Below are 72,089 nucleotides of genomic sequence, written 5' to 3' on the forward strand. Positions count from 1 at the left end.
GAATCATCAAAGGGGCTGTTGAAAAAGCTAAAGCCTGGGAACTGAAGCCCACTTCAGTTTCCACCTTAATTTTTTAAAGTTTCTCAGGTGATCCTGAGAAGACTTAAAAACGACCTACCTAGAATTATGGCTTCTAGTCTTTTCCATCTCAATGCATTTGGGGCATAGAACACATTTCATCAGTATGAGAAGCTCCCCCATGGAAGGGGTTGGAAGAGGGAAAAGGGTGCCTCCATCAGAGAAGTTCTTCTGTATGATTCTGATAGCTTCTCTTGAGGGGTATCTATCTCCCATCACCCTCCCCCCTGAACCTGGCACATACAGCAAACACAATCTCTCATCCTCACAGTAACCCTAGAAAGCGGAGACATTTTTCAAATAATAGCAATCAATTAGGCACTGATCAATCAGAATGAACACCAGCTGAATACAACAAAAGTTTATGGCTAACTATCAGCCCCGCCTACAAGGGAGACATTAATATTCCCATTTTGCAGACCAGGAACAGAAACTGAGGCCTTGAAGTTCATATCTCAAAGGTCGCAAACTGAAAAAGCAGTGGAGCCAGAATCTGAGCTAATCAAAGAAAGAAAAGAGGAAATTTCTGAAACTGTGAAAGAAAAGTGACATATGATATTTGAAAAGTTCAGTACCTGAAAACACATTTTGTAGGGATTTTGTGGCACATTCTTCCCAGAATTACACTGTTGTTTTCCATATCAGTCAGGAACTCGAAGAAGGCTTTACGGGTATGAAATCACTATCTTTATGCAGATGCACACACGGAGAGGAAAATTTTACTTGCACTTTTCTCTTCCAACTGAAGACTTTAAGAACGGAAGGAGCCTGAACCACTTTGTTTTCCTTGATAACGGCCTTCTAAGTTACATGACTGTAACTTCCGCAAAATTCGCTTTTTAGGAGATAGATTGTATTGGAAATCAGGAGCTAGATTTTTATTGAGAGATATTTCATATCATCTTTTCTTACTGTCATAGAAAATAGCTTGAGCTACTGAAAAACAACGGCAAAGCAAAGAATAATGGCCAAAAATTAGGAATATTAATTTAGATCCATATTTCATATTTTATACCAAATTCCTAACAGAAACAAAAGTGGTATTCAACAGTTCAAATTATATAAATACTATCAACTAGAACGTTTTATCACATATATGAGGAGTTGAGAAGACACATTTACTTTTTAAATAAAATATAAGTAAAAGAAAAGAAAACCAATACCCCAAAGAAATTATACAATGCCAAAAGAACAGACAAAATGTCAACATATATACTATATTCTATGAAAAGCATACTAATGGTTTAGGAGGAAATAGGCCAAGGCCTCCGAAAAGACAATACACACACACACACACACACACACACACACACACACACACACACACGTAAACAAACAGTAAAACTGTTTAACCTAACTGATCGTGCCAGTAGCCAAAAGTACTACAAGAAGAAAATTCAGTGTAATATTAATATCCTTATAAAATGCTCTTTTTATACATATCATCTAACCTAGTCTTTACAATACGCACATTAAGGAGGCATTATTCACACTTTACAGACCAGTAAATCGATGCTTAGAACAGATAAGTAACTTCCCAAGTTCACATATCTAGTCAGGTATGATTCTGGGATTTGAACCTAGATGGCCCAATTGCAGCACCCATGTTCTTTATCACAATGTCCCCTCAAATTAGCAAAATGAAAAGTAATATTGCCAAAGCTACTTTGCCAATGTTACCAATAACCACCAATTAACAAAATAAAAACTATTAGCGATATTGACTAGGCATCATTAATAGGAGATGATGCAGTTTTGAAAGAAATTTAGCAACATGTTTCTAGAGAAGAAAGCATATATTCCTTTTCCTAGCAATTCGATTTTTAGGAATATAACTTCAGGAAATATATAAAATTAAGTGAAATAAGTCAAATTAAGGAGAATTATTTGCTGGAAAATGTGTAAAATTCAAATTACTTAATAGCAGTATTTATAATTATAATAGTCTAAATATCCATCAATAGAAGTATAACCAAATAATTTTGTTACATTAAAATGTACCATTATGACCATATATTACAACACAGAAAACTGACAAAAGAATATGGTAAGTATGCAAGGTAGACAGATCTGAAAGTAAGTAAAACAGAAATGAAGACATCACATTAATCAGAGGTGGTAGAGTTCACATGAATTTTTTAAAATTTAGTTTCCTATTATTAGTTCCTATCATTTTGTTCAGCAAATATACTCCGTGCAGAAAATATAGTTTAAAATTATACAATGCAATATATGGAAAATTCCCAGTATTAATTTTGACATAATCATTTAATTAATAGCAGATAATAAAACAGCTAACATTAATGCACTTACTATATGCCCCACACTAAGGACTTTATATGTATTCACATCTTTAATCCTCACAATAATCCTTTACTTGTAATGTCTCTAGTTTACTAACAAGGCAGAGGGATAGTAAGTAATTTGCCTAACTTCAGCCAGCTAATAAACTGCAGAGCCAAAATGTGTTCCAGATCCCACACTCTTTAACAACCAAGCAGTTCTGCTCTTTGGCACTCACTATGTGATCCTGTCAAAAACTCTTATTACTGGAAAGCAGAATAAGGACATAGGTAAACAATTAGTAAGCATAATGTTTATGTATGGCAGTAACATGCTGTGGATTTCAGAAAGCTTACTTTCTGAACCCAAATTACAGATAAACCATCTCTTCAGTTCTCCTTTACCAAATTCTGGATTTATAAAAGTGAAAATCTGTTAAAAAATAATTTTACGATAATATGAATAAAATAGAAAAAGGTCATTGAAAAATACATTTTTATAAAAACAATCTATTTTTTCATGTCAAAACATATTCATTTTTGAATGCTATAATCTTTTTAAATATTTATGAACAGATGATATTTGAGTTATTTGCAACAGTTTTAAATTAACTCTATTTTTTTCTCCAGATACAATCACAACATATTCTACCCGTACTTCTATCCTGACCTACAGACTTCCAGGATAGTCTGTGCTTGGCAACTGCCCCTTCTTGGCATTTCCACCTGCATGTATTATATATGGACACAGCAACCTAAAGATCTCCAAAACAGAACTCCTGATATTCCCACTCCACATTCCTGCTTTCCTCATCTTGACATCGCAAGCTCCATTCTTCCAGTTGTAAAGGCCAAAAACGCTGGTGTCCCCCTTGACTCCTCTCTCATCGCACATGTGCAACCTGTCAGCGTGCATGCTCTGAAGGTGACATTCCACCTCCTCCTCCAGCACTCCTAGTCTAAGCCACTGCTTTTCTCTCCTAACTGTACTGTGGAGATAGCGCCTCACTGCCTCCCCTCCTCGGCCCACTGCCCTCTACCGTCAACACAACCACCAACACACTATCCCTTTAAAACTTGAGGCAGATGATGTCACATCTCTACTCAAAAGTCTCCATCCCGTTTAATTCTGAGAAAATGCCAAAATCCCACCAAGAGCCTACAGTTTCCAGGGATCTGGCCTCCGCTTTCCTCTCAGACCTCATCTCCTTCCCCTTGTCAAACTCCTGCAGCCACATTGCCATGCCCGGTGTTTCCCACATGTAAACCCAGTGGGTGTTTAGCTCAGTCTTGGCACTGGCTTCTCCCTCGACTTGGAAATCCTTCCCCTAGGAATTCAGATCGCTTGTGTCCTCACATTACCTTCTCTGAGTGGTCCTCCTTGACCACTCTGGGTAAGTAAGAGACCCTTCAACTGTTACCATGTCCCTTCCCCTGCTTCATTTTTCTCGATTGCTCTTAATGATCACATGCCATCGTACAGATTTTCTTGTTTGATATATTATCTGTCTCCCTTAACACAATGTTAAACCCCATAAAGGCAAGAGTTTTATAATTTATCTTCACAACCTAGATCACCTCTGAGCATATGGAGGGACTCCCTAAATGTTTATGTAATTAACAAATCAGTTAATAAAATTAGAACAATGGTTAAAATCCTTATGTGAGATGAGGCCTTAGAGTAAATTATCAGATATTGTCCCAATAAGAACCAATAAAGGTTGTCTTCAACTTCTTGTATACTTTTGTTTCCCTGGATGTGATATATGATGCAATGTCTATAAACTGCATTTAAAATAAGTTAAAGTTTGGGTTAAATATGCTACTCAATTTTACTTATCATTATCTTTTCATTTTCTCATGACCAATCAAAAAACCACTTTCAAGAAATAACTGTTGACAAGCTACCTGACCATGTTGAGCTCTCCACTCCCAGTGACTGCCCTCATCCTCTCTCTTTTTAACGAGACTGCCTCTGGTCTTTTTAACGTTAACACATCATTTGCAGAGCTAACAGGGATCTGATTATATTATTGCCCAAAATAACAGAGATCTGATTATATTATCTTTCTAAAATAGAGATCTGATTATATTATTGCCCAAATTAAAATACTGACCCAATACCACAGGAAAAAAACAAAAGCCTCAGTATGATCTGTCATACCAGTCCAACCCACTGGGAAAGTCACACATCCCAGAATCCCTCTCCAAACATTTCAGAACTAATCATGTCATGAATTTTCAAAACTTTCATCATTTTGCCCATGCTGTTCTTTGTCTTGAATACTCTAACTCCTTTCTATTCCAAGCAAATACCAATTTGATTACCCAAAGCCAAGATGATACCTTCTCTATGAAAACTTTACAAACTCTCCTCAACATTAGTCTCTTCCTCCTTCACCATTTCCTCTATAACAGACTGGATTATCTGTTAGAGTTTGTAGATTAAAAGTTTTTCTCTCCCCTAATTAACTTTAAATTCTCAAGGACTAAGGACTAAGTCTGTGTACTTCACACAGCACATAGTTGGTGCCCAATCAATGTTTAATAAATGAGAATATAATATCCCTGGCAAGCGAATACTGTGGTTATGAACATGTAAACTAGAAGAAAAAAGCTCTAAATGTCCTCTAGATAGTGTTTCTATCATTTCTACAACATAAATTTTGAACTTTAAAAATTAAATATTTCCAAGATTTCAAACTACACAAGGACTTTATGAGGACTCTTTACATCTCAAACCCTATAAAATTTGATGAAAAAAATAAATTTCCACATCTCTGAATATGGTAAAATTGTGTTTATATGGAAACACTGGCACCATGTTTCAGTCGAAAACTTTTTTTGGCACTCATTCACAGGGAGCAATAAATCATTTCCTTCTGCAAATGAATGTTATTGTGGGTGGGCCTTTTACACAGAAAAAATATTTGGATTCAAAGGTTCCCTCCTTGGCTCTGAAGAAAGTTGTCATGACCAACGTACCAAGGCTTAGCAGGTCTTGAATTTAGGAATTTTGTACTTCAACATTCAGTAAAAGCTTGATTTTTTTAAAAGCCATCAATTCTCTTAATAATCAGCCTGGAATGGAGTAAAATAATCATATTGGAGTCATTTTATTCACAAATGAAAAGAAACAGTGAGTTAAGAACACAAGGTTGCGGGTAATTATCTGTAGTCTAGCATGATCTAGCTACAGTATTCCTCGTCCCCTGCATTTAGGTGAGGACCTATGCATGAGTTCTAACCAATGGGATGTGAACAAACATATGTGCAGCACCTCTGGACCTGACCTATGAGATCCTCCAATATGCAATAATTTCCCTGCTCTTTCCCTTCCATGGAAGCACCATGGAAGCCATACATGGAAAATGATGGAGTCATAAAATGAGATTAGCTTGGGTCCTTGAAACATTAGTCAAAGAGGCAGCCAATGGTCAGAAAACCTGTTTTGGACTTTGGTGAGTAAGAAAAACTGACACCTCTTCTAAAGGTTAAGTACTACACATTTTGAGATACCCTGGTTATGGAAGAGTTAGCATTATCATATCTAAATATACTCATTGAGTCTGAAAATTAACAATTTGAGAACTTTAATAAGTATTCAACCATCTTTCTTATGTTACCTTTTTCTCATTTCATAGAAAATCATATAAACATCTGATTCTTCCTTGAAACCATAATCTACCCAATCTTCCTAACACAATCTTTGCATTCTAAAAGGATTTCACATATATAAATTACATATTATACATGAGATATTTGATCCCTGCTTTATATATAAATAGGTAAATCATATAAAAATATATAAAGTTTAGAAAACATAATTTATATATAACTTATAAAATAAAATTTTATATATTAATATATATAATTTGATCCCTGCTTTAAAGAATCATGCCAAACTAATTCATTAGCATCAATTAACTACCCTACTATGTGCCTGGCACTGAGGTAGTCACTCAATACACAAGGGTGAAAAGGACACAATGCACCCAGTAGGACAGCATACTTGGCATATTTCTTCTCTGACTTTACTTGTAATCAACAGCTTCAAGAAACACAGTTTAGATCTTATCTTTATAGAAGAAATTTAGGTATGCAGTTTATTATATACATTTTGAGAACAGGCTTTTTAATTTGGCTGTACATCACATATAAAATACAAATCAAATTGTATTTGTCTCCATGATGAAGTGTTTGATGTAGGTTTACATCCCAATTTTGCTATATTCCTGACTTTGAGACAATAAACACCACAATTTACTGCCAGTTCCCATTCACACACCAAATCTATACCTTCTGCCCTTGCACTGATTTTCTAATTCTGGAACTAGACACTACTCCAAGAGAGAGGAACAAAATGACTTATTCAACTATTGACAGTATTTGGTTATACACGTATATATGATATTATAAGTTAACATGTTTTTCAAATTTCTATGTATTGCTTAGCATTCTGAGTATAATCAAATTAATATGGTACTCATTAAAGACAGTATGTGCCCAACAACTGTTGAATAAATTGTAGCAGTTCTTTAACACAAAAGAGCAAAAATACTTTGGCTTGGAAGCAAATAAATGCCAACATGCAGAATGACAAGGGAACATGGCTCAAAAAGCTGTATTTCTTGGGAGTCAATAGATAGCAATAGCCTACATAATTCTCTCTCCTTATTCCTTGAGTTTTATTTTAAAGCACAGAAGACAGAAAAAACTATGCCATTTGGATCTTAGTCCATTGCCAATCTGTCTCGGGGTCAAAAAATCTATAAATTCACCTGCCCCTCTGTGGTTTTAGACAATTGCAAAATAACTGAGAGGTGGCATTGACACCCATAATTCAAGAATTCATGTTCTAGTGTAAAATAAGCAACCGCTACCTGAGTCTCTCCCTGTCTTTATGGGTAAACGTTCAGCTGTACTTTTGCCTCAAATCTTGGATATTGGCAAAGACCAGATGGATATTTAGCTTTATGCAAAAGCTCATTTCCCCTGGTATTCTTGAGTCCTTCAGATTTGTGGCCAGGTTTCTGAAGAGTAAAACAAATTTGTTTTAGAGAGAGAAGGGTAAAATTATTCAGGCAAAATACTGTTTCCCTTTTCTACAAGTTGGCACGGAGGAACTGTACAAAAAAGGGAGGGGAAATACACGAATGGAAGAAAGCACTAGAGAATATTTAGTACTAGAGAAGAAAACAGATGTACTGGGTATTTGTTGCCTGCACTGACTTACAGTTAGCATGATCCTTAGACTTGACAGTGATATCATTTGAAGCTTATACATTATGAAAGAACTGATGGGCTGTACATTTCACAGAGTAATAGTAACCTCATTACACGCAAACTTGTGGGGTTTCTTAGAATTATAATGGTGTGAAGGGGAAACCAGAAAGTGTTTAGCAAGGACAGTTTTATATAATGTTCTAACTACATACAACACTCAAGCAACAAGCATTTATTAAACTCCTCTCATGAGCTTATAGCATATTGCCACTCTAAAATGTGATTAAAATGTTATAAAAAGTAAAATGAACAAAAAAAGTCAGTGGTCAAATGCATTTGTGAAGTTTCAACCATAGTAGTAATCAAAGAAATGTAAAAATTTTAGGTTTTTAAAATTATCAAATTAGCGAAAACTTCTGAAAATACAAGGTCAATCTTAAATGGTGGAATAAAACAGGAACTCTCACACAGTGCCAGTGTCGACAAAAATAAGCACAACACTTTCAGAGAGTAATTTCGGAAGTATCTCTCTAGAACCTTATAATGTATGTATTTCTTTGGATTATTAAAATTCTACCTTTGGTAACTAGGCTAAAGCGAAATCATGACCATATAAAAATCCATATGCCAAAACTGCTCATCTCAACATTACTTCTAAGAAAAGGTGCAACTAAAGTAAATGTCTAGCAGTACTGGACTGGCTGAGTAAATTATTGTACACCAGCAGAATATAACATTAAGTCGCCATTAAAATTATAATTATTTTATGTTGCCATATTATAAAATAATACAATAACCATGACCCATCTAAAATATGTATGTATAGAGAAAAAGGTAAAGACTAAAATACCAAAGGATACCATGAGTTTTCTTTGGGTAATGGAGCCATCAGTAACTTTTTTATCTAGTTTTCTGTGAATTCCAAATTTTTGTATTGGGTATATAATGCTTGTATTGGAAAGAAAATGCAAAAACCTTTAAAATAGCATTAAGAAAGAACATGATGTTCACTTAAGTTTTGAAATTCTATAAAGCAACAATTACAAATAAGCACAAAATGGAAAATCACAATATTGCAATGAAAAAATTTAAGTTTTCCTTATTATTTACTATTTAAATGCTGAAGTAATATAAAAGAAGTTCCATTAAACACAATGCTAGATACAGATTGAATATACTTTCTATTCTCCACAGATTAGAAAACATATGTTATTCTCTCTGGTCACAATGTCCCAGGTATGGCTAACATGTTCAAGGGATTTTCTGTTACTACATTTCACTCTTTGAAGTTAAATTATTCTTAATTACCTAAGTGTGATTTGTTTCATTAATTTGTTTATGACCAAAAGTACATTCACAATTTCCCCTCTATTGGGTTCTCACCTTTCTCTTTCTCTCAGTGGTTTTTTAATTCAGAATTAAGACACAGGAATTTATAATACAATGCATACCAAATTTTTATATCAAATCTAATTATTTTAATGTATATGGCTTATAATATATAACACTGTAATGCACAAATAACTAGCAACTCAATATTTACTATTCATTATGAACTTTTTTTAACAGTGATGTCTTTATTTTTTTAATTAACATATAATACATTATTTGTTTCAGGGGTACAGGTCTGTGATTCATCAGTCTTATATAATACTCAGTGCTCACTACACCACATGCCCTCCTTAACGTCCATCACCCAGTTACCACATCCTTCCACCACCCACCCCCAGCAACCCTCAGTTTGTTCCCTAAGACTAAGAGTCTCTTACGGTTTGTCTCCCTCTCTGGTTTCATCTTGTTTTATTTTTTCCTCTCTTCCCCTATGATCCTGTTCTGTTTCTTAAATTCCACATATCAATGAGATCATATGATAATTGTCTTTCTCTGACTGACTTATTTTGCTTAGCATAACACCCACTAGTTCCATCCATGTCATTGTAAATGGCAAGATCTCATTCTTTTTCATAACTGAGTAATATTCCATTATACACACACACACACACACACACACACACACACACACACACACATACACCACAACTTCTTTATTCATCTGTCGATGGACATAGTTTCCATAGTTTGGCTCTTTCCATAGTTTGGCTATTGTGGACATTGTTGCTATAAACATTGGGGTGCAGGTGCCCCTTCGAATCAATAGTAATGTCTTTAATGTAACAAAGAAAAGGAATAGCAATTGCTGGTAATGTAAAATTCAGCATGTAGTAATCAAGTTGCCAGATACAGCAAATAAAAATACAAGATACTCAGTTAAATCTGAATTTCAGTGGCACCTGGGTGGCTCAGTCAGTTAAGTGTCTGACTTCAGCTCAGGTCATGATCTCAGGGTTCTGGCATTGAGCCCCATGTTGGGCTCCCCACTCAAAAGGGGACCTACTTCCCCCCCGCCCGTGCCCCCATTCATGTTCACTCTCTCTCAAATAAATAAAATCTTTTTAAAAAAAATCTTTAAAAATCTGAATTTCAGGAAAACACACATAATTTTTAGTGTAAATATGTCCCATGCAATATTTAAGATAAACCTATACTAAAAACTTATACTAAAAACTTATTCATTTTTTTATCAGAGATTCAAGTTTAACTGGTTGTCCTGTATCTTATTTGGCAGCCCTGGAAGTAATAAAGGGAATATTAAAGCACTGGAGGCATAACTAACTCAGTTATTCACATTTTGTCCTACAACATAGTAACAATAGAAAAGAAGATAAGTGAAGAAGGAATTACTAGTTACTGGTCCAATTACTTCCTCAGGAACTGTGCTAGGCAGGTAACATATCAAATGATCCACTTCATCCTCATCAAAACCCTGTTAAGACAGGTATTACCCTCATTTTACCATTAAAAAAGGAGAATCTCTATGAGCTTAAGTAACTAGTTTAAAGTCCAGCAGCTAACAGTTTGCTACAAACAATGGAGACTAGAGCCAAAGCGAATGAATGAGCCAACTAATTAATTCTGTTCAGCCTTCCAGTTATGAGGAAGAAGAATGTTAACTCTGGACCTGACTTGTACAAACTGTCAACACTGACTGAACTCACTGAATATTGTTAAAAGTGCTATAACTTAGTCTGAGTTTAAGTTTTACATAGACTCTCTTAAGATCAACTTGACACAATAAGGAGAATGTTTTACTTATATAATAAGAGATTGGTTTTCTTGAATAAAGCTAAATTGAATTACACTTATAAGTAACCTCAAAAAAATGTATTGCTTAGAAAAATAGGAGAGGAAGGAAAGCTTACAAATTCATTGTATGAGGCCAGCATTACCCTGATACCAAAACCAAATACACTACAAAAAAACAGAACTACGGGCCAATATTTCTAATGAACATAGATGCAAAAATCCTCAAAAAATTCTAGCATACTGAACCCAACAATATCTTTTAAAAAATTCATTCACCATGATCAAGTGGATTTATTCCTGAGATGCAAGGGTGGTTCAACATTTGCAAAATAATCAACATGATACATCACATCAACAAGAGAAAGGATAAAAAACACATTATCATTTCAATAGACACAGAGTACAACATCTATTCATGATAAAAACCCTCAACAAAGTAGGTTAAGAGGGAACATACGTCAACATAATAAAGGCCATAAATGAAAAACCCACAGCTAACATCATACTCAATGGTGAAAAACTGAGAGCTTTTCTCCTAAAATCAGGACCAAGACAAGGATATCCACTCTCTCCACCACTTTTACTCAACATAGTATTAGAGGTCCTAGCCACAGCAATCAGGCAAGAAAGATAAATATAAGGCATCCAAATTGGTAGGAAGAAGTAAAATTTTCACTATTTGCAGATAGCATGATACTATATAGGGAAAACCCTAAGAACTCCACCAAAAAACTAGTAGAACTGATAAATGAATTCAGTAAGGTTGCAGGATACAAAATCAATATACAGAAATCCACTGCACTTCTATACGCTAATAATGGAGCAGCAGAAAGAGAAATTAAGAAAACAATCTCATTTACAATTGCACCCAAAATAATAAAATACCTAGGAATAAACTCTACCAAGGAGGTGAAAGGCCTGTACTCTGAAAACCATAAAACAATGATGAAAGAAATTGAAGATGACACAAACAAATGGAAAGATATTCCATGTTCATGGCCTGGAAGAACAAATATTGTTAAAACATCCATACTTCCCAAAGCAATCTACTGATTTAATTCAATCCCTATCAAACAGCATTTTTCACAGAACTAGAACAAGTAATCCTAAAATTTTGTATGGAACCACAAAAGATCCTGAATAGCCAAAACAATCTTGAAAAAGAATGAAAATGGAGGTATCACAATCCCAGATATCAAGATATATTACAAAGCTGTAGTAATCAAAACAGTATGGTACTGGCACAAAAACAGACAAACAGATCAACTGAACAGAACAGAGAGCCCAGATATAAACCCATGATTATAATCTTTGACAAAAGAGGCAAGAAAATGCAATGGGGAAAAGACAGTCTCTTCAACAAGTGGTATTGGGAAAACTTAACAGCTGCATGCAAAAGGATGAAACTGGGCCACTTTCTTACACCATACACAAAGATACACTCAAAATAGATTAAAGACCGAAATGTGAGATCTAAAACCATAAAAATCCTATAAGAGAGCACAGGCAATAATTTCTCTGACATCAGATGTAGCACCATTTTTCTGCATATGTCTCCTAAGGCAAGGGAAACAAAAGCAAAAATAAACTACTGGAACTACATCAAGACAAAAAGTTTCAGCAAAGCAAAGGAAACACTCAACAAAACTAAAAGACAACCTCCTGAATGGGAGAAAATATTTGTAAATGATATATCTGATAAAGGGCTAGTATCCAAAATATATAAAGAACTTAACTCATCACCAAAAAAACATATAATCCAATTAAAAATGAGAAGACATGAACAGAAAATTTCTCCAAAGAAGACATACAAATGGCCAACAGACATATGAAAGGAGGCTCAACATCACTGATCATCTGGGAAATGCAAGTCAAAACCACACAGAGATATCACTTCACCTATCAGAATGGCTAAAATAAAAAACAAAGAAACAACAGAGGTTGGTGAAGATGTGGAAAAAGAGGAACCCTCTTACACTGTTGGTGGGAATGCAAACTGGTGCAGCCACTGTGGAAAACAGTATGGAGGTTCCTCAAAAAACTAAAAATAGAACTACCATAAGAGCCAGTAATTCCACTATTGGGCATTTACCCAAAGAATACAGAAATACTAATTCAAAAAGATATATGCACCTTCATGTTTATTGCAGCATTATTTACAATAGCCAAATTATGGAAGCAACGCAGGTATCCACTGACAGATGAGTGGATAAAGATGTAGTGTGGGGGGGGGGGTTGGGTGTGGGTGTGGATGTGTGCGTGCGCACTGCACACATGCACATATTCAATGGAAAATTACTCAGCCATAAAAAAAGAATGGAATCTTGTCATTTGCAACATGTTTAGATCTAGGGGGTATTATGCTAAGTGAAATAAGTCAGTCAGAGAAAGACAAACACCATATGATTTCACTCATATGTGGAATTTAAGAAACAAAACAAAGGAACAAAGGAAAAAAGAGACCAACCAAAAAAGAGACTCTTAACTCTAAAGAAGAAATGAGGGTTACCAGAGGGGAGGTGTGTGGGGGGATGAGTGAAACAGGTGAAGGGTATTAAGAGTACATTTATCATGATGAGCACTGAGTAACGTATACCATTGCTGAATCACTATATTGCACACCTGAAACTAATGTAACACTGTATGCTAACTATACTGGAACTAAATTTTTTTTAAATATTTTTTAAAAGTTATAAAAGTGAAAAAAATGTATTGCTTGGGAAAATATCTGTTGACTTGCAGTGGATTCCAATATATATGGTTTTCCACTGCATCTGGACAATGAAAATATCAGATAAATGTACTATGAGGAAACTGAGTATCTTAATTGTATGGAAAATCTTCTATTACACTATTTTTGGCTACAGTTTTCTAGTTCTATTCTTATTCATTCATTTTTTATTCATTCTATGTATAACTTTTCAGCTATTATTATGTGTTAGAATAGGGAAATTTCAAAAATGAAGAACAAAAGTCTAGGACAAAATATAACAGATTTATTCATTCCCAGGATATTTTAAGTGAAAAGCCAGCTTTTGCCAGAATCTCCACCTACTCCTCACTGTTTTCCCACTTTTCACACTACTCCCCATAGTAATTCTCCTAACCCAATCAGAACAATATAATTAGTCTATGACTTTTCTGTTTAAAACCCATTTCAACTGTTGGGAACAACAGCATAAATCTGATTTAGAACTACATTATAAATTCATTCCACTGTGGCTCATGAATACAAACCATTCCAATTGAAGAACAAAAATCTTCTACAACAAAGTTGCATCTTTCATTTACCATCAACAAAACAGTCTCATTTTCAAAATAAATTAAAATTCAAGGTTGTTTCTTCACATATTTATAAATTTTCTCAAATATACTTCCTTGCAGTAAATAAAATACATAAAGACAATGGGAGATTTAACATCCATAATGTGCATTTGGTTTAAGATCTTAAAAGGAAGGGGGCACCTGGGTGGCTCAGTCAGTTAAGCATCTGCCTTCGGCTCAGGTCATGATCCCAGGGTCTGGGATAGAGACCCACATCAGTCTCCCTGCTTAGTGGGGAGCCTGGTTCTCTCTCTCTCTCTCTCAAATAAATAAAATCTTTTCAAAAAAAAAAAAATCTTAAAAAGAATCCAATTCCTTAAATTTAAGTGTAATATTTTATCTGAAAATAAAGTCACCTAGATGTTAAATCATCAGTTTACCAACAAAGGTAGTATATTTTAGTGCTCACTACAGAATCTTAAAATTGTTATTTAACTTCTCTGAGCCTCATTTCTCTGCCTCGATATACAGTACAGAGAGAAACTGGCTTAGTTTCTTTCAGCTCCAAAATTCTGTGCATCTTTAATTCCAGAATTCTAAGTCAACCTATTCCTTTAACAGGCACGTTTATTTCTTCATTTTGTAGATTATAGAAAACGCTTAAAAAAGTACTATTAGTTGGTATATTACTTCAAACAACTGTATATCATGGCTATTTCTGTCTATAATGAATTATAGAACTTTGTAAACATAAATATTATTAATATTATGCTCTTGGTCTGCAGAAAGCTGACGGAGACGAGGTCCCAAGGGAATCTGTTTGCCTACAGCCAAGTGAAACATTTCAGAGCCTCACACTGAATCAGAAGAGAAAACTAACTGGATCTAACAAAAGACTCACTGCTTAGGCATATGTGTTACAAAATAGTTTCCACACCATATAAACTACTTTACCAAAAAAAAAGCCCCAAAGAAAATGATTTCTACCTGGAGTTCAGTTCAAAGTAAACACTAAGTAAACAGGTTTGAACTATATGTCTACTTTGAAAAATACCTTCATTAGCAGCTCTCTCAGTAATGGTCCTTGGCAAAAAAAAAAAAAAAGTCATTATAAAGCAAGTTATATGAACAGCCATTCAAATCTCTGATTTCTCTTTGGTTTTAGGCTCTAACTGGCATGACTATGGATTCTGCCCTGTATTTAGGTAAGCTGTGGCTAAAAACTGTTTTCCACTAAGAACTGGTAGGTAGTTCACATTTTTTAAGCCTCATGGTCAAAATTTAAGATACTTATTTCTTTTTTTAATTATTTATTTTAATTCCAGCATAATTAATATGCAGTATTATATTAGTTTTAGGTGTACAATATGGTGATTCAACAATTCTATACATTACACAGTGCTCATCATGATAAGTATACTCTTAATATCCTTCACCTTAAGATTTTTTTTTTATACAGGACTTTTCAGAACCTCTTAATAAGCTAGTATTTCTTATGACTCTCTAAGAGGCCATTATCCTATTAGCCATGCATCCCTTTTGGAAGGAATCATTTTAAGTAGGCTATTAACTAACCAACAGTATTCAGTTTGGAAAGTCTAGTTTAAAGGGCCTAGGTCAATTTTCTGAGTCACTCTTTACCACGTCCAGCAAACATACTCCTTAACATTAATGTTTTTTTACCTTTTGACTTGGATATCTGCGTCAAACTTCCATCTTGGATAGATTAAGGTTTATCATAGAAGAACTGCTAAGGCAAGGATCAAGACAGAAGAAATATTCTAACATTCAGATAATAAGATTTTTTATCAAGACAGGAGTTTTGTAAATTAAACTGTTATCTTAAGAGAAGATTTCATAAAGCCCTTTATCTTTCCTTCACCATCTCTGCTGAGCTAAACCACAGAATCCTATATGAGGAAAATCTGAGAGGAAAAGGAAGGAGGAATTCTGCCTACTTCTGACATTGGAAGAACTGTGGGAACAAAAGAGGAAAGAGGTAGGAAACAGAGAGTAAACACACGTCAATTCTGCTTAACTTCTCACAGGCACACTCTGATCACAAGCTCATTGCTCCATTTGAGAGTCTTAGGATACTCCTCCTGGGGTGGAGCCATAGCCAAGGAAACTACAGTTTACAGGCAGGTAGGGGAGTCACAGAGGTTTAGCTTTCCTGAAAGCGCTAGATAATCGTGTGGGGTAAACCAGACCCAGACTAGCTAAGAATCTGGCCGAGAAACTTCTCAGAGGGAGATCACTGCCATAAACTGAGGTAGCTCTGGAAAAAGGTCTGCAGGGTGGACTGCTCGGGACATGACCACATGGATGTCACAGCCAGACCGCCAAGAGTTTCATGGTTCAGCAGGAGTCAAGCAGAAGTCTGGAGTTAGCCAGGGAGTACTCAGTAAGAAAAATGAAAACAAATGGACCATGGAGTTCATCAGTCACAAACATGAGCACTGGAGGTCGTTAGGACATTGAGCAACCAGGAAGCAGAGATGTCCCAGAGATAAAAGCAGTGAACAATGGACACGAAGTCAAAAACTGCCCGGCTACCCTGTACATCTCACAGATCCCGTACCATCTTGGGAAAGTGATAGGAAAAAGGGTGAAAGATCTGAGAGATGAGCAATGTTTCCTAAAGAGAAGTATTATTACCCAAGGAGACTTTAAATTATTGACTTAAACTACTTTTAATCTAGATGAGCTTAAAAGTTTTTGCCCTTCTTAAGCAATGAGTAAATGAGCCAAACTAGACAATCCAGATCAATTTTACAAGAAGTACCTATTTTTCCACACAGCCAAGTTGCAACAGAAGTGAATTTTGGAGAGCACCTGGGTGGCTCAGTCATTAAGCGTCCAACTCTTGATTTTGACTCAGGTCATGATCTCAGGGTTGTGAGATCAAGCCCCACATCAGGCTCCCCACTAGGCGCAAAGTCTGTTCAAGATTCTCTGCCTCTCCCTCTCCATTTGCCCCTCCCCTGGCTTTCTCTCTCTTTCTCTCTCTCTAAAATAAATATACCTTTAAAAAAAAATAAGTGAATTTTAGACCCCATGAACATTTTCCTCTAATCCTATCAAAACTTCCACTAAGACCATCAATACGGTGTCAGTTCTAGGTCTATGCTCACGTGCTCTGTGCAACACACCTAATTAAATCCTACCATCTCTCAAAGTTCAGCTCAAATTCCTACATTTACTACAAAGTCTACTACTCTATAAATGTTTGTTATATAAAATGCTATTCATACAAATTAGAAGTTCCTCAAGGATACATACTAGAGAGACCAAATACATTTTGATATATCAAAAAATAAAATATTACTACCAATTAAATCTAGGTGATTGCTTTATAGTTTAAAAAGACAGCTTCTTTTGATCCTCAACACAGCCCAATTAGGAAGCAAATAGTGTCCATGATGATATGATAGTTCCATTTTATAGCTGAGGACTGGCCTGAGGTCACACAGATAGTAAGTGGCAGGGGCCAGCCCAACAATCCAAGCATGCCGACCTCACTCCTTCACAGCTGCCTGCATATATTCTAGAAAAGTGTGGGACTGCTATTCGATGCTTAACAGTCCTTGTCTTGTTTTACTAAAAGGCCATTTGCTGACCAAAGAAAATAGTAAAACAACTAAAAGACCTTAAAATAGTTTTGTTTCCCCCTACAAGAAAATGCCTCAACAATCCTTAAACTTTTATACTTGGGCTATTTCCTAATCCCTGAAATGGCATATAATAAATCATCCCCCACTTACTCTTCAAATATAAACTCTAAACTACCATAAAACCTCACATCTGGATCCAAAAGCTCTTCCTTCACAAATGGTATCTGTGATTATAAATGTGTAAACCTTGGTAAAAGAGCAATTCCTGACTTAACATAGCCAATGAGGTACTGAAAATAGTCTAGAATTTCCTTCTGTAGACACAGCAATGTAAGAATGCCTTTTGCTGAAAATGACAAAAACGCAAATGCCAAGAGAAATTTGAGATCATCCTCTAGTTCTACCTAAACAGAAACACCTATTCCAAGCACAAATATTACACTATTCTAATTGAATTCCACTTAGAAAAGATGACACCCATCGAATCAAATGGACTCAAGAGAAGAGAGGAAAGAAATCACAAATTTAAAAACATACAGTCATTTTAAATCACATAAAAGTGAAATTCTTTTTTTTTTTTAATTTGGCTTTCAATTTCCCTTTGTCTAAAATGTCTGATGGAATATCCCAAAGTCTTCTCTCCTTGGAGACAAAAGGTTGGGTCAGAATTACTATCCAACGTAGTCACTGTCAATTCTATTCAGCACGGCATCTCAAAGAGAAGATCTTTTCAGTCATGAAGAGAACAATCAAGAACAAGTTCTCACCCACTATGAATGAAGGGGAGGATGCATTGAAAAATTGTGTCCTAGAAGTGTATTATGAGTTAAGCGACTGCCTTCGGCTCAGGTCATGATCCTGGAGTCCTGGGATCGAGTCCCATGTCGGGCTTCCTGCTCAGCAGGGAGTCTGCTTCTCCCTCTGACTCTCTTCCCTCTCGTGCTCTCTATCTCTCATTCTCTCTCTCTCTCTCAAATAAATAAATAAATAAAATCTTTGGGCGCCTGGGTGGCTCAGATGGTTAAGCGTCTGCCTTCAGCTCAGGTCATGATCCCAGGGTCCTGGGATCGAGTCCTGCATCGGGCTCCCTGTTCCTTGGGAGCCTGCTTCTCCCTCTGCCTCTCTCTCTCTCTCTCTTTCTCTCTCTGTCTTTCATGAATAAATAAATAAAATCTTTAAAAAAAAAAAAAAAGAAGTGTATTATGAGTGCTAGCCATTGTTTTTCTTTTGTTTCAACCTGGATTGGAGAAAACCATTATAGGGGTCTCCTGAGAAACTACACTAAAACACACCGGGGATACTTGATGGGAAATTTTAGATGAAAACCGCAGTGGATTCACATAAGTCAAGTATCTTACAGAGGATACCACATATCTTCTCTCTTCCTCTCTGGATGCTTCCAGAGATCTGGAGTGAACAGATTCTCATAACTAAGGTGAATCAATCTGCCTTTTTTAGTATAGTTAACACACAATGTTACATTCGTTTCAGGTGTACAACACAGTGATTCCACAAGCTTATATACATGATGCTGATTTAAAACTGAGGAGTGGGTAGGAAGGGGGAGAAAAGAAAGCTTCAGTAGCTATCATCATGAGGATTCCAAGGGTAACCTCAACTCTGCCACTCTCACCCTCCCCCACAGTCAACACATCAGATTATCAGCACCCCAATTCAACTCTCCACTCTGCAGCTCTGACAAGCAGATGTCAGTGTAGAAGTTATCACTTAGGACCGACGCACCTAAACCTGCCAAAGGTCTGTCAGTAAGTAAAAACACATGTGAAGGATTCTGCTGTCTGGCTTCAAGAAAATGCAGATGTGGGAGGCTGGATATTGGATTCTTTTGGGGTGTGGTGTGGTGGTTTTACATGCAACTCTCAGCTGTTATTTGGAGACTTATAACTAAGAATCGGGGATACTCTAGCACCATGTCAGGCTACTTGCATCTGTCTCTTTACTAAAAGCATTTCCTGAAAGCTGTGGGACACAGTTGACTGGGAATGGCAACAGCCCCCTTACAAAACTCCCAATAGCCAAGATTGATTCTTACCAGAATTGCTTTCTTATTACAGAGATGCTGGGGTTGAGGATCTTGGAATTGCGGACTCTTATCAAAGGAAGAAGTAATTGAAGCAGACGGTATATCTAGACTTTGGTTAAGAATACCAACTCTGGCAATGAACTGCCTGGGTTTAAACTGTACCCCCCCCTACTCACTCAGCTGGACCCTAGTTAAGTCACAACGCTCAGTGTTGGTTTCCTCATCTCTGAAATGAGATAAAATTAAAGAAGATATATCAAATAATGATCACAAATGCTATATATGATCAACACACAATGTCTGCCATATCTTCAACAATAAAGAAAGACTAGCTATTACTAAGAAGGAACAAGGCAATTATATGGTTAGAGCTACTTCTCACCGTCAGTATTACAAATGTATCCACTAACACGGCAAACGGTCCTCAAACAGCAGATATTCTCCTCTGGTGCACTAGCTGTAGTCAACAGACACTATCTGCTGCCTGACTCCCCAACACCGATGAGTGTTTGCCAAACCTGCTTAATAATAAAGAACCATCTAGGGGGCTGGTTAAAAATGCAAACTCACGGACTTCATCCCAACCCTACTCAATCAGAATATCTTCTGAAAGGACCTGAAAATGTGTTTTAAAGTACACATACCCACCCCTCCACCACCCAGGAAAGACTTGGTATTAAGCAAATTTGGGAAATACTACATAGTCCACCCCAGAATGATGTGAATTCACTTCACCACTAATCACCAAGCCCAAAGCTGGTAACAATTTTGTCTCAGTTATTTCCCACACCTTTCCAATTCATATTTAATACTGTTTCTGTATAACACAATCACAGCACTTCAGTTTACAGAATAGATACTTCAGGAATATATACATTTCTGAAAATTTTCCCCGGGCACTTTTAAAGTAAATATTCTAGAAACAGAGAAATAACAGTTCCAACTAAATTGTATCACTTACACATATATCTCTTGAACCCTAAGTACTCCAACAGAGACCAAACTATTTATACTTTATGCAATTCTATATTACATTTAATATTTAATAAACAGGTAAATCTTATTAAACCAGACCACAATTACAGGTTAAAGATAAATGAAAAGCAAAAATTACTTTGGAGGTTATTTTTTGTTATTATTCCTTAAACCACACATCACAATTTCAAGAAGCACTGGAAAATAATTATTGTAACTATGGAATCACTAGAACCTCAGGGAAGCCCAATAATGACACATGGACAACATTAAGAACTAAAAGCACAGGAAGAAGACCCTCTTCTGGGAAAATTTCTTTTACTTTACTTTACTTTACTTTAAAGTTACTTTATTAAAGTTACTTTAAAGTCTGTCTTCAATGAGATTAAAGAGCAATCCAGAGATGCGTTTAAGTAACATCCCTTATTCCATTCATTCAGTCCTAATCTTTACTCAACCTAAAACAAACATTTTTTAAAACCTTTTCTCAAAGGCTTGAATTATTTCCTATTTGCATATAATCTGAGAAAAACTCAGAATAAGGATTTCTTCAACATATATTGGTTCTAGTTGTCCAGTGTATTCAGAAACACAATGATGCCACAAACAGCAATCACAAATCTCCCATTTTACCAAACTGACTGTTCAATAGAATAGGGTCAAACCTACTGTTATAAACATGACTTCACCTAAGTACTACTAACTGCACGCATGTCTGCAGAAGGTCACATATTTAAAAGCTCGTGTGAACTTAGGCTGACAATTTACTGCCCATCTCCAAGCGTGTGAAGTAACATCACCACTTCCATGAATGCAACATGAATCTACGAACATAATTAAATAGCAAAATCTGAGGCTAAAACATTTTATAGTTCTGCTTACCGTAATCTAAATCCCCAACTGTTTTAGTATACTCAGATGTGCCCTTTTTTTTACTTCTTTTAAACGTTATTTAAGATCCAAATTGTTTTTTTTTTATGTTTCAATAAGGTTTCTATGTATCTTTCCATCAAAAACTACTTACACCATACTTTCTCTTTTTTGTGACTATCTGAACAATACCACTGCTTTGAGACAGTAATTTTTTTTAAGATTTTTTATTTATTTATTTGAGAAAGAGAGCATGAGCAGGGGGAGGGGGGCAGAGGGAGAGGGAGAAGCAGACTCCCCGCTGAGCAGGGAGCCCAACTTAGGGCTCAATCCCAGGACCCTGAGATCATGACCTGAGCTGAAGGCAGATGTTCAACTGACAGAGCCACCCAGGCGCCCTGAGACAGTAATTTTCTAAACTGTAAAAGCAGAACCCACTTGCAGACAGTCGTATATCCTCGGATATACTTCCATAACCAATTCTGCTTCAAAATTTGTATGGAACCATCTAAAAGGTATATTTTTACATTAGCATCTCAACTAAAGTCATGTTTAATTAGCAAATTCAACTCTCTAACCTAGTCAAGACTGAAAAGCAAACAATACCACTCACCAGTTAACAGAGATACCAGATGATAAGCACAATGAGATTTAGATATTTGACTCATGACAGAATCTCTTGGCTTCACATTAAAGCCCAATTTCAGTTCCTCAATCATGGGATGCCTTTTCCAGTCTTAACAACGCCATAGAGACTGCCATCCTCTATTTGGAACAGCAGGGACCTCTCCTCCCTCCTCAGTTACCTGCTGAATTCAGATTCATCTTTCACAACATAGAAAGGCTGATGGGACCACTGCATCTTAGAATCATGTGTTGAAGGAAAAAAAGATGAGCAATTGTTTGTCTCCTTCCCACCTCCCATCTCTCATTAGGCAGCTTGCCTCCCCAAGGTGTGATCTCCTTCATGTTCCAGGATGTGCTTCCTGGCCCCTCTGGGCAGCTTCCCTGGCAGCCAGAACCTCTGCATTCAGGGGGCACCTTGGCATGGAGCTACTGACACTCTTGCCTCCTTGGAAGTGATGGAGGTGGGCATGACCAGGCTTCGTCTCCTCAGAGGTGGCTCAGACAGAAGTGATAAAGGCAGAGGCAGGCCATCACAGTTATGACAGGAGAGATTTCAGGGCTGCTCTGCAGAGGAAGAACAGCAAGTTGATGACACATGCCCAGGTGGGACCCAGAAGACCTGGAAGGCACATAAGTTGGGTTTAGTACAATCCTGCCCCCCTTCTGCCTCTCAGGGGACTGGCACTCTCTTAAGATACAACAGATCTCATATGAGAAGAAGGTTGTCATTACCTCTTCTTATGACCTGCAAGTCCAATTCTTCATGGAGTGACTTGCAATCACGGAAAAAGAGTTCTTAATAAACCAAGTTATAGTCTATGCTATTTGCAGCTGGTTCTGTAAGGTTATATTTATCATCCCTCCTCCACTTCCCATTTTAGTTTCTCTTCACCCCTGACTAGTGCTCAGAATAGTCTGGGTGGCCCATGCATTTATTCCCAAAGGGCTTGAGCCTATCACTGCCTTTTGAGGCAGTGGCTGTTTAAATTGTCCATTTACCGTTACCACAAGGCATGGGAACACCAGAAGATGACCCAGAGTATTCCTTAGGCCTAGGGTTCCTACACTGTACCCACTATGTAGTAGTAATCTTAACGTCCCCTTGTGTTCAAAATTGACTGGTCTAGCTGGTCATTATTTTTATGCCCACTGGTACACTGTCATAAGCCCAGAGTTAACAGGGTCGGCTCAGCTTCCCGCCAATGAAATTCTTATTGTGTCCTCTAGCTAGAGTGTTCCTCATCCCACCCTCCAGGAATCAGAACCTATTACCCAGCAGAGCCTAAAATTGCAGGTACAGAAGACACACAGTCTGCAGGTAGGTCACTGTGACTGAAAGTAAAAGGGAACTCTAACTTCTACTCCTTCACTTGCAGATTATTTTCATCTGTTACCAACTCCGCACCATATAAGGTACATCCAACCCCAGAGCTGTCCACAAGGTGCTATCTTCATTGAAACTTTCTTCCATTCCACAGGCCATTCCATCCTTCTATCCAGAAGCTTTTGGGTGTTGGAGAACATGGTAAGACTAATGAATCCTGTGAACATGGGCTCATATAAAATAGGTCCCTTAGGCAAAAGAAATGTAGCAAGGGATACCATGCTGATTTAACAGGCATTCAGTCAGTGGATTGAACACTCGGTGATACTGGCAAATCTCTGCAGGCAGCGAAATAAAAAAACCTCTATCTGGTGAGTGTGTGTGTGTGTGTGTGTGTGTGTGTATAAATAAATTCTGTGAAGAACAATTTGCTACCTTTTCCAATTTCAAAGGTATCCATGATAATCCATCTGCCACCAATGGTTATCTGGACAGTGCCATTTCAAGAGCTCAGTGCCTAACTCTACTTACAGCAGGTTAGGCATTCAGGAGAAAGTTCAACAATGCATTCCGTGCTGCCTTGGTGAAGGGAATGTGCTAGAGAATACAAATGGTGGATTTTTAAGTCTTACAAAGCAAATCTTTTCTAATATTCCTGGCACTCTAAGATTTTGACCCCTTCTTCAATCACATGCCAAGGAAAATCTGATATTTCCACAGATCCTAGTCAGAACATTTACTCCTAAGTCACAGTTAAGTGCCCGTATAATAATGACTTTTCACCCAATAGTGCCCTATAATCCATGTCCTATCATCATTTAACACCCTCAAGACCTGCTCTCACAAATGTTCACATAAGCCCTGAAAGTACACACTGCCTTGCAATTAGTTTGACGTATAGTATATTTCTTCTTGGAGTAGGGATCCTAATCCCCTAGTTGGGCTGAGACCCTACTCAGACTATTCAACCTGGAAGTAAGGAGGGGTAGCCTAGATAGATCTTGAGGAGCACAAGCATCGACTTACAAAGCATTAACTTCAGGTAAGGTCACTGTACAGACGCTAACAAAGGGAGGGATATTTCCCCCTAAGAAATACAGGCAAATTTGAGGGTTTAATACTGTCAGACACATCCACTCAATGTCTCCGTTCCTGGTCTGTCACAGAGTTCTACTGTGTCTCTACCAAAGTCCTGAATTTGACATAGATAGCCTATCAAAATTATAAATTTAGTCTACTTAGTAGCCCTGCCACCCTTCTAATTCTATCCCGAGCCTGGTTTTCAACACAGTATTCTCTCTGCATGTAGAAATGAGTCTCTTAAACCAATTGTAGAGACCCTCTGGCTTTCACGGTATGCCTTAAAGTTCACTTTCAGGTGCCCTGGGCCCATCTTTTCCTTTTCAAGGGCTCTAATGCTGCCAAAACATCAAAATCCCTATATATATCCATGGCCATCTGTCAAGTGCAGCAAGCACATATTTTTCCTTTCGCACACACCTCACACCAAACAGTCACAGCTGAAAACTGTAGTCCCTGCGAGGCCACTGCATGCTGGGGGTCTTTGTCAGCTGCCTTCCAAGCGGCAGTCCTCACAGCCGTCCGAGAGGTAGGTGATCAAACCGTAAACCCCCTTCCAATCACCTACGTCCATTTCTGTTCCCTGAAAATCAGAGTTTCAGACTAAGCTTACAAACCAATGATATTTTTTTTTTTTTTTAGTGACTGGAGGAAGGGTAACGAAGAAATAGGACACAAGGGAAAATAACTCTAAGGTGATACATTAACAAATTGACCAAATCTTCCTAAGAAATCACAGTTGGCCGAATGTCACTTCAAACAACTCCAGAGGCCAAATGAAAGCATTTTATCTCTCATCTTCTTCCTCTCTCCCATCACTCACTGATCAGCATCTGTTACACTGCACGATAATTCCCCTGTGTGTCCAGGCTATGTCATCTGCCCCCTCCGAAGCAGCTGCTGGGGAAGCCTGAGGCTCTGTACACCTAGACCTTGCCTGGGATTTGCTGTGGCTCCCACCTCCAAAATCATATGGAGTCTACACCAAAGCACAGAAGAGGAGGCTAGGATGACCTCTGACGTCAAGGATGAAGTTATGATGAAAATGTCCAGAGCTTTACAACCATGGGAGCAGCTCACAATCATGGGAACAGCATGAGCTGCTACTGTGATCACTCTAAAATCAAAGGAGGGCAAACAGCTGAGGTCTGAGGTGTTCATGGAACCCAATGAAACTGGGGAGACACAAACTAGAGCCAACACGGGCATACCTTGCTTTATCAGGCTTCACAGACGTTGTGCTTTTTACAAATAGAAGGTTTGTGGCAACCCTACATTAAGCAAGTGTATCAGCGTCATTTTTCCAACGTTTTCTCACTTCATGTCTGTGTCACATTCTGGTAAATCTCACAGTATTTCAAATTTTCTCATTATTATATTTGTTACAGTGATCTGTGATCAATAATTACAACCCTGAAAGCTCAGATGGTGGTTAGCAATAACATATTTTTAATTAAGGTATATATATTGATTTTTTTTTTTTTAGACTTACTGCTGTTGTTAATAGACTACTGTATAAATAGGTCTTTATATGCGCTGGGAAACCAAAAACTTTATCTGACTTGCTTTACTATATTTGTTTCATTGCAGTGGTCTGGAAAAGAACCTGCAGTAACTCCAAGGTATGCCTCTACAAAGTGTATGCCAATATATATTAAAATTTAGACAAAACAGCAAATTCATATATGTATGTTTGAAAAACTGACTCAAAGTGAAATAGAAGGCCTGAGAACTCCTAGCACAAATACAACCAGTAGTTTAAAACTAATCCCACAGGTTCAGATGATTCATACAGTTTTATAAAACTTTCAAGAAACATAAGATTCTTACCTTACACAGGTGTCTTTGTTCAGGCAAGTTTAACGAAGTACCATAGACTAGGTGTCTTACAAACAACAGAAATTTGTCTCTCACAGTACTGGAGGCTGGAAGGTCTAGCATTGTTGAGTTCTGGTGAAAAGCCTTCTTTCAGGCTGCAAACTATCAACCTGATTATAGTCTCACACGTCAGAGAGAGAGGAAGCAAACTCTCTTGTGAGGTTTAAAGGGCACTAATTCCATTCACAAGGGTTCTTCCTCAGGACCTCATCTAATCCTCATCACCTCCCGAAGGCCCCACCCTACAAATACCATCACACCAGGGGGTGGAGTTCCAACATATGAATTTCAGGGGGATATAGTCAGTCCATACCAGGAAGTTCATCCAAATAACAGAAAAATAAGTTACATTATCTATACATTAGGCTAGTATACCTTTGATCCCTAAATCTCTCATGGACAATAGAAAATAAAAAAATTAAAAACTAATCTCACAATAACCCACTCCCAGAACAGTAGCATAAGCAGCTCTGCAGACCTACTCCCCTGTCAAAAAACTGTAACCAGTGAAAATTACTTAAAAATTTAAAAATTTTAAAAACCATTTCAAGTCTCTCGAAATTATCAAAAGGGCATAATGCAAAACAGGAAACATTTATTCAAGAAAACATACTAAATCTTGGTAAGAACACTGAGAATCCATGGCACCAAAGCCACAATCTGCCCCCTCTTCCTTCACTCCTAGCTCAATGTAAGGGAAGCTCCACTCCATGTGTATGTGGCCAAGAAAATAGGGATCTCTTTCCCCCCAGCTCCCAGTCAAGGGATACTATCTCAGTGGAAGGGAGCATTTGTCATTCTCCCAGCTCTCAACTGCAATCTAAATTCCTGGTGAAAGCAGCTAAGAGCTTGGTGCTTCCTTCCTCCACCAGCCCCCACTCGGAGGGTGAAGGCTCTATACTGAGCATGGCAGGCAGAGAATGTTGGGGCTCTGAAGGCCCTCACCCCAGCTCACTCACAGTGCAAAGGTTCTGTACCAGGAGAGGCGAGATGAGAACAACAGAGGTTACCACCTCAGCCCAGCATCATGCTTGCAAAATAGTGGTGTCCCAGCAAGAGAAGCGGACCACTGTCCCCTCCCACACTCCAGAACAGCATCTCAGAGATTCTGCCCAGGGGGAGAAGCAGTCCATAAGAACAGGGCTTCAAAACTCTTACCAAACAGACGAACTTTAGCTGAAACCACAGAGTGTAGGAAAGTTCAAGCCTAAGGACCCTTTAAAACGTAAGAGATTTTGGTGGTAACCTATTGAGAGGCTGGTAGCTTCATGAGAGAGAGAAGCCAAACTACTGGCCAGCTAGTTTATCAAAGAGAACCAGGGAAAGAGCTAAGAGCCCTTCTAGAGTCAGATCAAACCTCAAACACTGGTCTCAAAAACTACCCCTAAAAAACTAAAATATATTCTGAGGGGCACCCGGGTGGCTCAGTCGGTTAAGTGTCTGCCCTCGGCTCAGGTCATGATCCCAGGATCCTGGGACTGAGTCTCACATTGGGCTCCCTACTCAGCAGGGAGTCTGCTGCTCTCTCTCTCTCCCTCTCCCTCTGTGTGTGCTCTCTCTCTCTCTAGCTCTCACTCTCTCTCAAATAAATAAAATCTCTTAAAAAAAAAAACCTAAAAAGTAGTCTGAAATTTATTACACCAAGCTGTGAAGAAATTTATGCTCCAGAGCACTATCAAAAACAACAGAATTATCAATCAATCAATAATTAGTAGAGCCTAATAACTAGGTATGATAACAGAGGCAGACAAATTAATCTAAGAAAGAGGCAGTAAAGAAAGACCTGCCAAAACCACTGCAATCCCAGGGTAACAGTGCAGATGCCTAAGAAGCTTGCACCTTCTGAGGACAGGTATCAGAGACTTCACATTACAGGGGGAAATAATTAAAACAGTCCAGTCAAGTCACTAGAGAAATAAGCAAATAACAAAAACAAGTGCCAGGGGAAGATGGGAATCAGATTTTAAAGTTGCTACATTACCTGAAATGTCCAGTTATTAACAAAAAATTACAGGACATACAAAGAAACAAGAAAGTGACCCAAACATAGGGGGAAAAAAAGCAGGCACCCGTTACTATCTGTGAGAGGGTCCAATGTTGGATTTAACAAATAATAAGGTAACAAATACAACTTTCAAAACCGCCATTATAAAGGGCTCAAAAGACTAAAGGAAATCACGCTGAAAGAAGTAAAGGACAGTATGAGAACAGTGTCTTATCAAACAGGAATGAATAAGTGTATTGATAAAGAGAAATTACTTTCTTAATGGAAGTTATGGAGATAAGTAGTACAGTAATTGCTGTAGAAAACTGAATACAGGGGCTTAACAGACTTGAACTGGCAGAAGAAAGGGTAAGCAAACTAAAAGATCAGCAAGGTTTACAAAACCTGAAAAACAGGTTAAAAAAAGAAAAATAAGTAGAGCTTTAGAGAAATGTGGGACACTATTTAGGCACTATTAAGTCCATGTGTAACAGGACCACCAAAAAGAGAGGAAAGAGAGAGAGAGGGGAATTTTTTTTTTTGAAGTATAATCGCCATTTATTTTTAGCTCCTTACATGGGCTTTGGTGGAGGTTGTGGGTCAGCACCCGCAGGTCTAAATCGGGATGGGGGTGTTCGGTCCTTCTGTGCTCACAAGAGCGATTCCTGACTACCTTGCTGTGAATGGCACAACTCACACAATAATGTAGTTTCACATACAGCTTGGGAAGCACATAGGCGTCGAAGACACTTGCTTTGGAAATGTTCCTGATGGCGGCAGCCTCTACTATGTTCTGAATAACAAACTTCTTAATGGCCTTATCCTTGGGCACACAACGGGTGCAGTTGGTGCAGCAAATAGGCTCCACGTGGCCGCGGCCCTTTTTGGCACGACCATTATTCCTTCTTTTCTTGATCATCTTGGAAGCAAGACCCGAGAACGAAAGGGGAAATTTTTTTTGAAAAAGCTGACTGAAAATTTACCAAATTTGATGAAAAACATTTAAACCAATTAAAAACAATAATCAAAAAAACTCAAATTCCAAGTAGAATAAACATAAAGAGGTCTACACCCAGATACATCATAATTAAAGACAAAGACTATTTTGAAAGCAGATAAACAAGAATGACTTAGCATGCCCAAGAAAACTGCACTAAGATTAACCTCTCATCAGAAACAAATGGAGGCCCAAAGGCACTGGAATGATAATAGCCATGTGTTCTTAAAAGAAATGTCAACCATGAATCTCATAACCATCAAAACTATCTTACATATATGAGGGTGAAAACTCTTATAAGAAAACATAGGTATAAAACATTTATGATCATGGATTAGACAGTGGTCTCTTAATATGACACCAAAAAACACAAACAAAAGAAAAAATAGATAAATTGGACATCACCAAAACGTAAAACACTTCTTCTTCCAAGGACACCATCAAGAAAGTGAAAAAAAAAAAAAAACCCCAGAGACTGGGAGAAAATATTTGCAAATCATGGAAGAGACACGTATTTAGAATATATAAATAACACAATTCCATAATAAAAAGACAACCCAATTTAAAAAATAGGCATAGGATCTGAACAGACATTTCTCCAAATAAGATGTACAAATACCAGAGAAGTGCATGAAAAGATACTTAACATAATTAGCCATCAGGAAGATGTAAAACAAAACCAAAATGAGATACCGCTTCACACCCACTAGGATGGTTATGACCAAAAAGATAATAAATGTTGATGAAGATGTGGAGAAACTTGAATACCCATACACTTCTACTGGGAATGTAAAATGCTGGGTCCATTTTGGAAAAAAGCTCTGGAAGTTCCTCAAAATGTTAAACATGGCATTACCTATGACCCAGCAATTCTGCTCCTATGTATATACTCAAGAAGAATGAAAATACATGCCCACACAAAACCTTGCACATGCATGTTAACAGCAGTATTATGGATATTAGCCTAAAAGAGTAAATAACCCAAATGTCCACCAACTACTAAATGGATAAATATTTGGTATATCCATACAATGGAATATTATCTAGCAATGCTTAGTTTAGCAAAACTAAGTACTGATAATGCCACAATATGGATGAACCTTGAAAATAGTATGCCAAGTGAAAAAGGCCAGTCACAAAAGATCATATATTGCATAACTGCATTTATATATGCCTAAAAAGGAAAACCAGAGAGACAGAAATTAAATTAGTAGCTGCTTGGGAATGAGGGTATTAGAGGGAATAAAAAAGCTGATTTGAGAAAAAAACTAATCTTATTAATGAATATGTATGCAAAAATCTTAAATGGGATATTAGCAAAACAAATCTAGCAATTTATTAAGAAGATAATTATATATCATGATGAAACTGAGTCTATCCTAAGAACATAAGAGCAGCTGAACATTATAAAATAAATGTAGTCCATCATATAAAAAGATTAAAGGAAGGGAGGAAAATTATCACAATCTCAAGGATATAGAAAAATAATCTGATAAAATTTAATACTGATCTATGATGAATACAGAAACAAAATACTTAGTATATCAGAAATTTAAGAGAATTTAACATGGTAAATATACATATAAAACCTAAATTAATTATTCTTAGGGGTGACAGAGTTAGGCCTCATAAGAAAAAGAAAAATACAATCACTACCACTACTATTCTATATTGTGTCATAGTTCCTCGCCAGTACACTAAGAGAAGAAAAAGAAATCAAATATCTAAAACTGGAAAGCAAGAAACAAAACTATAATAATTCATAAGGAATATAATTTTCTGTACAGGAAATTCCTCAGAATCTAAAAAAATAGTATAATTAATAAGTTTCACAAGGTGGCTGGATGTAGGATCACCGTAGAGAAAGAAAATAAATTTTTATTCAACAAAAAATTAGAAAATATAATTAAAAATTAATACTATTTACAGTAGCAAAAAAAATAAGGTACCTAGGAACAAACCTAACAAAATATGTGCCAGATCTCTATGAAGAATATATCATATCCTAAGTGAGATGTTATTAAAAAAACTACCTAAAAAATAGAGAAATATTCCACATCTCTCAGTAAAAAAGACTATCAATGAAAATGACAATTCTCCCCAAATTCACACCTAAATTACCTGCAATTTCAATTAAAAGTTTGTGAATTTATTATAAAATTTATACAGAAGAGCAAAAGCACAAGAACTGCAAAGATTCTCCTAAAGAAGAAGAAAATGAAGGACACAATCAAAGAGGTATCAAGACTCACAATAAACTTTCATAACTAAGACAGAGTAGTATTATCACCAGAATAGAAAAACAGACCAATGGAACAAAATTTTAAAGCTGAGAAATGATTATATACATATATACTTCTATGTGTATATATAACAGAACTGACACAAATTGATAACCACTCTGGAATGAATAACAGTTTAAACACATGAAAATAAAATTATATTGGACCTTAACTCACACCTCATAAAGAAAATTCAAGTGCAGATGGATTAAGGGTATAAGAGAGTAACATTATGACCTTGGGGTGGGCAAGGGAGTGATTTAAACAAAAGACTAAAAATATAAACCATACAGGAAAAAAAACTGAAAATGTTGACCACATTAAAATCGAAAACTGTCCTTAAAAGCCACCAAAGATAAAACAAACCACCAGTCAGAAGATGTCTGCAATTCATTTAATTAACGGATTAGTATTCACAATAAACAATAACAACAAAATCAGTACAAATCACTAGAAAACAGCAAGCAACCTAACAGATAATCAGCAAAAACCATCAATAAGCAAGTCACACTGCCGGCAGTCAGGTGGGAAGGTGAGAACAAATAGGCAAAGAAAATGCATGAAAATATGCTCAACATTATCAATTAAAAAATATAAATTACAATCCCAATAAGATATCATGTTAAACATGGATATTAGTAAATATTTGATAAATTAACATCAAGCACAGGTCAGGAGGTAGCACAATAGGAAACAGCATATGCTGCTGGTAGGAGCATGAACTACTTTGGAAAACAACATGGCGTGATCTCATAAATTTGAAATGCGGCTTTTCTGTGCTGTGACCAAGCAATCACCAAGTACTTTATAGCTATGCACCAAGAGACAACACAAGAAACTCATTCCTTATAACAGCAAAAATCCAGAAACAACCCATCAAAAAGCAAATAACTAAATTGTGGTCTATTCACCAAGAGAATAATACAACATGATAAAAATAAGTGAAATGCAGCTTCGGGCAACATAAATGTATCTTAGAAACATAAATTTGAGAAGGGAAAAGTAAAAACATAGGATGCTAATTACGGAATGATATTATTATAAAGCTCAAAAATATACTGTTCGAGAATACACATGCATATGGTAAAATTATTTTTGAAAAATAAATGAATAATAAAGACAAAGCTCAAGTTAGTGTTGGGATGGGAAAGAAAAGAACAAGATGTGATTAAGGAGTATACAGGAGGTTTAAAAGATATTGGGATTACCTTCCTTTAAAAGCTGACTAGTAGGGCACCTGGGTGCCCCAGTTGGTTAAGCGTCTGCCTTCGGCTCAGGTCAGGGTCCTGGGATCGAGTCCCACATCAGGCTCCCTGCTCAGCGGGGAGTCTGCTTGTCCCTCTCCCTCTGCCCTGCTCATTTTCTCTCTCTCTCTAATAAATAAAATCTTAAAAAAAAAAAAAAAGCTGACTAGTAGATGTAAGAGCATTCAGTTGTGTTCCTTAAAATGTACATCAATGTTTATATCCTTTAGTATGGAAAAATGTTTAATTTAAAAACCGACGTTTTTTTAAAGCAAGAAAAGAGCAGGACTCAGACAACTTGATTTCTGTAGCTCTGCTATAATATGAAAGCATTTCCACAAAGCACAAAACCATCTTAAATTTTATTTTGCATATCAAGTAAGAATTTGGACTAGGTTTTTTTCCTGAGATAACTGCTGTGTTTGACTTCAAGGATTTGTGTATCAACTAATAGTTTTTCCTTCAAGTCATTACTATTGTTACAAATTAACGCTCAAATATAATAACAAAAATAATTGGGAGTTAATTTGCATTTCTCTAATAAATTTTTTGACATTATGTGTCAAAAGTAATGGTTGGTATTAGTATGTAGAAAAACTCGTGCTTTTTCTCTTTTTAATAAAAAAAAAACATGAAACATGTTCCCACATATCCAAAACTACTTTACTATTTGGGTCTTTCACATTTTGTTTTGACTTTTTCCGAGCCTTGTGGAGAGTTCATAGATTATAATTGAGATATTTATTAACTATCTAAAAATATGAGTAAAATTAAATACCCTTCTGGTAAGATTATAAATTAGAATGACTTCACTAGAAAGCAATTTGATGTTATACATAAAAGTCTTCATATAAATATTCAAATATCTATTCATAAAGATGTTCACTGCAGCATTATTTATGATGAAAAATTAAAAAGTAAGCAAATGAATATTTTCTAGTCATTAAAATATTTGGAAGCATATTTAATAACATAAGAAAACGTCCATAGCATAATTTCAAGCAAAAATAAAACAAAATACAAAATGAAGATGGTAATTTCTCAGGTTTTTGAAATCTAAAAATATATGAGAAAGATCAAAGAAAATGTCAAAATGGCAACAAAAAAAAAAATAGACTCCAAGTAGTACAATTTCCTTTTTGACCTCTACCTATGTTTTACAAAGTTTCCGTCAAACATGCATTCATGTAATAATCAGTTCTTGCAGAACCAAGACATAGCAATATAGTAAATGAATGAATTCTGAACTTTGGGATATCACAAGCTTTGTTTCCTACCATTTTGGTGAGCACAATTTAATAGAAAATTAAATTTTGATGTTCTTCCTCGAAATAGCATTAAATGTTGTCTGAGTGAAATACAATTTTAAGATTTCTTTCCAGAACTAAGAGTAAAACATACATACAATTACCTGAAGATATGCATTTCCTTAAGAATTTTGTACTGTCATTGAAGCAAAGAAAGAAAAAAAGAAAATGAGGGTACTTTATGCTTATTACTTAGGTGAGCAAAATGACACCAAAATTTACCTAGAATCAGCTCTCACTTCATAAAGAACAAAAGCAAGAGAGGGAGGGAAAGAGCACAAAGGTCCTCAATCAAGAAAGCTGTCTTAAATGCTACTAATGCATCCCTATAGCAATTTGCTTTTAACATAAAACAAAGACAAGTCTTGTTTTATTGTTCTTCAATACAATACTTCCACTTTTCTGCTTTTCTTTAGTACAGATATTAAAAAGACGATGAAAGTGATTTTTAAAATAACCTTAACATCTCAAAAATATGTGTTTAGGGAGAACAGTGAGAAGACAGAAACAAAAGTTTCGAAAAGGAAACATTCAGACTTTCAGAGAAAAACCTATTAATTTCTAACTGTAGGTAATAATATTTGAAACAGATGTCTATCTACTTTCAAATCCAAACTGGATCTTGGTTTACACAGTTTAATAAAACTTTAATTAAGGTTCTGGATCAATGTAAGCTGATCATGTCATGCAACTAAACACTTGCTTAATATTAACATCTCTTCAAGCTTCACTAAAGCTAAACTTAACCAGACTTTTCATAATTCATCCAAGGGAAAATATCATTCAAATTAATAAAAACATACAATTTATCCTCTTATTTCATTATATAAACTTTTTTTAGAAGCATTTGAAATAGAAATGAAAGAATCCCAAATTGCATAAAAAGGAAAGGAAATAACTTTGTTTCTAAGAGCTGTTTGTTTCTGACTAGACACTTGCATTTTAATATGAATATCTGTGAACTCAAAAATTTCTCATTTGGAAACACTTTTTAAGAAAGCTTTCTCTTAAATATTGATCAATTAACTTTGTAAATTGTCTTCGTTCTATTTTAGTGGAATAATCTCATATAGATACCTCATAAAGTAAGCCTGAGAGCCACTCCTACCTAAAAACCTCTAATATAAAGGAGAAGAATGAAGACTGACTGAACAATTACTGTATGCCAGGAAGAGCCTCAGGTACTTCATTTAGTTCCCACAACATCCTTATTTATAGCTGCTCTTACTATCCACATTTTACAGATGAGGACATTGAGTGGGAGAGCCGGGACACAAACCCAGGTACTACCTCCAAAATTCAGTGTAGAAAATATACATTGGCTTTAGTCAAGATAGAGAATTTTTCCCTATTTCATGTCTCAGAAATGTATTTTTAAAACAAATACAACAAATGAGTTTTTCTTTTAAATCCTAAGGCTTCTCACATATTCTCAAAGTGGAATTTTTCACAATCACAAAGAAATAAAGACTAGAGCCATACAAAAGAGAGAAGTCAACTGACATTAACCAAGCGACTTTTGGGTGTTATATTCCATATTATGAAATATGGAGGAAAGAGAGGAACAGAACACAGTTCTTAGCAATCAGTACAGTAAAAATGGTGAGGATGCTAATTACAATAACAATTCAGGGAATTAGTAGTTACCAACAGATACAGTGCAGAGTGCATATGAATGAAAGAGGCTACAAGCTAGAGAGAAGGAAGAAAATGAGTCCAGTTGAATGGGATTAATAGAGTATTTCCTGAAAATCAACTATGAATTAGGTTTCAAAAGAAGGGGAAAGCACAAGACTAGCATCAGTATGAGAAATTGATAAATGAAGTGATCCATGCTGGGCATAAAGGTAACGAGATTTTTTTCAACCCAACTTCTAAGAAAAAAGTCCATATGAAGGGGGATCTGCCTTCTCTGTCACATATTCATTCTCATTTCTGATTCAAAAGTTTTAGTATCATGAACTCATTCACTATGGACAAGACCATTTTCAGCATTTCTTAAGAACTTCAGTTTTTCTTCCTTATCTTGTTTCCCTTCTCCTAAGAACAAATAATTCATATCAAGCAATCAACTCTAAGGTTTCCAGTGGAGGCTTCTTGCTTTATATTAACAGCAAATGCTCCAGGATGAATTTTTAGGGTCTTTGATAATTTGTTTTCTCAATTTTATTTTACTTAGCTTGATAAGTGTAATACACCTGTTAGTATAGATTCTTTCAATACATACTGACATACTATAGGGAAAGGTTGCACAGAAGCCTACAGGGATTAAAAATTTGCTATGATAATCTAGAAAATACCGCTGAAACCTTAAAACATATAAAAGTAATAGAGTTGACTGCTGATGAAAATATAATTCTTAAAAGGAAATTACTAATCAACTTGAAAATAGTACTATATAAGTTGCCTGAATGTTCTAAAGGAATCTGAACATTAAATCAATCCTAGAGGGCGCCTGGGTGGCTCAGTTGGTTAAGCGACTGCCTTCGGCTCAGGTCATGATCCTGGAGTCCCGGGATCGAGTCCCGCATCGGGCTCCCTGCTCAGCAGGGGGTCTGCTTCTCCCTCTGACCTTCCTCCCTCTCATGCTACCATTCTCTCTCTCTCTCTCAATAAATAAATAAAATCTTTAAAAATAAAAAATAAAAAAATAAATCAATCCTAGAACAATATGAAAAAAAGGATATTTTAAGAAGAGAATGGGAGTAACTTCTCATAGAAAGAACCAGCATAACTGCACAACATCTCAACCTAGTTCAGTCTCTACATTTATATTACAAATCATTTTAAATGACAATACTTATTACAGGGAGTCACAGAAACAAAGGTAACCAATAAAGCACACAAATCATCTCACTGATTAGTGAAAAGTTACAATCACAAAAACTAACTTATATCGCTGGCATGCTCTGTATATTTTATCTCTAGCAAAATTAGCCATTATAATCCAATACAGTCAAACAGGAAACTGAATCGGACTTCAGAACAAAACCTTTTTAACAAATGCCTTAAAGCTCCTAGAAAATAATTTTAAAAAAGAGAGAGAATATTGATTGCAGCAGAATTACCTCCTACTCACCAAAATTCTTTGCAACCCCCAAGGAAAGGATTTATTAGAAGCACGTAAAATGGTGCATAGTATAATTATATGATTTTTAAATATCAGTCTCTCATGCAAAGAATTATAAAATCTCAGAGGTGATAATGTTTGGAAGGGACTTAATTTGTGAACATTCTCTTTTGTCCCTAAAATTCCAAAAATTACCTGGGGGGGGGGAGACAAAATGCAACAGTTATGGTGCCTTGCTCTAAAGAAACTAATGCCATACTACAATTATTAACTATGATAAGATTTGCCCATTTGGGTTACAGAATCACAGCATTTCAGAGCCAGAAGACCTTACAGAGCTTGACCAATCTTTAAGTGATCAGTCTGAGGTTCCAAAACTAATTATGGCCTTTCCTGCCTCCTAATCGCGTGCTCTTTTCAACATACTTGCTTTCCTCCCCTGAAAGAGAGAACAGATGTAAAATGCTAAAATGAGAACAATAAATGTACTGAAACATATTAGTCTATCTCATCCATTACCGTGATGAGAAATTGCGAAACAAGAATTATTTGACCTGAGAAATGAGAACACAAAGAAGACTGGAATTATATGAGATTATGAAAGTTAAAGTAAAAAATAATCAACTAGTCCTTCCTTATTATATGGTTTCATAATAAAATTATGAAGGGTCATTCAATGATTTAAATGGCAGGTAAAATTAAAACAAATAAAAGGAAATACCCTTGACATGCATAACAAGCCTCCAGAAATACACAAGGTCACAGAACAGAGGTCGCGTCGTTAAATCCAGTAACATGATTTTAAAATAATCTGGGTCATTAGTGAAGCAAGTATCTGATTATTTATGTTCAACATAAATATAATTTTCCATAATGGGAAAATTGTATTTTGGAATATAAGGAGTCACTAAGGAAGCTTTCTATTTGTTACAAATTATACTATAGCTAGTATGTCTTTGTGATATTTATACTCCATACTCCCTTGAAAAATCAAATGGTGATTACTGGACTAGCAAAAATGTATTCATTTAACACATATTTGGTATTTGTAATATTAAAATTTTTAAATTTACCCTTTTACTTATAAGACCTAAATCGATTTCAGATTTTGCTTTCCTCAGAGCACTCAAGCTTCATATAAAATACATGTTTCATCTGGTTATTCTGAACACTAAAGATTTTTTCCTTTAAAAACTGCCTCATCGAAACTCCCTGGCCACAGCCAAGAGACTGCATTGCATTTTGCCCTGCAAAACACAGTATTATGCTTCAAACAAAAAAGGTTTTAGGATTCTTTCTAGAGAAGATGTGTGTGGAGATATAGAGCAAAGTGTCCAGCGGGTAGACAATGCCCACCTGGGCAGGCTGGAAACTAGCCTGGAGCACCACCGCAGGAATTTCCTTTCGTTCCACACCCTGCTGACAAATTAACAGAAGAGAGAAAATATGGGTGGTATCTCTTTACAGATGATGATCTAGAGTCCATTTCAATATTTTAAAAAATGATTTACACGAATTTCAATACCAAACTCTCCCTGAAAATTTTTATTGTGTTTATAGTATATACCTTCTGGTCCCTCCCAACAACTGAACTTTTGCCAAACCCCACAGTCCAGTTTACTATTAGGTATACATTATGATGCCTCCTTCAAAATGAGGTTTTAAATTTAACCACATGGTTTCAGATAAATTGATAATTTTTAAATGATTTTTCATCATTTGCATCTCTATAACCTTAGGACATTATCTGAGGTATCTGATTTCCCAAAATCACTGAAATGTCACTACATTTAACCCATATTGAATGCCCCTCATCTATTTCTCTTTCTCTCTCTCTCTCCCCCCCTCCTCTCGCGCCCGCGCTCTCGCGCTCTCTCTCTCTCTCTCTCTCTCTCTCTCACACACACACACACACACACACACACACACACACAAACATGTGGATCAAATCAATTTTACTAAAGAGGTAGTAACTTTGCTCTAAGAAAGTACCAGTACTCTCTGTATAGAAACGTTCCTTAACTGAAAGGGGGGGAAAAGGAGATTATACCATTTAAGGTTCAAAATGTTTTTCCAAAGATTTTCAACATTTTCTCTCTTTATCAATCTCTCCTCTCAAAACATGATCGATAACCCCCAAGTCTCTATCTTGAAAACTCTTTGTCAGCCTTTCTCTGTGCTCTCACAGCACCTTCCCCATGCAACTACTGCCTCATACAGTTGTTTTGCGTAGGTTTGTTCCTACCTTCAGGAATCTTTCCAAGCTCTCAGGCTACCAAAGCTGAGTGCTGGTCATTTTACATTATCAATAACTACCACAACATCTGGCTCTAACAGGCCTTCAACATTTAAGCAAGGATTTAGAATCAGAAGGTCCTATGTCAGATACGGATTAGGGTTTAGATTAGGTCCTACCACCTGCTGAGTTCACTGTGCCTTAAATTTCTTCATCTGTTAAATGGAGATGACAATCACTACTATCATAATTATTTAGCACATTGCCTGCAACATAAGAAAGACTCAAACACAGTAACCTTTTTTGCTTGCTTACATAAAATTGCATTTCAACCATCCACATTAATGCTAAGTTTCATCTGTTTTATCCACTGTCTTTCAAATTTCTCTATTTTAGTGCTACATTTCTTGGTACTTTGGCAAAGTTGTGAGGTTTACATATGCTAAAGCATAAGGTCACTGAAGAATTTAGCAAATAAGGGGAGGTGGGGGGCACTAGCTTTGAATTTTTTCAGGAGTAATCATGTCTTGGCAAATTAAAAGATGGGTAGAACCTCAAGGGGAAAACCAGTGAATATACCACATCTATTTTTTTAAAGCCCCTTGACAAGGTACTACCATAAAAGTTATTAAAAAGAAAAGTGCCACCAGAGAATTACAAGAACTTTTGCTGGAGAAACAAAGACAGTGGAAAAAAAAAAAAAAATGGCACTGCTTTGGCAGGAAAACTATAAATAGGGAAGGTGCTGGAAGTGGTCTTACCTAACATCTTTATAAATGATGGAGAAGAGGAAATGTAGATTAAATTTTCCAGGTCTGCAAAAGATACTAACTTTTTCCAGTACATGAAGTGCCAAGTCAATGGGATAACCTACAAGATGTCCAAAACTTTATGAGTTACTACGAGGAAAACATCAAATAAGATTCAAAGTGGAAAACTATAGGGTTATGCATGTAGGGAAGGAAGTTACAGTCTATACTTCTCAGAATAATGGGCCTAAGTTATCATAAAAAGGAGTTTAAAAGTCACTGCATTAATGTGTTCCCATGGCCAACAAAGCTAACAATGGCCCCAACATTACTCAAGAACAAAAAACACAGTTTTCATCCTATTTAAACACACCGTTCATCTTTACTTGAAATACTACATGCAGTTCTAATCTACCACAGCCAAGCACTCCAAAAATATCTGTTGTTGAATGAAGAAATTTTAAGTTTAATTTCACCAAAAAAGAGAAAAGGAAAAAAATATTTGGAAGCTAAGGAAAATCCAGGGCATCTGAGTGGCTCAGTGGGTTAAACATCTGCCTTCTGCTCAGGTCATGATCTCAGGGTGCTGGGATCAAGCCCCAAATCGGGCTCCCTGCTCAGCAAGGAGACTGCTTCTTCCTCTCCCTCTGCCCCTCCCCCTGCTTGTGTGCTCTCTCTCTCTCTCAAATAAATAAATAAATCTTAAAAAAAAAAAAAGCAGCAGCTAAGGAAAATCCAAGCAAATAAAAATAGATGATCAAGTTGACCACAGGAGAGTCTTCTGAAGGAAAACAAGAAAGATGAGCATTCTGTCAGCCTAGAAAGGTGAAGACAAGGAAACATTACAGATATCAAGACTCATGGGCTCTATACAATGACAGAAAGTATGAACAAGGCAAATACAGAACTAAAGAACTGCTGCTATACTTCAACAAGAATTCACAATCTGGTTGAGAGATGAAATATAAATATAAATCTAAGGAGTTAAACATAAAAAATTCTAATCAGTTTCAAAAAGAGGGTAGTTTATATAGAGAAAAACAAAGGTAATTGGAGGACAGAAGACCGAATCTTAAACCTGAAAGCATGGAACACCAATCCCAGCCTTCCCTAAACACATTCCCTGATGGCACTGCCTAAAGAAAGAATAATAGACTGAATCAACCTGGCACTTAATAATGCTCTCATCAACTTCTCATTTTGTCTTTCCCATATTCAGTCTATTTGTGCTCTGCATTTATTTTTTGATAGTGTAGCATCTGTAATTTTAAACATCTTTCCCCTTAGAGCAAGACTCAATTCTCTCTTTGACACGTACAGCTTCAAGTTCATTCATATTGCATAAATATTTAATAATTCCATTTGTAAGACAGACATTATTCACAAACTAAAGACATAAAATATTATTGTTAAACTGCATTACACCTTCCTGGTTTAGGAGAGATGAGCCAAAAAAGGAAGTTACAGGCTCATGATAAGTCAGGCTGCATACTCGTTGAGTTTTAAGAAAAATGTTTAACATATAATAATAGCTTTCAAACCACAATTATAAAGACATGAGATTTCAAATAAAATAGGGGCTACAGAGTATTTGGAGACAACCTATAAAATGCAACTACAGATTTTTGTATACCAAAGAGACTGTATAAAGGAATAAAAATTATCTAGATCCAAATAATATTTGGTCCATAAATTTCACAAATGGTCCACGCCATTTGTGAAATTTTTTTAAAGATTTTTTTATTTACTTATTTGAGAAACAGAGAGCAAGCAAGCACAAGTGGGGGGAGGGGCAGAGGGAGAAGGATAAGCAGACTCTGCTGAGCAGGGAGCCCAATGTGGGGCTCCATCCCAGGACCCAAAGCCAGGACCTGAGCCAGTCAGAGGCTTAACTGACTGAGCCACCCAGGTGCTCCAGGCCATTTTTAGTTTTAGGTGTAAGAAAGCACTTCTTAAATGTTTAAAACATGGACATTTCATAAAAATATTGAGCAGAATTATAGTTAAATAAGTGATTTCATAACAAAATAGAAATTTATCTTGCTGTTATTACCAGTCTATGATATTATTAAAGTATCTTAAGATTATGTCTACAGAATATCAAATCATTTCAATTATGCTAACTTAGTTAAAACTCCAATTAGTCAACGGATATAAAGCTAGTAAGGACCTTCGGAATACTCTACAGGTTCAGAATCCTAGAAATGAGCATGTTTTAACCCCTCTGGCTCAGAAAAAAAGAGTAGAAATGATGTTTTCAAATCAAGGGCAAAATTGAGAGAAAAACAGAAGGGGAGAGGGAAGGAAAGTAGGGTGGTGTGGAGAGTAAAAAGAATACAAATGAGCATTCATGTATAAAAAAAATAGCTGCAATTCTAACATCCAGATTGTGGCAGATAAAGCAAGTTTTTTTTAAAAGCTAAATATGTTTTAAATATCTTTAAACTGCTAAACATGAAGTAACAAGAAATAAAGGCATTAAGTTATAGTCCTTGAACCAAAGCATATAAAACATGTCCCCATGCTGTTGATCACAAAGTATAAATTTTACAACTAAAAAACTTGAAAACTAAGTTTTCCTAAGCAGTTTTCAATTTCTTCATAGCTCTGGAAAACAACAGATTACAATGTAAGAGAATGCAGAAAATGTAGTGCACAAAATCTCTGATGTGCCTGAAATGGAGAAGGTTTCAAGGCAATATATTTTTTAAGAACTCTTGGATCATCTGCCATTTTTACAAATAACAGCACCTGCTTTTATTAGTAAAGGAGTCAAAACTTAAATTCTACAAAACATTTTTCAGGAGAAGTTAATTTATATATGACTTATCTTAGCCTTAACGTACTCTACAGAATATTAAATGATAAAATTTAACTAAGTTTAAGTTATAAAATTAACAACTTCTTACACCACCTGTATTTAAAGAAGTATACATTACTCATAAATATGCATAATTATGGGGTAGGAAATGCCTAATTTGCCTACAAAAATCACAAGGGTTTGATGACTGAAGCAAGGAGTGAATCAGGTCCATTGAGAATTACTAAGAAAAACATAATCAGACATAAATGCCACAGAATACAAAGATCATTTTCCAAATTGGTTCCAGAAACAACTCCTAGGTAAATTTCCATGGAAAGCTAATTTAACTCAAACAGTGTAGCATGGTTTTCCTCTTTAAAAAAGAGTTTAAATATTTTCCTTTGCTAAAGATATTAAAGATAAGTGTTTTAAAGAGGGACTGATTTAATTTTGAGTGAGATGAGGATTCAAAATTGCTGAAGGACCTCTGAATGAGACAGGACTTTGTGAGCAGATATATTTTAATCACTACAGCATAAATCCACCATTTATGAAGTACACAGAGTAAAACTTACAACGGTTAGAATTTTTTTATATCCTGCCATATAAATACAATATTATTTCCCACTCAAAATTATAAGATAAAGTATTTAGAGACACTGCTTGTCCCCCGTCTTAGTACATTATTAGAGACCTACCTCCAACATGCAATGAAGGAAACAGATTTATCATTTAAAAATTGAAGAGTTAAATTTATTTTGGATAATTCAGGTTTCCCTGGGTAACATTTCCTAGTTAATCTCAAGATTATAGAAGTTCACTCACAGTCTCTCAGGATGAGTAAGTAATGCCTCCAAAGCAGCCTGGTCATGGATTCTTCTGCGTCCATCTGGCTACTGGCTAGAACACTGGAATGACTCATAAAAATGAAGCAACCTGAGGTCACCTACTCCAGGTCTTTTAAAAAGAATTGCCAACTGCTTACCAGGTGGTTCCAATTTCTGAATGAGAGAGAAGCTCATTCTAGGTACACCATTTTATTTTCATATTGTCTCTGGCCACAGAATTTGGGGAGTAAGGAAGGAAGCTCTTTTGAAATGTAGATTACTAATCATCTGAAAGCCAGAAATCACTACATTTCTTGGATTAAGAATATTATATAAATAAAGTCAAGTGCAAAAAAGAAAGGCAGGACACAAAACCATCTTATATAATGCTCCCAATTTTGTAAAGCAAAAAAAAAAAAAAGAAAAGACCTGAAATGTTAATAGTGGCTATTTCTGGGTAGTGGAAGAGTGAGTGATTTTTATTTTGTTACAGTTTCCTGTATTCCCCAAGTTCATGTCATTGAATACACATTCTTTACTATTAGAAAAAAATAAAAGTAGCTTTTTAGAAAATATTACGCACTATAAACTTTGGGTTCAATAAGCCCCAGAGGTCCAGGGTATACCTACATGTCTACTGGCAAAAAGTCTTTCTCTGGGTAAGAAAAATATTCATTTTACTTTTAAAAAGAAAAAGGGAAAGAAAAAAAACCCCAAGAACTCCATTCCTACTCTAGGATAGGTGTGACACGTAGGGAAAAAATCCTGGCCACAAGAATGGTCCCTTTCTTTCAGGAGACAATAGACTGGTGAAATGTTTAGTCAATTATTTATATCAACTTTTCCCGAAGTATGTTCTGAGGAATACTAGTTCAATGCTAGCATGGAATATATGCAGAGAAAAATACAAGTCCCATGATCAAATCCCCGCTGGGGGACTGCCACAATGCACACTAACATAATACAGGCTCACAGAAGGATTGCAGTTTGAAAATGTCAGCAATTCCCTGATTTCTTTGCTCATTTATTTACTTATCAAATGCTTCTGTGGTGTTTACTACCTGCTTGGCATTGTTCTAGACCCTTTACAAATATTCACTCTTCTGATCCTCAAGTAAACGTATTAAGTAATCACTATTATTGTCATCCCCATTTTACGGATGATGCAGAGACAGACAAGGTTCAGTCACCTGCCCAAAGTCAAACAGCTAACAAGCAAGAGAGCCAAGATGCAAAGCCAGTCAGACCCCAGAATCCCCACAGTTAACCAGTTGGCAATGCTGCTGCCCATGGGATCCTTCTTGGGTTACACACCTGACATTCACAAAACCACTGTTAGGCCTAAAAATTTCTGGAATATACTTACTAAACAAAAGAAGTTTGACCAAATTTTTCCTCTCTGTTGTCATTTAGTTTTATCAGACATAATTCAAAGGAGTTTTGATGAAATAAAAATCCAGAGAACTTAAGTCATTTCTATACTTTCAAGTTCCAAGAGACTCATTATTTCCAGAGGTTATTTATGTGGTAGCATTATTGGCCATTTTCTTCAGGCCTATCTGAGTTTTTAAAAATCCTAATAAATATAACCACCAGTGATCATTAGGGATCAGGTTATACATTAAATGTTATGTTTTAAAACAAATAGACTGGGGGCGCCTGGGTGGCTCAGTCGTTAAGCGGCTGCCTTCGGCTCAGGTCATGATCCCAGGGTCCTGGGATCGAGCCCTGCATAGGGCTCTCTGCTCTGCGGGAAGCCTGCTTCTCCCTCTCCCACTCTCCCTGCTTGTGTTCCCTCTCTCGCTGTGTCTCTGTCAAATAAATAAATAAAATCTTTTTAAAAAAAATGAATAGACTGATGTACAATGGTGTTGTCAATGTATGGCTAAGTGAAAAATGCAAGTAACAATCTATGGTACCTTACTTTTATTTAAAAATACATAAAAACACACAAGAAAACTCTTAAAGGGCATATACATGTATATCAAAATACTACTTTAAGGTAATGATCTAAGGTAACTGTAGGACTACCTGCAATTTCTACTTCTCCCACCAAGATTTATTAGTTGTGGCATTTATGAAAAGCTTTTAAAATTCACACATAAATAGGGGAGCCTGGGTGGCTCAGTCAGTTAAGCGTCTGCCTTCAGCTCAGGTCATGGTCCCGGGGTTCCGGGATCGAGTCCCGAATCGGGCTCCCTGCTCCACGGGAAGCCTGCTTCTCCTTCTCCCTCTGCTGCTCCCCCCGCTTGTGTTCCCTCTCTCTCTCTGTCAAATAAATAAATAAAAATCTTTTTAAAAAATGTTTAAAAAATAAATTAAAAATTCACACATAAAGAGCCTGGAAAACAAATACAGGTCAACAAATGCCACTTAGAAACGCCCCATTCAGGTGCTTACGATCTCAAGGAAATGAGAATCCTTCCTATTACTCTCTCTCACTATTCCCTGTTTATCTCCTTCACAGCCCTAATCACAAACTTGATTTGTAAATACTGTTTAGTTTTTTATTTCCTGCCCCTTCTAATCCTCATCCCAAATAAGGGTAAACATCTGCCCTTTTGTATCCACAATGCCTTGCACAATGCCTGGCCCCAAATACTAACTCTACAAATATGCAGGGCATTAGTGAATGAATAGAAGAGTCAATGAAACGATCAAATTACGTATATACAGGAGGTATATGGATGACTCAATTTAAGTGTTTTTTTTTTAAGGTTTTATTTATTTATTTGAAAGAGAGAGAGCACTGGGAAGCAACAGGCAGAGGGAGAGGGAGAAGCAGGCTCCTTCCTGAGCAGGGAGCCCAATGCAGGACTCCATCACAGGACCCTGGGATCATGACCTGAGCCGAAGGCAGACACTTAACCGACTAGCCATCCAGGCGCTCCTTATTTCAGTGTTTAAACCAATAAATTTGTTGACAGAATTATTTATATAACATCCTAGGTTTTCTATGCCACCACTGCATGAATAGAAGCATAAAAGGTGGAGTGAAAAGCAGATGTCCAATAGAGGTAAGAGTGGCCAAGGCTTTCAGAAGCTGAATCAACAGAAAATGAGATCTTAACTGTTACAACTTCTGATAAGTTGAAGAGGATTTATTTATAAGCAAACAATTTAATAAGGTATAGACAGGAGTGTAAAAGAACCCTGAAGGGTAGTGCAGTAAAGCGGGGTGGTAAAAGCAGAGGGGCTATTCCAGAGATTACTGGAAGAACAGAATAATAGAAGGAAGCCTACTTTATGAGAAGCAGTGCCTTTCAGTGCAGGGACAAAGGCAGCCCAAGTTGATGTAGCAGAGAAGGAGCCAAGAGAATACCCTCTTCTCCACCCTCCCCCTAATCTCCTGCTGGGGCTCCCCAATTACCTAAGCCAGTCGGAAATGAGGACAGTTCACCCAGGTATTGTCTTGGGCAGAGAGCGTAAGGTAATAGGGTTGAGAGTGGATCTGAAGAGACAAACAAAACACTTCTGACATAGAAGGCAATGGGCATCATGCAGGAGGTTTTTAACAAAATGGAGTTAGACAAGAAGAGAAGACCATTCAGATACAGAAGGGACTCCTGACTAATTGAAAAGGACTAAAACAGTGAAAGAACTGCTAAATACATTAAAAAATAAGGTGATGCCAAGTTGTGTGCAACTCCATTCGAGAAGAGCACTACATTCAGTAATAAGAGGAAGGATTTAGGGATAATCCCTCATTATGTGCACTATTATGGCTCAATGTTTATTGGACAACAGAATAGTAGCTTATTCCCAGAAAAAGAACTGATAATTTAGTATCTTTTATAGATGGTTGTCAAATACATTAGTTAGATAAAACTCACTGATTTCTATCAAGATATTAATTTAGACAAAGGCACCATCACTACAGACTTCCTTGGAATAACTTTAGATTCATAAATCAACAAATTAACTAGTGACAGATGGGTCTGTACTTGTTTAAGTCCATGTCTATGGAACTGCTATAAAAATGACGAAAATGTTTATCTCAAGACAGCCAGGCAAGAAAGGTTATGAAGAGATATACTGGATTGTATCCTTCTTCCTTTAGCCAATAAGGAAATACAACCTTCAGAAAAATCATTTCCAAACTTGCTACTTAGTATCTTCTGAAGCTGAAGTCACATGCAGTCATATATTTGCTGAAAGGAGAGAAATAAAGTTGGCTGAATCAAAACTACAGGTCCTCTAGTAGACTGCATCCAACAACATTCCACAAATATTTACTGAATGCCTTCTATATACTAGCTCTTTGCAAAGGGCCGGGATATAGGATGGGTGAGATCCACATCTAACAATGCAGACTTTACAGTGAAGTTCTTGGCATGTAGTTTTCAAAGCTGAGGGGTAGAGTAAAATGCCACTGAAACCTGATTAGAGGAATTCTGACTTGCTTCCTTTCCTTTGTAAGCAGAACACAAATTGTATGTAAAATGAAATGATGTTAGTTGAAAGAGTCAAGACTCCCTGGGTAGTCCAAAGATCACCCTGAGCCCTAAAGAACTTGGCCACAACAGTTCTCAGGATATGTTGCAGCCCCTAAGTCAAAATGCTTGTAGCCCAGGAGATATTTGGAGGAAGGTAAGGAGGTGAGGGAACTGAAGTGCCAAGGTCTACAATGTAAAAGTAAAAGCAACTATTGAGCCAGGGGATTGCTGCAATGTAGATCAAGGGGGGCGGGGGGGGGGGGGTACGCAGAGAACAGAGGGAGAATGATTCAACGCAGTGACTCTTATTCAGTAATAAGAGCAATGTCTGACCAGTTTCTCTGGGTTCCACCCTTGGCCAAACCACCAAACTATCAGCTAGATCCTTCTCATAGTCTCCCTCATCATCTTACTTCGGACTTTCTTGCTCACATTACAGATGTGCTAAGTCATACTTCTCTGTATAAAATCCTCCAGGGTGGTTCAATAAGATAGTCTGAATAAAATGCATACTTCATTACATGGACCTGCCTACCTCTCTGACCTCATTCTTGCCATTTCCTCTACTTGCCCAAATCCAATCCCACTGACCAGTGTGTGCCCAACTTGCTGCTACTTTAGAGACATCTTTGATGTTCCCTCTGCCAGGAAGCTCTCTTGGATTTTCACTGGGCTGGCTTTCTGGGTTTTCAGGGACATCCTCAGGGAGGCCTTCCTTAACCACCCCATATGAAGAATAGCCCCAGTCACTTGCTATCACACTACTCTCTCATATTTTCCTAATATCAATCTTCACCAGTAGAAATGATCTTACTCATGTGCTTGTTCATGGTTGTTTTCACTCTCTAGAACGCAAGTTCTACGACACTGAGAACCTTGTGTCTCTTATGGCTACAGTGTCCCTGAGGTATATAATAATGCCAGGCAGAGAGTAGGCTCTCAAACATTTAAGTAAAATGAATGTAATTAAGCTCACTGGCCTGTAAGGTAGATGTTCTAAAAATCATGGAAACAGATTACTGCCCAGTGTACATTATATAATACCCTTTCTTTAATCTTAACAGTATAGAGGAACTTAATACTCAGAAACGACAAATTTTGTCCCTCTTGTCCACTCCCAAATCTTCATTTATTTCTCTCTCCAGACTCTCTCTCTAATAAGTTTTACTTTTCTTCAATTTTAATTATTAATTCAGAATGAATGCCTTTTAAATGCATTATTTCTAGCCCTGTCCCCTCCTTCCTCCGAATTCTAGGTGCCTCACTATGTCTTCGAACACTTCTACTTCAATTTCTGCCATCACGTCACATTTAGCATATGAAAATCTGAAATGAGTATCTCTCTGGCAAAATCAGCTTCTCCTTCTATCCTAAGAACTTTCTCAACCATCCCCCAGATGCCCAGATTTAAAAGCTAGAAATTATCTTGATTATGAAATTCAACAACTGTAAGGGAGCTTGGAAGAGTAAGTGGTCTTGAAGCTTTTTTTAAACTGTGTTAGCCTTTTTTCAAACAAAAGCTCACAGGGAAGTCTGATATGTAAAACAGATGAATATGCAGTTGTTCTGGGAGTTAAACCGGTGGTCTCTGAAGAAAAACTTCAAAAAGCGCCCCTAATCTGGTCCAAACTTCCTTTCTTTTTTCCCTACCCCCCCATTCAACACATGCACAGAAATTTATAGAGGAGAAAATTTAATCCAGAGACTCTGAATCTTCTTTTCAGGTAGAAATAAACAGTCTGCCCCAGATGACACAGCCCCAACACAATGCTCAGCATGAGAGCACTTAGAGATCAGTGTTCTAAAAGACAAAGATGACCTCCGAGACCAGGTATGACCAGTGATTACCAGTTATTGCAAAATGGTAAGTTTCATGCGTTACTTTCACTGGTAAGCATGAGAAGAAATCTTCAGAGTTTAGACAGTAATTGTTAGCTCCTGGTAATAGATTCCTCCATATCTAGTGCAAGAAGGCAAGCAGGGAAGTCCAGGGGAAAGGACTGTGGCTTCATTGTCTGTTGCTGAACAAGGTTTTCAAATGGTTTAGGCCTCATACTCTTCATCTTTAATAGTAATGTGGGTGAGGAGATGCTTTCTAAGCCTCTTCCAAATCCCTCAGTTTGTGCTCTGTTCCACCACACTGTAGTATTTCCCTTGAGCTACTGCACCCACAAGTTACAGACAAATCATCCTTCCAGAATTTTCTGACCGTCTATCATACGGCAGGTATTGCACTGGGCATGTGAAATTCAGAGGAGGAAAGAAAAGGGACACTGTTTTACCTCAATGAAAAGACAGCCCGGTGAGGAAGTCAAGCAAGTAACCAGACAGCAGAGGTAAACACAGAGAGCGAGGTGTGCACAGAAGCCGGAGAAGCAGACATGTGGAGGCCAACGAAAATGAGGCAAGGCTTTGCCAGGTTGGAGTGGGTGACAACAAACTTTAGATTTGGATGATAAATCTGAGTTGAACACTGGAAGGTCCTATATATACCAAAAGATATCACATTCTAAGTTACCTTACACTTTTAAATAACAAAATCAGCATTTACTGTAATAAAAATATTTTATCAGGCCATCTCACACGGTTTTCAAAGTTTATGAGGAAAAAATTAAGTCAATTTCCTCTTAATAAATATTATTTAATGACTGGAACATTTTGAGGGACATATATGAACACACCATGAGTAGAGGCAGCACGTCACTCAGGGACAATAATCTACCAGGGAATTCAGAAAACCCTGCCCAGGCTAAATACCGTGCAGCACCTGGCAGACAAGGTGGCAAAGCCCCTATAAATAGTGATGATTCACTAAGGTGACATAAATCAGGATTTTAACTCACCAAAAGCTAACATTTTGATTTAAAATACCAAATCAGTGCCATTAAAATTCACCAGGAGACCCTAGCACATGAGTAATGAGATCATATCAACTTATATCTCCTGACCAAAAGGAAAAGGTGGTTTTCTAAATGGTATTTGAGATTGGACAAATAACACACTGTATCAAGTTTTGTAGCCCTAGGCCATATTTTGCTAAAAACAAAGGTACATTATGCATGACTAAAGAAAACAGTGAAAATCAGAGCAATTAATTTCCCGGCTATGTTTCCCATAAAAAAACATCACTACTATGATTTGCTTACGGCACACAACCTTTTTTTTTTTGCATCACACAATGATCTAAGTGTATAATAACTTGCATATTTCACTAAGACGTAATATCCTTCAAAACGTCCTTATAGTGAAAGTTTTCCAAAGAAATTATTGATCTCTGGAATGTCTCATGTTTTAAAATTACCGACAAATCCTTTCCTATTTTCTTTGCACTTAAAAATAATTCTTCTTGATCACTGGAGTGTAAAGAGGTATAAGAGCACAAAGACCGAATATTTCCTTAAAAACAAATGTCCCAGTTGACACAGGACATTTCTCATAATTTTCTCAAAACAATAATTAGGAGAGCTGTCACTAGGATCCTAAAAAATATACGTAAGAAACACAGATATTAGTTGGCATCAGTTTAGAATAGCAAGAAATTTTCATAAATGCTTCTTCAAACTATTTGCAAATACTTTGCAGCTGACTCCTCTCATTATTGGAGGCTTTTGTGTTTCCACAATTCAGAAACCTTTCTCAGGTGGTTCTGCTTCGCTGCAGATATGTTTGGTACACTCTCTTTATATGTTGGAGGCAATTAAGCAGCTCTCTTCTTCTGTTTCCTTTCATTGGCACCTCTGTGGCTGCTCAGTCGCTGACCTCACCTTGGTGGAAAGGTGACTAAGAAAAGAGCAATTCCCACTAACTCAAGGAAACCACAGAGTTCCCATTCTATGGAGAACAAATACGAAGGACCCAGAATCCAGCTGGAGTGGTGCAGCTCAAAGGAATAAGACACCACACTGGACAACTTCCGGAGGATCTTCTCTCCTGTCTGAAACCCTAACACCGCAAGGGACAGACAGAAACATGGAGCCCCGACAGACACAGTCCCGAGTAGATTGATGGGCGCTGAGAGCGAGAGACCGAGAAAAGGAGAGACAGCGGAGGCAAGCCCCAGAAAGTCAGCCTGCAAATGAGAGTCACAGAAAGAGTGCAGGAGACAGAGAGGGAAGAAGATAAGGAGACAGAGAGGGAGGGACGCGAGACAGAGAAGGGGGTGGGGAAAGGGAGACATCTACACACAGACCTAGGGAGAAACAGAGGAGGTGGGGAGAGGTGGGGAGAGGGAGAGAGACAAATAGAGAATGGGAGGCAAACGAGGGAAGGAGAGAAACACCGGAGAACATAACAGAGACAGCAAGAGACAAGAGGAAAAGAGACCGGCAGTAGCGGCAGAAACGCACCGCCGAGTCCGAGACACCGGAGCAGTCCGCCGCGCACTTTCTCCCGCCGCAAAGCTTAGTCTCTGGAGGCTTCCGAAGCAGGTGGCTCCGCAGAGCTGGGTGCCTGCGGGTCCTGCCTCCCCGGCCCCCGGGCTCCCTCCCATTTCTCCCCATTCCGGGGCTGCCCTTCGCTCGCCCTCCCGCCCCATCCCTCGGGGCGCAGGTCCCGACTCCCCGCCTCGGCGCGCCCCTCCTTCCCCAACTCCGGAGCACGTGTCCCGCCCGCAGCCGCCGCTGCCCCCAGCTCCTGGCCGGCACCGGCACGAGGTTTCGGGGTCCCGGAGGCGCCGCTCGCGCACAAAGCCCGGGAGCCACCTTCCAGACCCGCTCCCCGCCGCCGCCGCCGCCGCCGCCGCCCCACGGCCGCGCTGCACGTTCTCCTCCGCTCCCTGCGCGCTGGGTCCCGCCCGGGGCACCGCCACCAGCTCCGCGCCGCCCCTCTGCCCACGCCGGCCCGGCTGCCTCCCGCTCGCTCGCAGGCACCGAGCCCCGCGCGCCAGCCCGCCCGCGCCTTACCCGCAGCTGAGCTCCCGGCACCGGTGTCCTGAGCGCCTCTGTCCCCGCGGTCCCCCGACCTGTCCGGGCGCCCCGCGGAGGCCCCACACCAACTCCGCGCCCCGCGCCGGGCCGCACCGTCAACTTCTGGCAGCCGCGGCCGCTCTGCCGCCGCCGCGGGACTTTTTTTTTTTTTTTTTTTCCCCTCTCGCTCCTCGGCTGCCTCTGGATTTTTTTTTTTTTTTTTTTCACTTGCCCTCTCCAGCTCCCACTAGTGATTGGAGACTGAGAGCCAAGTACTTAGCGGAGGGATTACACTTCTCGACGCACTTGGAGCTGCCCCAGCTCGGCTGCCTGTGTGAGGAGTGGTGAGCGGACTTGGGGAGCTGCGCAGTTCACGCCCTTCCACAGCCCTGGATGGTGGGGGAACTTCCAAAGCTTCGCCCGCGGCGCGAGCATCACTGCCTTGCAGTGCGAGGTGCCTTCTTGGTCATGGACAAGAAGGAGTTTGAAAAAAAGGCTAGGTTTGAAGAACGAAGATTCGTGGAATTACTGTGCATCGAGAGCCGAAAGGGGCTCCCAAAGATGATCCAGCGCAGTGGATTTAAACTTTTCAGGGCCATTGACACTTTTGAGAAGTCGATAAAATGCTGACGCACCTCGTAAAAAATACACATACACATCAAATTATGTCTGCTCTTCTGGGCGGGGCTTTAGGAACTCTGAAACAGACAGTTGGACCTCCTAAGGAAATGAAATATTTCCTTTCCTCAAATATTTTTAAACTGGTAAAAAAAAAAAAAGCAAACAAAAAATGTAAAACGCCTTCCGTTTATATTTGATAAAATTTTACAATTATTGTTTATTTTGGAAAAATATGTAACCTCTTTACTTTGTGTTCTCCTTGCTAAAAGTTTGAGGGTTGAAATATTTTCTAAGGAAGTAAATATAAATTAAGCTAGTCTGCAGTCTTTCAGGAGATTTGGGGAGAATTAAAATTAGCTGTTTTGCCAACTCTGTCTCCCAGGGGGATATCTCCTGACTTCTTTTTTTTTTTCCCCGATGCCTTTCAGCTGCCTATTCTTAGAATTAATTTTCTTTCTTCGAAAATTTTTCCATTTTCTAAATAAACTGATAACTCCTCCCTAGTCACCAAATGTGTGATTTAAATAACTTAATACAATTGCACTCTGACCTAGCTTTTTTCCAATTTTCTTCACCTCTGTCTCTATTCCCTATTTAATTCTTGGCAACCCTCTTTCTTTCAACTCCTCCCTTTTCTAAAATTATTCCCATTACTTTTTTTATGTTAGGCATTAAATATAATCCTCTGAACTCATCAATAATTGAATTATGTATAAATTTCTTTTACAAAGCTCCCACTGAGGAACAGGTGACACTCCAGGCATTTGTTGAGGAGCTTGTGTAATGTGGGCACATTTCCCCCAAAGAAATATTAGGATCCCCAAGAAAGTATATTTGCCCCATAATGTACCTGAACCATAATATTATCACGACTAAACTGAATTCTGGTGCCTGGTGCCAGACTAGAAGGAGAAAGTTCTGCCTAATGTAACACTAGAAAATGTTCAAAACAGGCAGCCTTTGTCATTGGCATCATTTAGCCTTCCGTAGTCAACCTTCGTAACCTCGTCCCTGGTGCCCGTTCAATTGACCCTCATCTCCAGTCCTCTTTGCTCCTGAATTCTTTCACTCCTGGTCCTCAGGCCTATTTCCTATTATCTCCAGACTGATATTAACCAGGTTTAAATAGAAAAGAAATATCATTTAATCAGTCCCCTGTATTGTGTGATTTACTGGTAACTTTTATTTGGCAAAGGGATTTTTTTCTCTTAGAATTTCTGTCCTCACACATGGCAATGAAATATCAGACATTATGAGAGCAGACAGTGTTTGGGTATATGTATCTTTTTGGAAGCTGTGCTAAGGATTGTCTTTCCTTGGCTTAACTCTATTCTACTGGACATAAGCATCTACTGGACATAAGACAGTGATCCAGGGAATATAAGCATCTCTGGATGGGGAAGACACAAATTCCATTTCAGTTGACTTATAAATAAGCAGATGTTTTTAAATTATAAGATAGCAGAAAATTCCAAATCAACAGGAATAAAGAAATTTCTACAGTTTTTCATTAAAGAAAAAAACACTCTCAGAGAATCAGAGAGAACGCCATCAAGGAAATTGTGTTTGAAGTGGGCCTTAGAAAGTAGCATTTAAATAGGCTTGGGATGGGGAATCTGAGGTATAAGCCATTCAACAATCAACATTTATTGAGTACCTATGGCATGCCACAGACTGGTGTTTGAGATTCAAACCCTGCCCATTCCTTCTTGAAACTCACAGAAGAGACCATAGATAGATAGATAGATAGATAGATAGATAGATAGATAGATAGATAGATAGATAGATAGATGATAGATAGATAGATAGATAGATAGATAGATAGATAGATAGATGATAGATAGATATTCTCTCTATATATATATATATTTTTTAATTAGAACATTCTGTAAGAAGCACAGTCATCAATACATGAACACACAACTACTGTAGCACAGAAAAAGCAGCTATTCTGCCTGGGAATGTCAGGAAAAACTGCACAGAGTGGTCGCATCTTATCAGGGTCCTGAAGGATCTGTAGAGACTAAAGGACAGTTGGAAAGAGAATAAGCATTTTAAGCAGAGGAAACAGTATGAAAAAAAACATAGTGCGTTTAGGGAACAGCTGGTAGCTCAGTGCTGCTGCCCAAGTTGTGAGGAGAAGGTGCAGCCGATGAACCTCAGGCTAGGGAGGGTTCAGGAATGACCTTGTCAGAAATGGTAACGAAATTGATGCTTCCCTGTTAGGTGATAGGGAAGCATTAGCGATTCTTAAAGAGTTAAGTGCTAGAATGGAATCTTCAGATCATTTAGAGGTACCTAGAGAGGGTGCTCCATTCGGCAGCACATATACTAAAGTTAGAGGTACATAGAGAGGGAGAAATGGAAGCACAGAACCAGTTAGGAGTCTGTTATGTAAAGAGTGAAGATCTGAAACAAGACAGTGACATGGCTACCAAGATCAATAGCCGACTTGAAAGACAGTTCAGGTAGAGTTGTAGAAGCTGATCCCCTGTGTTGCAGCCTGGGATGATGGTGCTTTTAAAGGCAACGGGGACCACGGGGTAGGGGAAGCTATTGAAAAGAAGAGGAGGGAGGGTTAGCTTGGTGGAATGATAATTTTGAACAAAAACACAATTTCTTTTTTTTTCATCTAATTGTAAAAGTAAATCATATAAAAGTTCCAGGTATCTCAGGAGAGAACAGCAGGACAGCAAAGGCAAGGACTCTGAAAGAATTCACAAGCTTATTTCCCATTAAGGAAGACATTTGCCCAGCTCTGCTAGACTCAGACTACCTGGGGAATTTATATGCAGCTAAATAGGACAGACCTGAGAAACAAAGTAATGCAGGGAGCTTGCTTCTGTGTTTTTCAGCTTCCCTTCTCCAACTGTTTCCTCTTCATTGGTATCCTTATACTCCCACGTTTCCCCTCTCCATCTCCTCTCTTTGAAAACTATAAAGGATCTGACAACCATTAATTTATTATCATTAATTAATGCATACTAGGTTAAGTAACATTCTAGAGCATGTGCTTTTAAATTGCTTTTCTCTAAATGTGGAATAAAATGTTGTCTCATTTTTTAGGTATTTTGGGAATCAGATTAAAGAAATATTTCAGCAGAAGCAAGAAATCTTTCTCCACAATTCATACAGCTGTGGCTGTCTTTTGACCCACTGCTAATGTGTTGACTGCATACTCAAAAAAAGAGATTAAATCTCTCAACAACTGGAATACTTAAATCCTCACTTGTTAATATAAGAATGTATAAGTATTGGTGAAATATGTAGCTTCTATAATAAAAGCCATATTAAGCAATCATCATGTGCTAGGCACATTACTAAGTACTCCATACATATTAACATACTGAGGTCTCATAATAAAATAGGTGCTATTTTATTCCCATTTTACAGATGAGGAAACTGAAGAACAGAGAAGTTAGGTAACATGTTGAAGGCCATGCTATGAAGTAGAAGAGGCAGGATATGAATTTAGGCAGTATGGCTACTCACTCAGCCGGTACTAAACTACTCTATAGGAGTAAGAACAGTTTTAAGTACCCAGTGAACAGACACTAGACAAAAATACCTAAAGATTTTGAATCTAGGGGCGCCTGGGTGCCTCAGTCGGTTAAGCAGCTGACTCTTGATTTCGGCCCAGGTCATGATCTCAGGGTCCTGGGATGGAGCCCTGCATCAGGATTCTCTCTCCCTCTTCCTCTGTTCCTACCCCCTCCCTAAAATAAGTAAGTAAATCTTAAAAAAAAAAAAGATTTGAATCTAATCTGAGCCTGATCCTAGAAAGTATGAAGAGGCAAAATACTTGAGTCCTTTATATTTTGTTATGTGGTTTCCTGAGCTCCTTGGAAAGGTAACAGCTGGGGGAAATCTGGTGATGCCAGGAACATGGGAAGCAATAGGATTCACGGCTTTTAAAATTTCCCTCTCTTGTCAACAGAGTGCCCTTGGCTAGGCCCTCTGCCAAGTTGTGAACTCCCTGAGAATCCCTTCCCTGTCTTTTACTACTCCCCCCAACTACTTTTTCTTTTAAACACACCACTTTCATTAGATAGAAATGGGTGAGTTTAGCTCAAAAATCAGATCTTTTTTTCATGTTGTATAGTGGATTCCATCATAAAGTAGTGAGATTCCCATCACAAGTATTCAGGCAGAGGTAAAGATTGACTATTGTGGAAGGTGTTCCTACAGTGGGTGAGAGGGCAGACCAAAAATCTCTAAGACCCCTTTCTACTTTCTGAATCTATATTTAACAGCGTTAATGTGAATAATTCAAAATATTAACACAAATATCAACATTAATATAATTTAAGTATAAATATTAGCATATATAATTAAATAAATTTAATAAACAAATGCAAATTAATATATTTCTAGCAATTCACTCTGGTACATGTCAGTCATAATCTCACAATTAAAATACACTTCAAATTACTTCCAAACTCATGGCCTAAAACTTCTACTCTATTTCTGGTGTTCTCTGTTTTATACAAAACAACTGGATTGTAAACAGGAAAAAATAACACAGATTCTAGTTCAATAACAAATTAATGTTGTTCAATATGAAAGTTCAAGAAAAACAGAATTCCTCAACTGCAATGGGAACAAGCCACGAAAAAAATCTGAAGTAAAAATGCTAAAATGATTTTGCTTTCTTGTGCTGTCAACATTGTTCCAGTTTTTTTTTTTCCAAGATTTTATTTTATTTATTTGTCAGAGAAAGAGAGAGAGAGAGCACAAGTAGGGGGACCGGGAGAGGAAGAAGCAGGCTCCCTGTTGAGCAAGGAGCCCAATGTGGGATTCGATCCCAGGACCCTGGGATCATGACCTGATCCAAAGGCAAACATTTAGCCGACTGAGCCACCCAGGCATCTATATTCCAGTTTTTCTTAATAAAAACAGATATTAAGCGGATATTAGTATCTACCTATTTAAATACTGCCAAATTATCCAGTTCTGAGATAAATTCATCTCTTTGAAATTGGTTTGGAGGCAATGTCATTTCACTTCAATATTTAACATTTTTTTCTAAATTTCTAAAGTTCAAGCATCTTTTTTTCCAAACCTTCCTGATCCATAAACCTACATATTTTCTAAAACTGGAAAATTAGGAAAAAATTTTGCAACACAACTTATAAAAAGCAATTCTTACATCTGTTTCCTTGGAGTCTCATGTTCCTGATGACTTTTTCCTTCTAAAATGATTTGCCAACCTTGGAACTTTCCTGTGTTTTCCTGACTCACAGTATATTTACAGTGTGTGCCTCAGCAAGAAATATACAGCAACTATTTTTCTCTGAACTAGAAAAAAGAACAGAAAAGTTAAAAGAGCAAAAACACATAAAGGACAAATCCTCAATTAAACTACCTGGAAAAAAAAAGGGGGTTTTGACTCTTACTAAAAGGCAGTTCTTTCCATGATATATTCTTAAATTATAGAATTGTTTTAAGCTAGTGGAGAAAAGGAATTTAACTTCTGTTCCATGAATTCAGAGATTGTGCCTTATATAAATCATAAAGATTTAACACTGTTAATGCTAGAAATAATATTGACTATAACTAAAAGAAGACATTTTAGGAATTTCTTCTTGACATTTCTAATTTAAAAATATCATATGTATTGAAACGATACTGAGAAAATATTCATACTAGAACATTGAAAGCTATATAAATTTCCATACTACAAAGTAGCCAAATTGATGATCTCTGGGGCATACTACAGGACAAAGCCACCGTCCTCCTCAGCAATATTCAACAAACCCTGCAAATTTCACGTTACTATTAATGGAAAGGAAAGGACAGAATTGAAGTCTAAGGAGAAAAGAACCAAAAGAGAAAACAAGTCCTCCAAGTAACAAAAAATAGCAGGAATGAGGAAGCAAAAGATCAAGGAGGAAATTTAAGGAAATTACGTTCTAAAATATATTTTTTCCTTCTGCCAGCAGAATTGTTTAACACACAGATCGGATTTGTGATTTTGTTAAGTAACGCTATTCATTAAATTGAGCTGGATATTTATATAGTAAGTCAGAATACACAAAATGTTGAAGATCTAGTTATAACTCATCTGCTTAAAAAATTGTAAGGTTTTTATTTGCCTACAAAATAAATCCATGCATCCCAGTGGGACCTTAGGGTCCCATGATAATCTGGCTTCAACATCCCTTTCCAGCCAATCTGCCAACCACTCCAGACCAACAGACTGCTTGCCAAACATCTTTACAATTTCTCCTGGCTAGTATACCCTCTGGCCCCCTGACCACTATCCCTTCATCATCTGACCCTAGTCAAGGGTCTTCAAGACCCTAGTCAAATGTCTTTTCTTTCATAAAATATTTCATTTCTCTAGGCATATTAGTCACTCCTTCCCACACTTCTGCATTACCACTCTATTTTATAATTTTTAATATTCTTAACACATAACACAGTGCATGGCACATAATATGTGCTCAATATATCTTTGCTGTTGGAGGATAGAAGTATAAAACTTCACCATTATTAGAATCATGAGGCTAATTTTAGAACCATCTCTAAATTGACCATTCAAAAAAGGTCTCTTGAAACAATTAACATCCTGCAAATACAGTGTATAGGCAGTAGGAGACAAGGGGTTTTGTTTAAAATTTACAAAAACAAAGAAATAAAAAAGAGGGAAAAAATTTAAATGAAGGAAAAAGCCACACAAGTTTATCTACTGTCAGGTCAGGGAGAGCAAGAGCCTAGCACGAAATGGCCAGACCAGCCTGAGTAGTAATTTCAGTTGGGTATGGGATGGGGATGGTCCAGAGGACTGAAGTTCAGTCAGGCATGGGAGTTACTGTCTCAGGGGTAAAATTGCTTCGTAACTGGCTCATGAATTTCAAAAAGTTATTATCTTAGCCCATGTAGGCTGTTCTAACAAAAGTACCATAGACTGGGTAGCTTAAAGAATATATTTATTTCTCCTACTTCTAGAGGCCAGGATTCAGAGATCAGGGTGCCAGCATGATCCAGTTCTGGTGAGGACCCTCTTCCAGGTTGCAGATGACTTGACTGCTCATTCTATCCTCACATGGCAGAAAAAGCAAGCTCCAATTACTTCATCCCCTTAGAAGGGCGCTGATCCCACTCATGACCTAATTATCTCCCAAAGGCCCAACTGTTTGATACTATCACTTGAGGGGTTAGGATTTCAATGTCTGAATTTGGGCTGGGGGGTGCCGGGGGTAGACACAAACGTCCAGTCCATAACAACTATCATCTCTAAATGGTAGAAAAGGATCGTCAATTATATACTGCTAAGATTACTGGTCAGATTTTCAGGGCATCCTATATCTGAATACAGAGTATTTCAAGATGTGTTTCTGATGCAAAGAAGGCTTCTTGAGAACAAAACCACAAAATTAATAATCTGGCACCTGGCACTTACTAAGGATTTGATAAACCTATGAGGAGTGAATGAATAATGTAATGTGACTCTATGTATCAATTTTATTTTATTTTATTTTATTTTATTTTATTTTATTTTATTTTATTTTAATTTTAATTTTTCCAAGATTTCATTTATTTATTTGACACAGAGAGAGAGAGAGAGTGAGAGAGGGCGCACAGGAACACAAGCAGGGGGAACAGGGAGGAAGAGGGAGAAACAGGCTCCCCGCTGAGCAGAGAGCCCAACATGGGGTTCGATCCCAGGATCCCAGATCATGACCTGAGCCGAAGGCAGACATTCAACCAACTGAGCCACCCAGGCGTCCCTGTGTATCGATTTTATAGCATTACTGTTCCACCTACCAAGTCCTCTTAAAGCAAAATGAGGACAGATTGATTCTTCTCACACACACTCCTATTATAGATCAAATTAAATAAAATATAGGGTGAACTGAAATAACAAGAACAATAAAATGCTAGAAATGATGGTTGTTAATTGTTCACTGTTTACTATGTACCAGATACCATAGCACTTACTTCATTATCTAATTTAATCCTGGATACTATTAACACCATCATTTTACAGATAAAAAAATGAGGTTTTGAGAAATAAATTAACTCGCTAAGGTACCGAGCTAGTCCATGATGAAGCAGGTGTTTAAGCCTAGGATATTAGATCACATTCTTAACCAGAACATCCCCCTAGATCTTCTGAATACCACCATATGTTTATCTATAGTTAAAAGTGTAAGCTAATGCATGAATTAACTTAGGTACTTCTAATCGAATTTATCATTTTGTTAGATCTTTCTAGAACCATGGACTTACCTTAGACGGTTGTTCTTTTGTGAAACAAAAAGATAAACAGTTAATGACTAAAGATACTTTACCATTTGCTTCACTGCCTTAAAGTTACTTCATTGCCTCTACCTATGTACATAATGCCACAGACTGAAATGTTAATGACAAAGCTATCACTCAGATACCACAGTCGACTTTCAATATCACTTGATGTTAAAGATAAAATGTTTATGCTTGATTGAAATTCCAACATTAACAAGGAGTGAGGAAATATTGTAACTCAGCATCTCCCTCTCCTCCTGTTGCTCCTGGCTTCGGCTCAGGTCATGGTCCCAGGGTCCTGGGATTGAGCCCCGCATCGGGCTCCCTGCTCGGTGGGAAGCCTGCTTCTCCCTCTCCCACTCCCCCCGCTTGTGTTCCCTCTCTCACCGTGTCTCTTTCTGCCAAATAAATTTAAAAAAATAAAATCTTTAAAACAAAAAAAGCATTGAAATTATATTGAATTTTAAGTTTTTATTTAATCTTTCTCCTCTGCTTGCTGCTAAACGTCTTTAAGTTGAAACTACATATTCGCATGTTTTGTTTCCCCAACATTTAGCATACTCTGTAGCATACTAATTGACATTAATACCTGTTTAATGAATAGATAGATAAATCGTGTGATTCTCATCCCATTTTGACTCATACTGTGTTATTCTGAACTATATGTATTAGAAAGGGATGTCAGAATTAAGGAATAAATGAAATTAAACCATGTTGCTACTCTAACATGAGTCCTGAAAGAGGGGCAGATCATTCTGGCAGATTCCAAGTATCAGCCCTGTTAAGAAGAGAGAGGTCTCAAAGCTCACACGAAGCCTGGTACCTTGGTGACTATAGTCTACTGTGTACATGATACAAAAACCAGAGGCAGTGTTTTGAATGCTGCTGACAAGCCAAAGGACACTGATCAGACATGAAGAATCTTCTCTGGCCAGCAAGAAATCCACTTAGAGAAAGGCAACGTTTGCATTTGAACCCCCATTAACAAAGTTGCTGCCTCATGTTGCTCACGTCACTGTACTCTTTTGAGGGGAAAGCAATTGAGACAACTGACCAAAAAGTTAACGACTGTGAGGGCTTTCAGTGACTTTCAAATCATTCGATAGAACATTTCACATGAATTGTCACTGTATCTGCTACTCAATTTCAAAATTACTGATTAATTGTATTTTTACATTTAGCAACCTAACAATTTTGTGTTTAGAACACAGTACTTGTGAAAAGAGGTAAGTGTATAATACGCATAAAATTAATATCGCGGTGTCCAAGGTATCAACCAAGATATTGTTTTTCTGGCTCTTGCTGTTGTTCTAATGATCTTTACTTGCCAGGATGACGTCCCCTTAGGAGTGTGATAGAGTAGTGTACGTGTGTGGTGCTCACGGGGAGCTGACAAGGTTAGTAATCCACGTACCTACAAGCTTTACCATCTACTACACAGAAAGGACATGAACCTCAGAATTCCTTGCCATTCTATTATCACTTTACTTCCCAATTCATGAATAACAGTTTGAAGCCTTTATTTTAGTGTACCCATGAGTGAATCGAGTTCTGAACTGAAGATTCCTAAGTTCTGCTCAGTTATTAAAAAGCAGCATTCATTTCTATCTATGACCAGGCTGGACTGTAGTCAACCCTATTCTGTACGTATAATCTAGGTCATGATACAGTGGCAGATGGAAGAGCCCGATACCAAGATTTCCATTTCTTTAAAGTTAACTCCCAGGATAATATTTAGGTCCTTTGTCTGAGTAATCATGTCATATAGAACTGGAATATATCCATATAAATATAACAGATCTGGAATTGAAAGATTATTGGGATAGCGGACATCCCCATAGCCTAGCAATGTAGCTCTGTAAGTATAGGGAACTCATTAAACAGCAATTCACAGGCCTTTCCTAGCATCTTCTCTGTTTTTGTTTTCTTGTAAATCAAGGGCTAACCAAATCCTTTAGTCATGGGCTATTTCGTTGCAGTCATACGGGTGTTACTGTGAAGGTGAAAAACTAATGACTTGCAGCAGGAGAAAGAACTGATGTGTCATGAATTAAGGCCCTGTTTACACTCCTACTTTAACCCTAATCATTTGTTCAAACAAAAAGTTCTGCATTTGAACTTCCACAATTGTGTGCATATTATAAACATCTCGTCTTTCACAGGGCTCAGCCAACACTTGAATGTGTTGATGCTCATGAAGAAAGAAAATTTTGTACATAACAAATAATTATTCATCATAAAAGAATGTAAACAGAACCTTGGCTCATTAATTCACTAATTAACACTTCTGGTTGCAAGTATTAACTAACATTTCTGCTAAAATCAGTAAAACTTCGTGATATGAGAATCATTTACAACTTTCTCCTTTATCTCTCAAAGGATTATCTTTTCATGTTTAGCTTAGGTGACTGATAATACGGATTTTATATTTAAAAAAAGTTCATGTCCCTTACCTGCGGCGTGCTAATACAGCTGTTTAGTATACATTACATATCTTTTCCCAAATCATATTCTGGTTCATGTAATTTCCTCCTCCATGTTTTTTTTTTTTCTCAAAGGGATTTATAAGATTTAGGATTCACTTTAATGTATAGCATATTCTTTCACTTTGGTTTTCCTATTGAAACCAGTGTATTTTCATAGAAAACACATTAGTAACTCTACCTTGCTATGCACTACATCTGGAATGCAGCCTCTTTCTGAATGAGCACCATAATTACTTCATTCCCTGGACTTTATCAGAATTCATGAGCAAGCAGAACTGTTAAAGGCAGCTCTCCCAGTAATCAAGCCCAATAGGATAATCAGCAAGACTTTTTAAAGGAATTGAGTGTTTTTCTCATTCTCTAATAATGATAATTTATTCACATCCTTTATTATTGGCTTTACTTCTGAATCTTTTAAAGAAGTTGCAGTTTTACTGTGGTGTCACTAAAACCAGAAAGAATAACCTAGAATTTCATGGTATGAATTTACTTTAGTAACTGTGCCTGAAAAGATGAACAGAGAAGAGTTACTAACACGGCTAATGAACGAAGCAGAAGAACATTCATTTCCAAGTTAATTCTCACAAGGTCTTCGTCTACCTAATTTACCAGGTAAAGAACATATTCAACTGATTATCTAAATGTTAAGCTTTTCCCAATTATTTTTGGCCTCATTAATTCAGCACATATTACATAAATAGACATTATGCTATATACTGAGGATGCATTAGGCAAGACAAAAATCCCTGTCTCTGTTGAGTTTACAGTCCCAAGAAGAAGTTAAAAGAAATTACTGAACACTGTGGTTACTTATGATTTATTAGCTACTGTGCTAGGTGTTAGTTATACAGCAGTGAGCAAGACAGACAGAGGGTGCGTGTTGAGTTCTAAGATAACATCAAACATCAGATCCTATCACACAGGGAGTACTTAAACCAGTCTTTCGAGGATAAGGAAGTCATTCTGGAGGCAGTGACAGCTTAGCTGAGACCCAAAAGGTAAATAACACTCAGCCAGACCAAGAGCGAGGGAAGGCAGAGTGTTTTAGTGCACATGCACAAACATCCTGGCTGTCAGCTCTGAGCCAGAGCATTACAGGGAGTGCAGGATGGCTGAGGTAGAGGATCAGCACAGAAATCTGAGAAAGCAGAGGTAAGCAAAGTAATCAGGAATGAAATCATGAAGGCATAGTAAGGTCGACCACTATAGAATCTGAGGCAGCCTGCTCAGGTTCAAATCCTGGTTTGGGCACTGACAAGCTGGGTCTTGATGACTTTGGGTGTGCTGAATCATTCTATTAAGCAACTTGGTTAACTTGAGAATCATATTTCCTATTCTCTTTCCCAGGATTGTTCTATTAGCATTGGCCAGATAAGGAAATTGTACAAGATTTAGTAGCTGGAAGCAAAGCAGCAGCCTTTAGTCTCTGACGGTCACCTTGGTAGAAGGTGATGGAAGGACCCAGAGGTTCCCAGAGGGACTCAGCTTGTCCTCACTTCTCCTTTGTTCACATCCAGCTCTTCTCCCCCTCAACTTTGTTTCCTCCGACCAAAAGCAGCTGTAGGACCAGCACCAGGAGGGAGTACAGACTCACAAAGACAATACCTCCCACAAACTTATCTGCCAGCCACCCTCACAGTCTCACCTGGGTAGCTGGATGTGCTTGGCTTTTCTTATTCACTAGCTCGTGATTCCTCTGATCTTCCAGTTTCTCCTTTATGACTTTCCTTTCCCATATCTCATAATACTATATATATATATATATATATATATACACACACACACTTGTACTATAATAAACCCCGTAACTCACAATGACTCTGTTTCCCTAGTACACTGGACATGTTATATAACCTCTCCACACCTCAGTTTACCTTTAAAAAGGATGATATTGGTTGTAATACTATCTGCTTTATGGGGTTGTCTTGAGGAAATAATGTATGCTCACTAAACGACAGTTACCTTAAGGAGTTTATACTTTCTTTGAGGTAAGTGGAAAGTCAGTAAAAGATTTTTGGTGGGGAAGTGACATGACCAGACTTGTTTTGGAACATTCAATCTGAGTGAGATTTGTAATATAGATTTGAGGGGAGCAAAGAGACACTTGGAAGTCTGGTACAGTAGTCGGAGTTTGAGATGTTCGTTGGTCTTAATTAAGGTAGTGACACTGGGATTGGAGATCAGTGGACAGATTCGAGAGCCACCAAGAAACTAGAAATGTCTTTCTCTGGCTTATTTACTAGCATAATATCCCCAAACCCCATTCACGTTGACACAAATGGCAAGATTTCTACCATATGACATCACTTATACATAGAATCTAAAAAAGCTGAACCCATAAAAAATAGTAAAATGGTGGTTACCAGGGGCTGAGATGGGGGAGGGGAACAGGAGAGATGCTTTTTAGGGTATAAACTTGCAACTAGTAGAGAAATCCTAGAGAGCTCATATACAACACAGTGATTATAGACAGCAATATTGTAAACATCAAACTTGCTAAGAGACTAGATCTTAATTATTCCCACCACAAAAAAAGAAATGTTAATTATGTGACATGAGTTGTTAGCTAATGCTACAAGGGCAGTCACATCACATTATATAAGTCAAATCAACCGGCCATATACCTTAAACTTACACAATAGTACATATCAAAAATACTTAAAATAAAAATTTCAAACTGAAAAAAGGTGAACACCAAAAAACAAGATACATGAACATGTATCAGATGACAAAACTTGTTAAATTATTAAAATGGGAACAGAGGAAAGAAAGGCATGATGGATTACTTTCAAGCTTCCAGCTTAAGACATTGGGCGGATCATGATACCATTTTTGTGAAACAGTAAACATGGAGGAAAAACTTGTTTGATGAGGAAGTGATGAGATTTTTGCTTTGACATGATAAGCCTAAAGGACCCATGACACATCTAACTGGATATATTAAGAAGGAAGTTGCTCCCGTCCGTCACCGTACAAGGCTATCGCAATACCACAATTCTGCCCGTGCTGTACCTTCGTAACTACACTTGTGGCACGCATAGCAAAACGTGGAGAGTGGTTGAATCACTATGTCATACATCTAAAACAAATGTGCATTGTATGTCACCTCTACTTCAATTTTTTAAATTTATGTATATGTACATACAGAAAGAAAAAAAAGGAATTTGCTTATGCTGGACAGTTGAACATGGAGATCAGACATGAATTGTGGGCCCTTGTTCGTCTACCATACTTACAGGGCAAATGTGCCTTTCATAAAGGCAAGGAACTAGAGGCTGAGGTATTGGATTTTTGTTTTTGTCTCCCTCAGTATTTCTTTCTTTCTTCCTTTTTTTTTTTAAGATTTTATTTATTTATTTGTCAGGGAGAGAGAGAGAGAGAGAGCACAAGCAGGGGGAGAGGCACACAGAGGGAGAAGCAGGTTCCCCGCCGAGTAGGGAGTCCGATGCGGGACTTCCTCCCAGGACCCTGGGATCATGACCTGAGCAGAAGGCAGATGGTTAATGACTGAACCACCCAGGCACCCCTCCCTCAGCATTTCTAAAGCCTTTTGGTCTCAGGAAACCTTTACACTCTTAAACTCTGAGGTCCCTAAAAAGATTTTGTTCATGAATATTTACGGGGTGAGAAATTTAAACTCAGAAACTTTAAATTAAAAAATATATACTAATTCATTTCAAAATAATAAACCATTACATGTTAGCATAAAGAACATATCCTTATGAAAAAATAACTTTTCTAAAACAAAAAAATTAGAAATAAAAGTACTATCATTAGGGCGCCTGGGTGGCTCAGTCTGTTAAACATCCAACTCTTGGTTTCCAGGGTCAGGTCATGATCTCAGGGTCCGTGGGATCAAGCTCAGCAGGGAGGCTGCTCGAGATTCTTTCCCTCTGCCCCTCTCCTTGTTCTCTCTCTCTCAAATAAATAAATAAATCTTTAAAAAAAAAAAAAGCACCATCATTTACTTTTTATGAATCTCTAATGTCTGGCTTAATAGGAAACAGCTGGAGTCTCATCTGCTTCTACATTCGATCTGTTGCAATATCACACATCATGTAGCCTCTGGAAAGCTCTACTGCATACTTGTGAGTGAATGATAGTGAAAAGGAAAAATAACATCTTAGAATTATTACAGAAGTAATTTTGATTTCATAGGCCCCTGGAAAAGTTAAGTCCCAGAGAACTTCAGGAACCCCAGACCACATTGTGAAAACCACTGTTTGTTGTGAACATTAAGTCAGAAGGTATGATGCTCAGAATGGGAGTGGAGAGGAAGACCTAGAAACTCAAGTCCTTAGGGGAGAAAGTGAGGGGATTAGGAGGTTGGCAGGTGACAGTGACAGAGAGGAAGTATGATGTAGCTGAATAGTGCATGGCATGGCTCAAGTGGACAAAGGGTCTTAGGAAAAAAGGAAGAATTAATGAGTGGTCCTGAAATAGTTTTGGGAAATGGGGGCCATTCAGGTCACACCTCTCCACTACCTCAGTGGGTGGTATTGGGAGAGAAAGCAGCATTTATGTGAGAAGATTGTTGGGGAAGCAGTGTCTCTTCAAAGAGCCAAGTTTTAGCTAGCAAGTACTAGAAACATAAATGTCATGTTAATGAGAGGAGGGAATTTCTGTACTACATGTAACAAGTGCTAGTAGTTGCCTACAAATATCCAATCTCTCTTTATTCCTCGGAAACAAAAATCCCAATTCCTAACTGGGCATACTGCCACCCAGACAAATCCTATATCTTCCAGCTTCCCATAAGATGTGACTCATTCCTGGCTACTGAGATATAAGGGGAAGTGCTGTGTGAGGCTAGAGAGACCTCATAAAAGCAGCTAAGTTTGGAGAAACGCTTTTTCTCCTTTCCTCCTCAGCGCTCCTGGAATACGTGACCGCTTGAAAGCGTGATCAGATAGGCATATATGGAACCTCGCGCTCAACAAATGTAGTATATACATTCTTTCCAAGCACACGGAAAAGATTGCCAACGTTCTACCACTTAATGCAAATATGAATTAACTTCAAAGGATTGGTATCACACAGACCATGATGAGTTTGAACACAATGTCTGCTAAATATTCCCAGCATTTTCTTGGTGAAAGAAGGAAGGGAACGTTTTTAGACCTCTCTAAAAGATCACCTACATCCTGGATTGACAGGAGAAGGAAATCCTTGCCCATAGAGTAGGAAAACAAAAGCTTTTACCTGACTCCCCGCACGTTCAGCAAGTACTACAGATAGCAGAGTGACTGGATGCAGCAGGATTTTCAGGCCTTTTACAGTCAGACACAGCCTAAAAAGCCTTAACCCCTCAGGCATCGTGTTGAGCGAGGCTTGCTACCAGAATGTGCACACACATCACCTGAGGAGGAGTCTTGTTAAAATGCAAATTCAGTAGTTCTGAGTTCCTGAGATTCTGCATTTCTAACAAGCTCCAAGGGGGTGCTGATCCTGCTGGCCCAGACACTTCATTTTGAGAAGCACGGATAAAAACAGTGTAGAATTGGGGCACCTTGGGGATCAGTCGGTTAAGTGTCTGCCTTCAGCTCAGGTCATGATCTCAGCGTCCTGGGATCGAGCCCCACGTCGGGCTCCCTGCTCGGCGGGAAGCCTGCTTCTCCCTCTCCCACTCCCCCTGCTTGTGTTCCCTCTCTCGCTGTGTCTCTCTCTGTCAAATAAATAAATAAAATCTTTAAAAAAACAAAAATAAATAAATAAAGTAAAAAACCTGTAGAATAAATCTATGGCATTAATGTAGGCCACAAAGCCAAAAGTCTAGTTATCAACCTCAAAAATGACTTCTTGCCTACATTACTTTATCCATTTAATGAATATTTATTAGAGGTTTATTATGTGCCAGGTATATGCTAAACTCTGGAGAAGACAATGATGAACAGAACAGAAATCCTGGCCACTCGAGAGCTTCAGGTTTGTTAGAGAAGCCAATAATTAAAGAATTATACAAATAGGTATTTACTTCCAAAACATATGTGCCTAGAACAGCACACAGTCATTCCTCAATAAAGATTTGAGCTAACTCTGGAGAACAGAATTCCATGGTTGCATATAATCCAGAGACCAGTGAAAGTTTCTCATATGAAGTGATGGTTAAGCAGATACCTACCTCTGGGATACATAAAGTTCTGAATGAACAGGTGATAAGAAGCAATAATGGGAAGCGAGGGAGAAGAGTCGTCTTGGAAGAAAGAGCAATTGAAAAATCGCAGAAGTAGGGAAGGACAGGACAACTCAAGGAACATATTAATTTTTAAAAATACATTAAAAACATATTTTAGTCAAGTGAATTTCATTAGAAGTGAACTTTGATTTATGTCAACTTTTCTAAATTTGCAAAAGATAAGAGTTTATGTGGTTTTGTTGCATTATGCCTGACTTGATTTACCATGTACTCTTTAGATAGGGACCTCCAAATTATAGGATAATTCTGAATCAGTCGTATCAGAAATCAGAAATCACAGTTCAATGATTTCATGTAATCACACCCTTAATTTTAGGTATTTATAGGAAAGGTAAAATTTTTTAATTTTTAAAATTAAAAAATTTTTGCACACTTCGAGGAGGTCCAAGCCAACAGACTAAAGCAAGAGAAAAGATTAAAAGGATGAGTATTGGAAAGAAAGAAAAACGTAGTTATTCACAGACGCTATGGTTACCCACATTTAAAAAATTGAGAAAGAATCTTCAGATCAGTTATTAGAAGTTTTAGATTAGTGAGGCTGGTGGATACAAAGCAAATATATAAAAGTCAATTATATTTCTATATGCCATTGTTTAAAGAAGCCAATTACAACACCCTCAGGAAAATAAAGTACCTAGAAATAAATCTTTAAAAAATCTTTACAAAGTATACTATAAAATTTCCCAAAAAAAAGATTTTAAAATAATACTATGATCATGGATGGCTTCAAAACCATAAAGATGTTCATTTCTCCCAAGCTGATCTATAGATTAAATACAAATCTGATCAAAACTGAAACTATTATAGGGCATATGGAACTTGGCATGCCATTTCTAAATTTATATGGACCGTGAAAAAGGCCCCAAGTCACTACAAAAAAGAGCAAGTGGGAGAGTGGGGCATGGGGTTTGGTCCAGCAGGTAGTATTACTAGAGTCACGATAACTAGCATTGTCTGGTACTGATACAAATGTAGACCAACTGACCTGTGGAACATAATGGAAGAATCCATAAATAAACCTGTACCTCTGGGAAACTTGATTTTCTAGTAATAAAAAAACAAACACAGCCAATGTTTACCTGCAGTGACCACCATGGCTCGCACACACCCTGTTATCTGGGGCGGTGGGCATGAAGGGCCGCAGGCTCAGTGAAGCCTGGCTGGGAGTCTGCTCCGGAGCAATCTCACTCCCAGTTTCCATCCCCTGCTCCACCTATTTAGGTAACTGTTCTTTCCTCACCTTGCAAAAACAAACAAACAAAAAACTAAATTAAAAACCAATATGGTAATT

At 37.6% G+C, this 72,089-nt stretch overlaps 1 pseudogene; it reads right to left on the reverse strand.

Annotated features, from left to right (window-relative positions):
* Positions 1 to 28,962: 28,962 nt before the first annotated feature.
* LOC114220130 (small ribosomal subunit protein eS26 pseudogene) lies at positions 28,963 to 29,309 on the reverse strand (annotated as a pseudogene).
* Positions 29,310 to 72,089: the final 42,780 nt, after the last annotated feature.

The sequence above is a fragment of the Eumetopias jubatus genome, unplaced genomic scaffold, assembly GCF_037043125.1.
Source record: "Eumetopias jubatus isolate StellerSeaLion01/CBP00866 unplaced genomic scaffold, mEumJub1_p1.0 scaffold_2, whole genome shotgun sequence".
Taxonomy (NCBI): Eukaryota; Metazoa; Chordata; class Mammalia; order Carnivora; family Otariidae; genus Eumetopias; species Eumetopias jubatus.